Here is a 63,377-nt window from a genome sequence, read left to right as displayed (position 1 = left end):
ACAGCTTCAGAGTCATTATGATGGTTAAATGCATTGGTGTGGGGATAATGGGGTCTGTCTCCACTGCGCCAATGTCTGTTAGCGGAAAACCAACCTTGAAAGATCAGGGCCACTGACCCAGAGTCCTCAGAATCATGAGGTCGCGCAAAGTCTGGGGTCTTGCGAGAAACACAAATATTATTCACTTCATGGCCCAGCACACGCACACACCTGCTACTGGCTATAAGATCAAGGCAGTGATGACATTATTTTCAACGTTCGATATGGCAAAGACCTTCGAAAAAGAAGCAGAGAGAACCGTTGTTGGAGGAAGAGGAAACAACTGTCTGACCAAGCGAGAGGCCACACACATGTAAACATCAGAAGCATGAAAAATGGACTGGTCACATTAAACTACTAACACTAAAGATGAGTGAGTTCAAGGAGAGGCCAAAGGGCACCAGCTCTGGTTTCCAGTCGAGTGCTGAACAGTATCCTGACACCTGAACCCGCAGCTGGAAGAGGAAATAGGATACTATCACTTTACCAGTATAAGCGCCATACAGGTGTTTGTTTACACATCCTGTTCTTGTCACGAAGCGGCGGTTATGTAACCCTCTAACACACCTAGACACCTTTTTGTGTTTTTGACTTTTACTTTTTAGCATATCTTTTTAATTTTTTCATGCATATGGTTCAAAATTTGCCAGGTTGTGTATTTTTGAGTGTTTTTAAAAGTTATTATTATAAAAAAAAAATTGTCCATTTTTAACAATGTGAACTGAAATGCTAGCACTTTTACACCTACGCACCAAAATGTGCTCATTGAAACCTATTCAAATCACTATTTTTGATCCTGCTCAAATATAAAGTAAAAAACATGAATCTTATAATTTTTTTATATCATTTGAAGCAAAAGGCTTTAAATGTGTGCTCTGACTGATTTCTATCAAGATTATGTCATTTTTCTTTTTTTGGCACATGGAGGAAAAAACAGCTTTTTCTGATCAAGGGCACTCCCACTAAACCCCGCCCCCCCTCTCTCCACATAAGGTCTGAGGTAGAAATGTTGCGTGGGTGTGTGAGTACATGTGTGTGGGCATGTGTGCATGTGAGTGTGCGCGTGTCTTCAACGTGCACAGTGCTTTTACAGCAGGTCGCTTTCAGGTGGCACATCTTCCACGGCCACTTTTCATGTAAAAAAAAAATTTCAAACTTTCAAACCACCAAAACTTCAAAGTACAGTCTCCAAAGCACCCCGACATCTAAATTGTGGGTTCCCCACTGCTTTGAAATATCCAAAACACAGGCGATTTCCCAGCACATGAAATGTACAGCAAAAATTAGAGCCAAAACAAACCCCGATCTGTGCACCTGTGCACCGCGCTGCAATGATCACAGGTATACAGGTGATGAGGTGTATGTGCAGAGCTAAGGAGCATAGCTGGACTTTGGATGTCAAACCACACACAATGAAGCACCACAGCGGCACAGCGGAGGCACTAAACATGGTAACTGAAGACGAGCGCACGGAGCGCAATGCGTTCCATCAGCTTTAGACACCGACACAGCCGATGAAGAGTACTTCCCGGGGGCTTTCTCGTGTCCCACCAACTCCACTGACTCTTCTGACTTTGGGGAAGAGGTGACACTAGCGGACCTTTTGTGGAAATCCAAAAACGGAGAGATCTGGGCACCCACAAACACCCTGACGCTCCAGCGCACGCCTCCAGACTCAGGACTAACTCCAGAACCTCCCCGCTATGCTATGGCTATTGTTAGTGAGCTGATTGACACTTTTTATTTATTTTTCACCACGGAGATCACAAAATTTATCACGGAATAAACCAAACTGCATGGGAGAAGGACAGTGCCCGAGTGGAAGGACCTCGGTGCCACCACCTTGCGGGCTTTGTTTGGACTCTTTCTGTTTGCGTCTATTGGTCAGCTGGTGCGCTGCAGAAACGAAACCAAGGACAGAGAGGGTCGTGTTGGACATGACGGAGGGGCTGGGAGGGTGACTGTGACTATTGATCATTTATTTTCCTCATTTGGGCTGGCAGAGGAGCAGTTGGAAAGAACTGACAAGAGCTTCCCCCGCAGCTCCCGAGGCTCCTCCATCTTTGCAATCACCCCAACTCACACCCTGGTGTCCTACACACCAAACCGGGACAAAATGTGTTCCTGCTTCTAGTAATCTTTTACATATACCACGCTGCAATAATCAGAAAATTTAAAATCCAGTTTGCATGAAGTATATTGAAAATATTAAATTATTAAATAAGGTGCACTATGACTAAACCTAGCAATTTAAGGGTTAAAAATAAAAAATATATATTAATATTTTATATGTATAGAACGACCAGATGTTGGTCTAAAACCTAAAAAAAGAAAGAAGAGAAAATACAAATGTATACATTTTTATAGCTGTGTACTTTATGAGCACCATTTGGTGTGCTAGGTGTAAAAGTGCTAGGATTTCAGGCCATTTGACATTACACAAAAAATAATAATGCAAAAAAAAAATGCTTCTGGTAATCTTTTACATATACCAGGCTGTAATAATCAACAAAAATAAAAATACATTTTTCATGAAGTATATTGAAAATATTTCAGTTTTTGTGTTTTTTAGATCATAAAATCAACGGGCATCATGAATAAACCTGGCAATTTAAGGGTTAAAAATAAAAAATATATATTAATATGTTACATGCATGGAAAGAACAGATGTTGATCTGGAACTTAAAAAAATAAAAAATAAAATACAAATGTATACTATTTTTATAGCTGTGTACTTTCATGCGCACCATTTGGTGTGCTAGGTGTGTAACTTTTTTGAAGGCGCATCCAAGGGTTAAGTTGGTAGTTTGTAGTTAGGGTTTTTTTGTTTTTTGTTTCTTCACTTCCTGTATTATTTTGTGTCTGTGTTCTTCTCTGTCTTCACTGCGCCCCGTTGATTAGTAACCACTTGTCCCTGGTGATAATTACCACTGCACCTTTAAGAGCTTTACTCTCCCCTTGTCAGTGTGTCACAAATGAGTATTCAGAGAAGACCAAGTATTGATTCAAGCGTTTGTATCTCGTTGTTCCCTCATTCATGGTTGTAACGCAGCAAGGCTTTTGTTTTGATTTCAGTTTTTCCACGCAGCACGGCTGTCGTTTTGTTTTCCCTGTTTTTCCACGTCTGTAGTTTTATTTTCTGGTTTTCGCAGCTTGGCTGGAGATTAATTTTCTTTATTTTTGTGGAGGTTTTTGAGGCTGTTTGCTCCCTCCCTGATTTGTTTGTACCTCTGGTCGCCTTTTTGAATTGCTTATTCTAGCAAATAAAACTATTTTTGAAACCACCTTCAGTTCTCGTGCAATTGAGTCCAAGATCCTGACTCCGGTCCTGACAGTGACAATAATTGTGCTAGGTGTGTTAACATAACTTGTTTGAAGGCGCATCTAAGGGTTAAGCTGTTGTTGAGCGGGTCAACTGAAGAAGTCATATTTAAATCAAATAATGAGTTGTTAAATTAGCTCTATAACTATACATTTTACACTGGTGAGTATGAAAAATCCATTTGAATGCTCTAAATGACACTGTTGATACACTAACAATGGATGCTCACATGAATCATCATGTAAATTGTGTTTAAAGGTGTGACAGTAAAACTGATTTTATTATAATCTTTACAATTTGTGTGTCACTTTAGCAAAAAGTAACGAAGGAGGCAAAAGTGAAAAATACACAGACAGAACATGAAGTAAAGTAAAAAAAAAAATAAAAAATAAAACAGAAAACTAAAATAGAAAACCAGAAACAAAGAAATAAAACCCAAAGGCAATAAACCCAGAAGCAATAACACTAAGTACAAAAAGTACAAGCTGAATAGATGTGACTCAGGGTCATGACATATTGGTTGAATTTGTTAGTAAAAAGGATTATTCTTTCCATGAAATACTCTGATGAATGGGAATTAAACCCTCTGGGTTAATCCTGACTTCCTTCAACAAGGATGTAAATGTTGAGTCCAAATTAACCAGCTCAGCTGAAACACTGATTATGGTAGAGTGTGTGTGACTTCTGCCTTGACCTTTTGCCTCTCTCTATTTTCTATGTAAATTAATCAAAAAACCAGTTTGTGTAAGAAGCATTAATCCCTCGGACTATGCAACAGAAAAGGTTTTATTATCTTTTTCCGCCTTCTTGTAATGGGAGTGGGTGGGGAGGTTTTACAAATATATACTCGCCACTTTAACAAGATTACTGCGGAGAGCAGGGCAGGAGAAATATGAATTGGTGAGCGTATGGATAAAAAATATGGAAAAAGTTACATATCAAGGGTTTTCTCTTTGGGAATGAAAGAAATTATATATTTTTTTATTGCTAACAATCATCAACAATCCTACTTTCTACCGCTTTATCCTCCATGAGGATCGTGGGAACTGTGGATCTGGAGTTAACCCCAGCTACGCCCTGGATAGTTTAGCAGTCCATCACATGGCCGATATTTTTCATATCCAATACCATGACAGTGCAATAGTAGGGGTGAAAATTATTTTCAGTGGGTAAATCTTTCCATAGTTTGGGGGCAGCTACAGAAAAGACTGTGCCGGGTTTTAGGCTACAACCTATTATTAGACCCCTGAGCTCGCAATGGGGTGTGAGGCTGGAGGCTCTAAGAGAGGTAAGAAGGTGCCAGTCCATTAAGAGCTTTAAAAACCAAAAGTGAAATTTTAAAATCAATCTTAAAAATGAATAGGAAGCCAGTGGACGGAGCTCAGCACAGGTGTGATGTGGTCTCTCTTCTTATTTTCATTCAAAAGGCAAGTACCAGTGTTCTGAAGAGCTGGAGTTGGCTGATAGATGACAGGTCTAAGCCCACAGACAAAGACACAGCACTGTCAAAGTGGACATTATAGAGTAGGATTCAAACTGTTACGTTTCCCTTTAAGGGGAAACAAGATCTTAAAGAAGACTGCAGAAGACGTGGTGACCTACAGATGGAATTCCAGGTAAGTATGATAGCGAGGAAGTCAATGTTTCTAATAGCTAGTAAGAACGAACTATACCGGCTGAGCGAAAACATGGATCTGACACCAGAGGGACGTGAAGCTCCGCCTTATAAGCCCGCGTGATCACTGATCAGGAGCTGCACAGGTGGACGTCATCTCTGGTGTCATCAAGGAATTAGGTCAGCCACGCCCCCTGCAGTGTGAGAGAGAGAGAGAGAAACGGAGCAGCAGAGAATACAACAGGAAATGTGTGGAATGTGCAATGTGGATTGTGACACAAACATCGCCCAATATAGAAAGATATAGATATTTTGAGGCAATATCATTTCAGATGTGCAGAAAATAGCCATTGTTGATGTGGTCTTTTCCTTTTGTTTGTGTGTGTGACTACAGTTTGATTCTTTTTTTTTGTTTCAAACCATATTTAGCCAAAGTAAATTACACTTTGCAAGAATGCATTTTTTAAAAGTTCCTATAGTAGCAGTAGTAGCATTCGTATTGTATTGGTCGGATCAGTCTTTTATAATGCTGTTGTAATAGAGCATGTAACACAACTGGTTACACTGTGGAACTATCATAATTATGAAGTTTTTTTTGTTTTATTTTATTGTTTGATTGTTGGTTGCCTTTCTGCATGTTCTCCCCGTGTGTGTGGGTTTTGTCCAGGTTCTCCGGCTTCCTCCTGTTGCAGAGATTTGGTGAGTCGACCAAGGATGGAGTTTCCTGGAGTCAGAGATGAGTTAAGTTGAAAAGCTTTATTGGAAGCAGCTCAGATCGGAGGAGAACTGAGACAATGCCGAACATAAACAAGTATGTTAACAGTTGGGCATCCTCTGTCAGTCTGCCTGTGAGTCCCAGAGTTAGGATACTTAAAGGTGCTTCCTCTGCTGATACATGGAGCTGACCTTGGGGAGGACTGCGCAGCAGCGTCATCAGTCGTCTGCCCCCGTCCGGTCAGGCTCAGCGAAAACATGAAGAGACAAATTCTGTAGACAACAGACTGGAGCCAGTGCTGTGATGAGATAATTATGGCAGGCGCCATACACAGTTGTTTAGCCTTGTGTTTAGGACTAGGAGCTGATAAGGCAGAATAATATGTTTTTCCCTTACACCTCCCACAGTCCAAAAAACATGCAATATGGGGATTAGGTAAACTGGACTCTCTAAAATAGTGTGAGTGTGAGAGTGGATGGTTGAATGGTTGAATGGTTGTTTGTCTATGTGTTCCTGCGATCGATGGATGGATGGATGGATGATGGTTATTGTGGTAAATAATGGTAAGGGTGTTTTAAAAAGACTTTATTGGAACAAGTATACAACAGTGTATACACTTGACAATATGAACTGAGTCAACAGTGCTAAGATAACTAAGTAAATAAAGGTTGATACAAGAATCATAGATTATGATTATGATTATGATTACAAGGTTGTATGTTTTAACATCATTTTTATGTGGGGCACCTCTGCCATTGAAGACATGTATTTCTTGATGATATATATTTTAATACATATTTTACTTGGCTTTATTTAATTGTATTTTATTTTTGTGGTACGTCAGCCACAGGTCGAGAAGACAGGAGCGGACACCAGAGGTTGTGGCTGGAGTTTGGAGAAGCACGGAATTTAAAAACATGACGGTAATATCAAATGTCAGATGTGTACAGTGAATGTAAAGTGGATATGGAGGGAGAATCTGGTGGACGCTCAAGAGATGATCTTGATGATATGCCTTGGGAAGAAGTTAGCCGAGTGAGGAAACTATCACAGAGGGCTAGTAGTGAAGATGAGTCTTTAGCTTCTGTTCTTAAGCGAACCAGACATCATGGTGGAACTAACACATGTAATAGACCACAGGATTCACTAGAAGTATGGAAAATAATGATAGTGTTTGACTAAAAAGGAGGGCCAGATCTACACCCAATACATATCACCAAAGCAATCGAGAAGGAAATAGGGAAAATAAAGCATGCTAGATTCATGGGAAATGGTAGACTTTTGATTTTTGCCAGTCCAGCAGAGCAGAGACATAATATCCTTAAGAAAGCTCAATAAACTTAAGAAAACTTTCCGGATGCAAATGCTTTAAAAGCCAAACATTTGGTCACATAGCTGGACAATGCAAAGGTAAATTAAGATGTGCTAAATGTGGAGGAGAACATGAGTATGGCAAATGTGGGACAGATGTTGCAATTGTGGAGGTCAGCATATTGCTGCATATGGAGGCTGTGAGAAACAAAAGGAGGCTGAGGAAATTCAGAAAATTAAGTTTACATTATATCATGAATGTATTGTTGTAGACATATTTGAGAATCATATAACATAATTAACTACTACAACCCATGTAAAGCTTTGACAACTGATTTACTAAATGGAGCACAGTGTGGGTTAAGGCAGGTCACGGAGTCTCACTAGCTTCCCTGATTGGCCCAGCTGACTGTCAAACTAACAGCTCAGCTGATTGTCAGATTTGCTGTCATTGGTGGAGATCATTCAGATTACTTATTTAAACTGCCTTTGCCAAACTACTGCCAGCGGCTTTTTCTTTTTGGCAGAAACTTCGTATTTGAGCAAATGAGATTGTGTATAGGCCTTCTGGCTCTTACCCTGGTCATGTCTCTTCCTACCGAGGACAAGGACATAGGTGAGAGCGAAGCTTTCCAGGTGCAAGTCTGCGATCCAAACAACCCCGTTGATGTTGCTGTCTCAAATCGGCGAAGCCCTCGGCTCAAAAGCAAAAGTGCATCCAGCGGTCCAACTCCTGCCTTCAGTGAATGGCCAGTACCGCGACTTTTGGAAGCATTATTCACAAACAACATCGCAGCGCCCGTAGGGGCCTCACCCGAGGAGCTGTTCGATCTGCTTCCGGAAAGTGTTCGCGCGGAGACTCCTACAGGTCCAACCAACGTGTCTGCTCCAAAAAAGGCTACGGAGAAACGCAAGGACTGCTCCCGCAGCGCGGCCGTAGGGACCCCAGTCTCAGCATCGGCGAAGAAGGGTCGAAGCTCGTCCCAAGCAGCCAGCTCCATAGAGACCAGGGGAGACGACACAGGACTTCTTCCTCTTCTATCTTCAATTCAATCCACGTTCTCTAACCTAAACTCCAGTGCATCGAAAACGGAACATTGCCAGCCTTCGCAGGTCTGCCCTCTTCATCATCAGCTCCCTAACTGCAGCCCAACAGCTTCTACCAAGCAGGGAATTTCACAGCCCCGCGAAGAACGCTGGGCAGTGCAGTCTCAGTCTCTACCGGGACCCCCTTTTTTCCTCCTGCTGCTGCAATCTCCTCTCAGCTACGAAGCCAAATCCTCGCAGGTAAAGACGTAAATCTTGTTAAAATACTGCTCTACTCCGAAGTCCATGACCAACATGTGGTGGACTGTGGGGATATTGTGGTTACACTTAAAGACAGCGATCCCTGTCTGTCAAAAACACTAACTCTATATCTGCCAAGACTCCCCCCTGGGTTGCCATTGAAATGTGTGGGGTCAAAAACAGTTCTCTTCCAGCACTTCTCTTCTAAACACCCATATCTCCTGCAGCTGTTAAGTTGGATAATATGATAACTTCAAGAGCTCTTTCCGTATCAGCACAGACTGGATTATTTCTCTACACGCAGTTTTATCTTTACATCCAATAATAATCTTTATGACGAGGATCGAGTACAGTCGCGATGACGTGCAGGGGATCCGAGTAGATCTTAGTGTTAACAATTCTTAACAGCGCACTTTTCATTGTTTTCACTCCGTGGTCTCAATCTTTTTGTAGAAGACGCTTTAGTTTAGTAGCTGCAATTAAGGGAATAACAGATTAATCAGATGAGCTGATGTCTTTAGTTAACTCTGAGCAGCACCGATGTGTGGCGTTTGTTGCTAGGCAACCGTGACAGCAGCACGCGCACAGAGGACCGGAACTGGGGCGGCCGGGATCCTGGGTAGATCCCGGCACGACAAGTTTGCTGGCCTTATTATTCCCTGTGTTTTATTTTCGTCTTTATCTTTAGTGTTGATGTGTGTGTGACAGACATGTGGATTGGATATTTAAGGAAATACGGAACAAACCGCGTCCGTATTGGTTCAATACGGGACGCAAAATTAATTGCCAAATAAAGGACGATTCCGTATTTTACGGGACGGTTGGCAACCCTACCATGCGTGGTTAGTGCCTGTTTAAACACCTCTTTGTCTGCCGAGTCCATTCTTGGTCAGTCCGTAATGTTACGTTTCCTTTAAGGGGAAACGACTGAGCGAGAGAATGGAGGACTCGGATGCAAAGACTAGGTAAGTATATAAAATACGGTTTTATTAACCCTGAAGTACAGCGAGCTAGCATGAACGTAAGTATAGTCAGAGGTAAGTACGTAACAGCTAGTGGCTGGATGAAGTCAGCGACTCCACAGTGGCACAAAGTTCATCTGTGGTTCCAGAGGAACGAACTCACTCGGGCTGATGAAACGAGGAGTACAGAAGTTCCAGAGGAAGAAGCGACGTGAGGAGTAGTGGCAGGTCCGCTGGCGTGGAGGTGACGAGGCGAGAATGCAGAAGTAGGAAGTGATTCCGGGAGAGATGGAATCCACGGGAGCCTCCGTATCTTCTCGGATGCAGGAGACGTGGCGACCTGGAGAGAACGAGTGGTGAGTATAGTTCATGGAGTTAAAGCGGAGCTAGACCGGAAGTTCCTATTATCGCTGTTTTTTCTTGTGTGTATCTGCGTCATTACCTTGTTTATGAAGCCTGACGGTTCGAAACAAACAGTTCAGCCATTGCTGAGAACGTTGTGTTTTATTGTAATCTCGGGGCTCAACGAGATCACTGAAAATCCCGTTAACGTTACGTAAGCAGCGGTTCTCCTGAACAACCGATCGTCCTGCTCCGGGCACTAGTCCGGGCACATCCGATTGCGTACATTGAACCGCAGAAGAAGAATAACGTCCGTTGTGGAGGTGTTTCACGAGCAACAGTGTCTTCTGACTCTGGGTCTGACTCCGGTTTAAAGTCATAAAGGGACTGCGGCGGAGAGTCGTGACGAAGCTATTTTTATACATTGTTAAAACAATGTTTTGATAATGAGTAGCAATGCATCCACCGCTCCAGAGAGGGAGCTGCGCTTCTGAGAGCTGACGTGATAGATTACGTCACTTCCAGATACCTGGCCAATCACAACACAGGTGGGAAGGCTCTACGCTGGCTGGCCAATCACAACACACTCTGTCTTCTCGGGCGAGATTTATGGCTAAAAATAGCACGACTGACAAGCGCTTCGAAAAGGACAGATTTCAATCGGCTCGTTTACATCAACTAGGAGGATTTTGACCATAAAAACAACTTAATATATGTAAGTAGACCTCCATAACTCACATATATGTGCAACAGGACCACTCTATGTGACCTTTCAGTTTCTAACAGCAAGGTAAGTAACGCCTTTACCGGCTAAGCGAAACAACGGACTGACGCTGGTGACAGGCGCACCTCCGCCTAAAGAGTCCTCTTGATCGCTGATCAGAAGCAGCTGGGGTGGAGCCGCACAGGTGGAGACAATCACCAGTGTCATCTTGGAAGTAGGTCAACCACGCCTCCTGCAGAGAGAGAGCAGACACGGAGCAGCAGGGGACAAAAACAAGGAACTTGGAAAATGTGAGAATGTTTGATCGTGACATATATAGATACAAAATACTGCTGTTGCATATACTGTGCATAAGATTTATACATTTTGAACATTTGCAAAAAAAACACTGTACCATAAAATCCAATATACCTAAAAGAAGTGCACAATAACTAAATCTTACTTAAACACACACACACACACATTAATATTTTTCAGTTATCACAAAGTGAGAAAATAAAACAGTGCCATCGTATTCAGAAAAATGATGTACTGTTCACAAAGAACCTATAAAGAGTGCAGGTTGTGTATAGGACTGTCAACCATGCGCGTAGCCAGCAATGGGCCTGGGCGGCACTGGCCTGCCCAGTTTACTCACTGGCCCACCCAGCCAAGTATGATAAAAATGTATTTTGTTTGTAGAAAAAAAATAAAAACATGCATGTAAAGGAAATACATTTCAGAGTCATTAGCCCACAAGAAGGTCAGCCCGGCCCCAGACGTTTGTTACCCGGCACATTTGCTCTCTCCCAGTCTGCGTAACATCGTAACGCGCCGGGTTTACCTGCGGATTTATCCCTGCACAGCACTGATGCTGCCCCACACAGCGACAAAAAACGTCATAAAACCATATCTAATTTTAATAAACACAGACATGCTGCATACCCACAGAAAGGTCAGAAACTCAGCTAAAAGCTCATATAAACCATTCTTATGTTCACCAAACACAGTTAGAACACCGATGGTTCAAACCAGCAGGAGCGAAAAAAAACGTTCCAGCGCACACATTGAAAAGCGGCACCAGAACATCAGCATGATTATGTAAACAAAAGAAACACGTGTCGGCTGGACAGCGGAGAATCTACAGATTCCAACGGTACCATTTTTATCACTCCACGACAAAGATTCACGGATCCAGCCCCAAAATAAGAGCAAAACAACAACTGACTTTCAAGAAATACAATCAGAAATGTTGTCTTACCTTTGCTGTTTATCAAAACAAGTTATTTCCACCGGAACAAAACCACTTCTAATGAAGAACTACACTTCCCAAAATCAACAATCAATTGGAGAGCATCGGGAACAAATCCCGGTCTGATGGATCATTACAGAGCGACATTAGATCATTCTGCTCATATGCATTTATGTCCCTTTGACTCACTAATGAAGTGATTCACATGCATTTGGAGACCGGGGTCTGATTTGACCAGTTTAGAGGTTTAAAACGATCTCTCAATCACCCTAATTGACCAAGGTAAGCCAGAGCTATGGCGCTGCGTAACTGAAGACGCTGCAGTTACAGAGTTGTTATTACGCACCGCACAGGGAGCATCGATTTAAAGCGAGTTTTCGAACTTTTTCTTTTCTTTTCAAAACAAGTTCTTTTTAGACCTGTAGTGACATATAAATAACATTAAATGGGCTTTAATAATTTGGTACCTAAGAAATCTCAAATGGCACAGATGGTGCCAAACTCAATTCTGTATGATGTAGAGGCCTTTGATGTAGAAACCAAAGAGTTTTTGGGAAAAAAATGTTTATGTACGTTTTTAGAGAAACGTTGTAATTTTGCAACGTTGGGCTTTGGTGGTAGCATAATTTCTGTATTTGTACTCACTTTGTCTGAACAACAATTCACAACAACTAAGGGTTTATTTGCAAGTTTGATTGCTTACTTAGCTCCATAAATGTATATAACATTTAAAAATATTCACACATTAGTCATATTTTTATGAAAGCATTTATTAAAAATAAATACATAAATAAATAAACAGGATAAAACTCTAGCTTTTTCTAGTAACTTCTTCATTCCTTTTTTCTTTTCATGACAAACTTTCATTGTTAGTGAAAGTCCTAAAAACAGTTCTTGTCCTCTGAAAAGCGAACATTACACTTGCTGCATTGTGTGTTGGTGAATCCTTTATTGCAGCATCCTCTCCTTGTCTTCATGTCTTTGCCTACATCCAATGACAGGTGTGCACATCTCTTGGATGGTCTCTTCTGAGCATTCAGAGGCTTCATGATGTCACTGTCTGTGTTGCTGGACTCTCTTTGCCTGAACATGATATCCAGACCAGAAAAATCAGTGTTACGACTGATGAAATATTTTTTCAGCCAGCGACACCTGTCAGGGTGCATGATGTGTTTGTGTGTTTTTGGCTCTATCCACGTAATGATCAGCTGGACAGTCCATGGGTGGTTGGTTTTCTTTGTCCACTTGTTGACAAACATCTTCATCTTAGTCTTCATCACTCTCATCAGTGTCATTGAGTTCCATCTCAACTTCACTCTCTCCAGTTGGGATGATATCAATCACATCCTGCACACTGTATCACAGCTCTATCCTTGCTGGTGGCATTCTGGAAAAAAGCAATGAATTAACATGTATAAATATGCTTTTTATATTGTCGTACATAACCTGAAGGAATAGATAGGGTGGTGGACCAAGTCCTCTGGGTAGAAATGCTTTCAAGACAGACAATACTGACTGCTGATTGTAAGGAGGACATGCAGCCACTCGTGAGCCAAAGCATCCAGCCCCATCGGTGCGCCCTGGTCGGTCAGGGAATAAAACAACTGTGTCACTGTGTATTCTCCTCTGACTGACTGACTGTATCTTTCCCAAATTTGAGCCACAACCATGCTGTGGAGTTTCCACTCCTTGTAGAGGGGACTGCCTCTGGACATTAAATCCGCACCCCGGTTCAGGATGCCGGGCACGATAGTGGCTTTCAGCGATAACAGACGAGAGCTGCTCCATACGATCAGTCTGTGTGCCATCGTGTGCAGATGACATGAGCGTAACCCCATACATATACACCACCACTGTGGTGGCATCCGTTGTAATCACTTTCCTCGCCAGGACTGTTCCCATGGCAGCGCCATGACGCATGCCATAGAAACCAAAACCTGGTGGTGGCCTAAGTGCATCGGATTCAGTTTGAGTGACGCAACCCACCTCGGCGGAGCTCGAAACGGCTTCATCTGCAAGCGGCCGAATGGGACTACGACCAGAGCTGATGCCATCAGCCCGAGAACCCGGAGACACAGTCTGAACATTAGCAGTGTCCCTCTGCGAAAAAGTGCCAGACAAGCCTGAAAGGCTTTACCCTTTCCGCCGACAAACATGCCTTGAACGTGACTGAATTCAGAGAAAGACCTATAAAAAAGATATTCTGAGTTGGTGTCAAAACACTCTTTTCCCAGTTTATTCTGAAACCCAGGGACATCAGATGCGATGAGAGCAGTCTGGTGTGTGCCTGAAGTTGCTGGGGCGACTCTTCCGCTAGAAGCCAGTCGTCTATGTATGTTGCCAGCTGCATTCCTCTGTCCCTTAGAGTAGTAGTTGGATTTTTTGAAAAACATACAGCAGCATCGAGCGGGTAACTTTTCACGTGAGTAATAGACCGACAATTGTCGCTACATCCCATCGTATTGCTGGTAGTTGAGCCGGTTAAAATGTAAACAAATAACACAAACTTAATTTTTCTTTTTAATGATATAAAATGATAACTAGGGATGGGAATTACACAGCATTTTGAGAGTTGATTGTCGAGGTCCATGTGTCAAATTTTGAAACTTTTTCGGCCCAACCGCTCGTTGTCATTCTAACGTCTGATTGGACGCTACATACATTTTGATTTAAAAAAAAAATAAATTAAAAAATTAAATTTTTCCAAAATGATTTGGAAAATTTGGCTGCTTTAGAGGTGCTATTGCAGCCTCGGTGCATTTTACAAACACCTGCGGACTCAGAGAGAGCCCAAGCGGGAGCACCATATCCATCGATCGATCATCGATCGATGGATATGAACCAATCGCTCGGACAAACGCGTGCTGGGGTGCAGCATTTCTGCATGGCCACCGCTTGGCCAAATAAGCCTTTCGGGTCCAAAGGAACGTCGAGGAGGTGTGTTTTCTCCTTTGGGGAGAGGCTAGACAGGTTCAGCCACCTAGTTCTCTCCTGGGAGACCCCTTTTCAGTGAGCGACAACTGAAAACAATCAGCTTTAGAGGGGAGGGGGCTGGGCCCACTGGAGTCAAGATGGACTTCCGTGTGGGGTGGAGGTGAGACGCCAGCAGTGGCTCGACAGGTGGCAGGTGGGAGAAACCATATTTTTCCATGCCACAGTTGTCGATGTCATCTTGTCCCATAATGGCGGGAAACGTGATCATCGGAGTCGGAGAGTGGGTCGGCAGCATCGAGTTGGGCACCCCTGCTCCCGCGGGGATGGTGTTTCCCTGGGTGCTCTCCGTTAACTCCGGTGGCGGGGGAATGGATACCCCCTCCATAGGATCCGCGGTCGACACACTAGCTTGGAGCGCTAGCCGACGATGGCGGGTCTAACTTGAAAGACAGCCCGAGGCACGCAGAGCAAGTGGCAAGGGTGTCCGGTCCGGCTATCTTACACCCACATGCTCACGTCTTAGGCGGAATCGCGTATTGAAAACAGTTTCCCCATCTGCTCCAAGTTTGTGACTCTGGCCGCGCCTGTACAACATGGCACACACACTTCCTGTTTCACTCACTGACGTCGCACACACACACATACACAGCTCCACACACATACATAGCTCCGCACACACCAGGCTTAGCCTGTATCACGACATAACAGTGTATACAAAAAGAAAAATTCATGGCTGTTTAGGGCTCCCATACTTGTACTCCAGTAGTACTTCTTAAGTATGCAAGTACTTGGGTATTAAGAAAGGACCATTGATGTTTAGTGGTTGTAAATACATTTTAGTTTGAGTTTGAGTATCTAAACCAACGTAGAGGTGAATAGCGCCACCCAGTGTATAGGAAGGTGTCCATTAGCTCTGCATCAATCTGGAATGGATTTGCCTTGACTTGATGTGCAGGATAACCAATAAGGTGTTAGAAATCTTAAATAGTGAAATAATTATATATTTTAATATATATTATATTTTATATTATATAGTTTTTTACATAAAATGAATTTGTATTTTAATGAATTAATGACACATTTAATTATTTAATGATGCATTTATTTATTTAATTGTGGCACTTTCTGTCCAGGACCATGAAATAATTAATTAAATAGTGAAATAATTATATATGGTTTTTTTACATGAAATTAATTGGTATTTTCATTAATTCATGACACATTTAATGACACATTTTATGAATCAAATACACATTTATTTATTTATTTATTTTATTTTATTTAATTTTGGCACTTTCTGTACTCCATAGATGGCGGTATATGCAAACAAAAGCTGCAATCCGCCATTAATAATAAGGAAGAAAGAAGAAGACATCAGCCACAGCAGTGACCATAGATATACAAAAGGTAGATATCTCGTCTGCACTGCCGGCCACTGGAGTCGAACGTCCGCACTGGCGGCCATCTTGTTACAGTCAGCTCGCTCACCCATAACATGTGTTGTTAAATATAAATCATAATTTTGCAACACCCTACAGGTGAAAGGTGATCCCACGCGTTTTCGTTACAAGACAACGTCGATTAGAGCATCTGTAGGATGCACAAAAGTCTGGCCTCTTCCCTGGTCAAAGTCAGCAACTTCCTGTAGAAATCATATGTAAGATGTTTTTAACAAACCAAACTGATTGGAAATCATGTGCAACTTAAGTTTGTTATTGTGGTTAGTAAAACCTAATTATATAATGGAAAATATCAACCTTTATAACTTGTGCAAGTAGGCTAGATCAGCCTCGACGTGATACACAACTAAGCTGCACGATTAATATGTTTTCCGAAGAGAAAAGCTGCAATTTCAACATGTTAAGGCATTCAGAATTATAACAACGTTAATAACGTTTGTAAGAAACCAAACCGTTTGTAAATCCGTCAAGATTTCAGCGAGATATGAGTGTTTACGTTTGTGCAGATCACTCCAGAGAGATGGACTGGGGCAAGATGGCCGCCAGTGCGGACGTTCAACACTCCGCCGTAAGACTTCTACACTTTATTATATCTATGGCAGTGACGACATGGTTCCGGCTCTCCTGTCTACTTTTTTTAGGAGCGTCGAAGAAGCTGCACTTCCGCCTGCTCCCGCCCCGCTCCGCCATCATGAAGTCCTGAACAAAAACGGATGAGAGTCAAGCAAAATGGGGAGAACATGAACTGGATTTCACATGGATTCCACCGACAACACCACCGCAATGACATTACACAGTGGAGCGCGGAGCGGACCCGTGGAAAAGAAAGAACACATTTGTCGTTGAAAATTCAGCACACGGCCTCTGGCGACAGGTTATATTAGTTAGCGGTGTGGCTAACCGCAGCTCTAGAGCTAGCCTGTGGTTTTCTTCTGGAGACAGCTGTGCTGCTGCTGCTGGTTGTCAGGCGGCCGTCAGCAGCAAGCTGTCACTTCAACTGCCTGCCGCTGTGCTCCATGTCAAGTAGCGCAGACCGTTTGACTGATAACATCAGGATGGGGGGGGCGGCTGGAAAAGAGCGTTGGCAGACATAATGTGGCTGGTTCGTGTTGAATAGAAACCAGAGCCGAGGAAAAGGGGAGGGAGACCAATATTTTTCCAGCCAGGCCGGGTAGCTAGCTCTAAAGCTAGCTACAGTGGATCCCAAAAGCCACGGTAAGACTTGTCATAAATCATTCAGCATGCTAAAGTAGCCGGATGCGCCCGTCAACCTCTCTTTGCAGGGAAATGACCAGTTTGCAGCACGAACTACCTCCATTTGTGATCCCAGAGAGATTGACATTGACATGTAGGCTTGTTGTTGGCCTGCATCCTGAACACATAACTAGCCTGATTTTGTTATTGCCTATTATTGAAAGCATGTCAAGCTTTACTTTGATCAACAAGAGCAAATATAGCATAATTGACCAGCCAAGTGAGAAGGCTATTGAGCTTGCTCGGGCTGAGATGCACACAATACATCATATAAATGTCGAATACATATCCAGAGAACAACTTATTCCTCATCAACCATGGACAGTGTGAATTTTTTTCTTAATCTGATTATCCAAGGTTATAAAACTATGTGGGGTTTTGAGGAATGAAAGATGACAACACATCACATTAGTTGGCTTCCTGGTGTTTGTGGAGATTAAGAATTGCTTGAAACACAAATAACTTCTCATTTTTAAAGGGAAACGCAAGCTTCCTCTTTGACTGTAACAAACTGGCCATGGCATATCTTTTTTATTCATGAGGTGAAGTTTTGAAGTTTTTGAAAACATTCAAGTGTTGAGCTGAGATAGTGCGAGATTATCTTAATTCGCACATATTTTGGACCTCTATGTGTGCTTTAATAACACGACATTTATCAGTTAAAATACCTGGAACAAATTATCAAAGATTTCTTACAGCTTAAATATCAAATTAGTATGCTCAAAATCACACAGTTGATGAGTGAAAGAGGTTTATAATTCATTATAAACGCTAGTATTGACAGGGGCTGAAATTAAGTATGTCAAAGCAGCTTCGCCTGTAATTCACTGATTACTGCCGTAAAGTATGCATTAACGTAAGTGAGCTAGCGTTCGCTGAGCAAGCTTCTTCCATGATTTTCCGACTGATAGACGTATGACATAGACGTATTGTGTACTTGCATCATAGTCTGATGGTTATTTAATAAATGAGCATGTGATTTAAAAATATCTATGAGGTATCAACGTTATTTGTGAACTTCCTTATGTGGTATGTGATGTGATGATGCAGCGGCTCCGGGGTGTCGGCATTTAAGGTGTTCATGCATCCCGTAGTGCTAATTTACCCATGTCTCTCTCTAACCAGAAACATAAAGCCGAATAATTATGGATGAATCGATCCACTTTTTTTTTTTCACTTCCGATCCGATACCTGAATTTGGATATCTGCTGATACAGATACTGATACTATTCCGATATGGATGCTCTATGTAACAATACACAAACTCACGGTTCGATTTGTATCAAGATTTTTGACCCACAGTTCGATACATTCCACGATTTTTTTTTAATTTAAAAAAACATTTTATTTAAACATTTACTTATATAGCAACTTAATGTAACATTTAATAACAAATATTTTACAATGTGAACCGTTTTGAACATATATAAATAAATAACCAAAGATCTATCTCTTTTCTGTAACAAAATAATACCGTTGAAAAATACAAAGTAAATGATCAATCAGACTGGGATTTGTCCCCAAAGCATGCTGGGAAGTGTAGTTCTTCATGAGAAGCAGTTTTGTTCCGGTGGAAATAACTTGTTTTGATAAACAGCAAAGGTAAGACAACATTTCCGCTTGTATTTCTTGAAAGTCAGTTTTGCTCTTAATTTGGGGCTGGATCAGTGAATCTTGGTCGTAGAGTGATGGAAATGGTACCGTTAGAATCTGTGAATTCTCCACTGTTATGTATGTAGTGTTTTTTCACCTCCTCTGGGTTTGATCCATCGATGTTTTAACTACAAAAGAATGTTTTATTTGAGCTTTTAGCTGAGTTTCTGACCTTTCTGTGGATATGCAGCATTTCTGTGGATATGCAGCATTTCTGTGGATATGCAGCATTTCTGTGGATATGCAGCATTTCTGTGGATATGCAGCATTTCTGTGGATATGCAGCATGTCTGTGGATATGCAGCATGTCTGTGGATATGCAGCATGTCTGCATGTTAAAGTTAGATATGGTTTTATGATGATGTTGTCGCTGCGTCCGACGCTGCCCCTGGTACTGAGGACATCAGTAAAGAAGAGATTAATGAGATTAAAAAACATAACAAGTTAATGATGACTGTAATTAATTAATCACAATTAACACGATGATTTGACACCCCTTATAAAAAAAAAATTGACATTTGAAAAGTTTGGTAGCACTAACAGCTCATATCATGTGGCTGACTGGAAAAATAACTGGGAGTTAGAAAGGGCTTTCGCGATTCTGTTTTCTCACGCCAAGAGAGAGGCTCTGAGTATCGCGATTTCGATTTCGATACGCATATCGTTACAGCCCTAGCTACCATGGAATGAGAGTTGCGCTTCACAGAGATTGCATTTAACGTGTTTTGCTGGTTTATTTTCAGTAAAATGTTCCCAAACTTTGGGTCGGAGTTTCCGAGCCTCTTCGTCTGTTTCAGTTACAAATGAGAATGAAGCGTTGACACTTACATTTTAGCGTCAACTAATTTTTTGTAGTCGACTTAATCGATTACGAATCGTTGCAGCCCTAATGTTAATGAACATATTTTTTCAGTTTGCTGTAATTTATCCAAATAAACATGTATTCATATTATTTGTAGGGATTCGGCCGAGCCGATCCAGTATCGGTATCCGATACAACTTACTGTAGAGATTAGGGCTGAACGATATATCGTTATCGTATCGATATCGAGATATGAACATTCAAGATATTAATATCGAAAAAGCAACGATATAAACGATATAGATTTTCCCCCGCGCTCGCCCTGCATGTGCATCTCAGGCAGTAACAATAAACATCTTTTTTACGATTGCCCTTGAATTGCCCACTACGGCCAGCCAACCACAAACCTTATTTCATGCTTGCTGTGGATCGACAGCTGAAGCAAACCAATGACAAACATAGGAGGGCGGGAGGGAGACGGAGACTGAGACGCACACTCACACACACGACATACAGTGGGAAAATCAAAAAAAAAAGAAAGAAAAGTGACATGAGTGCGTAAGATAATGAGGCCGGTGGCGATTTTGTGCCAAAACATAAATCATCGATCATTTCGCCGCAACCACGGTCAAGCCGGACAACCGAACCTTACATCAGTTTAACGATCCATTTTATTACAACAAACTCCGAACTCCCGCTGCAGCATACAGGTGATAATATAGCGCAGGAGATGAGAGCTGCGTTAGCTGCTAACGGTTAGCAGACTGGGACTTGAAGGAGGACCAACAGGTTTGCGCGATGACTGATAACGCATCAAACATTAAAGCGGAGCTGCAGTAAAAAATGTGATGATGATGAAAAATGATTTTTTATTTATTCTTTGGTGACCTTAGGATAATGTTGCTGACTGGCAGGGAGTTCTCATCAATAAAACTGCACTTTCCATGTTGAAAGTTTCCACAGTCTTTTGTATAATGTTTATTTTTCTGAAAAAAAAATGCTTGGTTTTCACCGAACCTGTAGTCGTATCGTATCGTATCGATATCGAGATATCTGGCATGAATATCGAGATATGAAATTTTGTCCATATCGTTCAGCCCTAGTAGAGCTGTCCGATCCGATACGTCTGTATCGGCTGATGGCTGGCTGCAAAATGTGGAATGGATTTCCTGAACTGAGGCGTGCCACAATGAGACGCGGAGTAATGATGCATGACGTTCAGGATCTCCATTCCACAGATTACAGCCAGCTAGCAGGCAGAAGTTAACCAGGAAAATCGGCTCCGCTGCAGGTCCTCTGCAGCCGCGGTAATCTCAGCCGTCACAGTTTTAAAACACCTACCCGCTGAGGAGAACAGTACTGACAGCGGCATAAAAACAATGAAAACCGCACTCCTCTAGGGCTGGGCGATATATCTATAAAAAAAATATATCGATATATTTTTTAAATGGGATGTGGAATTGGACCATATCGCATATATCGATATAGTTCCTTACAGAGCTTTGATTTAAAAAAAGGTACTCCTGTTTGTACAGTTAACATTATCATTTGAACAGTTGAGGATTTATTGATGAACCAGGTCAAGAAACCTGTGTTTATTATTTATTCACTTGATTTTCCAACTGTTCACTGAAATAGCCGGTTTCAATAAAACTACTTGTGACATGTCATATTTGACTTTGACTTTTGATTTCTTTTCACAGCTCTCACTGCGGAAAAAATATTGGAACATATATCGTATATCGATATTCCACCTAAATATATCGGGATATGACTTTTGGTCTATCGCCCAGCCCTACACTCCTCTAAACCAGGGTTTATGTTAGTCGGTATATGCCGGCTTTTGGCTGTTGTCACGTGTCTGGGAAATGCCTGGTTGAAAAAATTACACATAATTAAATCAGTGATTGAGGAGATGGTGTTTTAGTACCTGAGACGTTATTTTTTTCTCGTGTTGTGTTTGGAGATTGAACATTCACAGCTTGTCTGACTCCGTTTATGTGTGTGTCTGTGACTTTGTGTGTGCGCTGCTCTGCGCTCACAGTGTGTGCATCTGTGTGTGCATCTGTGTGTGACTCTCCGCCCGCAGTAAATAAAGTTAGCTGGATCTCACTCGTGCGGCAGAATTGTTTTAAAAATTAAAAAGAATTGCAAGGGGTCTATAGAGTCGCTGTAAACATAAAAAAAGCATAATGTAAAAGTTGTACATATCATATTTGCCTGTATACAGGAGTTTATTAAAGCCTTATATAAAATCAACAATGATGATAAAAATTAGGGCTTTAAAGATATGCGCATCGAAATCGCGCTACTCAGAGCCACGAACCTGTCTTGTGGCGTGAGAAAACGGAATCGCGAAACGCCCTTTCTAACTCCCAGTTATTTTTCCAGTCAGCCACATGATATGAGCTGTTAGTGCTACCAAACTTAAAGTTATAAGGGTGTCAAATTATCGCGTTAATTGTGATTAATTAATTACAGTCATCATTAACTTGTTATGTTTTTTTAATCTCGTTAATCTCTTCTTTACTGATGTCCCCGCTACCGTTTGGCAGAGTCAGACGCAGCGACAAAAGCGTCATAAAACCATGTCTAACTTTAACAAACACAGACATGCTGCATACCCACAGAAAGGTCAGAAACTCAGCTAAAAGCTCATAAAAAACATTCTTATGTTCACCAAACACATTTAGCACAGGAGCAGAAAAAACCTGTTACAGCGCACACATTGAAAAGCGGCACCGGAGCATCAGCATGATTATGTAAACAGCGGAGAATTCACAGATTCTAACGGTACCATTTTTATCACTCTACGAACAAGATTCACGGATCCAGCCCCAAATTAAGAGCAAAACAACAACTGACTTTCAAGAAATACAAGCGGAAATGTTGTCTTACCTTTGCTGTTTATCAAAACAAGTTATTTCCACTGGAACAGAACTGCTTCCAATGAAGAACTACACTTCCCAGCATGCTTTGGGGACAAATCCCAGTCTGATTGATCATTTACTTTGTATTTTTCTACAGTATTATTTTGTTACAGAAAAGAGAGAAATCTTATTATTTACGTTCAAATCTGTTCAGTGTTCCAAAATATTGTTATTAAATGTTACATTAAGTTGCTATATAAGTAAATGTTGTTTAAATAAAATGTTTTTTAAATTTAAAAAAAATTGTGGAATGTATCGAACTGTGGGTCAAAAATCGTGATACAAATCGAATCGTGAGTTTGTGTATTGTTACAGCCGTAATAATAATATTAAAGCAAACATAGAGCATCCATATCGGAATAGTATCAGTAGGGCCCTATGAAATCCGTTTTATTTTTTTCCAAATTCCGTTTTATTTTTTTCCAAATTCCGTTTTTTCCGTTTTAATTTTTTAGAATTCCGTTTTTTCTGTTTTATTTTTTTTATTCTGTTTTTTTTTTACCTTTTATACTTACTTTACCACCATAGAATGTGTGCTTTTTGTGTCAGTGAAAAAAATGTCCACTGAAATGCAACTTTCTTCTTGTATCCACTGACTTCTCAATTGTTCAATTGTTTTGACTTAAGTTAAATCCTAATTAAGTAAATGCCAGTGAATCTTAAAACAAGCCATGCAATGCTGGTCACATTAAAAAGTAAAATAATTAACATAAATAAAAATGTGGTAGTGCCCCCTGGTGCAGACGGATTTCTGCGCACCGCCCCTGCGCTGTACTGTTCTCCCTCTCCTGCGCCGTGCGCTTCTCCGTATCCGTCTGGATCATTTCTCTACACGCATTATTACCCCTACAACTCTGCAATTAAGGGAATAACAGATGCATCAGATGAGCCGATGTCTTTAGTTAACTGTTCAAAGAGAGAGAATGTTCTCTGCTGTGAAGTGAAAGTCGTGGGGAGTTCATAAGTTTCACTTTTGCGCAGAGACTTTCCAGCATTTAACAGGCGATGTTCCACAGTTTACTCGCCGTGTTTCGGCCGCCGAATTATCGGCGCATTCCTAAATATAACATCTTTATTGACAATAAAAATATAACCGTAATAATCGCGTATTTGATGGTGTAACTTGAGTTTCAATCGGCACCTGGACAAGGGGACGCTCGCCGGTTACATGCGAGCGCATCGCGCTTGTTCCGCGGTTTAGAAAAAAAAAGTGTATATAAAGTAAATAAACAAGCAACACGCACTGGGGGAAACCCTGGCCAGGTGAGTGTTTGTGAGGAGATGCACGGGTGGTGCCACGAATGAGCGTTCCCCGGAACATTTCTCCAGACAAACGTTCCTTCTCCTCACGATGACAGCATTTCAGTCAAATTATGTCAATTTCCGCGATATTCCGCGTTTAACATTAGATTCCGTTTTTATTGGCCAAAATCATAGGGCCCTATATCAGTATCGGTATCATCAGATATCCAAATTCAGGTATCGGATCGGAAGTGAAAAAAAAAAAGTTGATCGATGCATCCATAATTATTTGGCTTTATGTTTCTGGTTAGAGAGACACATGGGTAAATTAATGGGTGGATCGGTAGATGGTCAGCTGAAGCTGATGGCCACTTTGATATTTTCCATCAGAATGAGCCAACATACATAAAAATAATTAATTTTACCAATGAACACAACAGACTCAATCATATGGAGTTCAAAAGCAAAGGCTGTATTGAGCTGCAAAGAAGTGTGTTCATTTTTTAGTGTGATTAGCAGAAACGGCTGCCCTTTGATATTATGGAGCATGAAAAAATTTATATTTTTCAATAAATTGATATTAGAACGAAGTGTATTCTGCAGTATTCTTTTGTGACATTGGGAGTTGGCACACATGCACTACACCTTGGGATGGGATAGTATGTAAAATTATCATATGTTGTAATAAAAAGCACTCAAATTGATTGCTTTGAATTTTCATAATTGGCATAATCATGAACAGCTAAAATCTTAATTATTTAATGTGCATGACTTGGAAATTTTTGTCAATAACAGAGTTCTAGTGATTTATTTTGAATTTCCCAAAAGGTGTGTGCATAAATGGCAATGAATTCACATAGTAAAGTAATAGTAATAGTAAAAATAATCATAACTGGTGAGTTTCATATTGTACATATATGAAATCACTGTCTCACATATCTATACAGTAGAATGCAAATTTTCATGATTTTTCCTTTAAAATCATTGGTTGTTTGGATAAGAAATTCCAGTTATAAATATCATATTGGAGACAAACAGTGATATTTGAGAAGTGAAATAAAGTTTATATGATTTACAGAAAGTGTGCAAGAATTATTTAAACACAATTAGGCATGTGCATAAGTTTAGGCACCACAAAAGAAAAACATTTTGCATCCTCCTTTTGCAGAAATAACAGCCACACCAACACTTCCTATAGCTTAGAATTATAGTCTAGATTCTGGCCGAAGGTATTTTGGACCATTCTTCTTTAAAAGGCATCTCCAGTTCAGTCAGGTTTGATGGTTTCTGAGCATGGACAGCCCACTTTAAACCACACCACAACAACTTCAGCTTTGTCACTGATTCCTGGACATTGTTCTCCAGAATCTGCTGATATTGAGTGGAATCCATGCGACCCCAACTTTAACAAGATTCCCAGTCCCTGCTCTGGCCACACAGCCCCACAGCATGATGGAACATCACCAAATTTTACTGCTTACACAAAATGAAGCTGGCTTGTTCAAATGTGCTTTAGCATACCTCAAGCGACTCTGTTTGTGGCGGGTGCAGAGAAAAGGCCTTTTCTGCATTACTCTTCCATACAGCATCTCTTTGTGTAAAGTGCGCTGAATAGTTGAACGATGCACAGTGACACAGGGCCTTAACTAGAACTGTGCCTGTGGTCTTCCAACTCCTCACAATGTTCCTCACAGTTGAAACTGAGAGCTTAAATCTCTGAGATAGCTTTCTGTATCCTTCCCCTAAACCATGATGTTGAACAATCATTGTTCTCAGGTCATTTGAGAGTTGTTTTGAGGCTCCCATGTTGCCACTCTTCAGAGAAGATTCAAAGAGGAGAAACAATTGGCCTTCTTATAATACCCTTTCCCATGATTGGATTCACCTGTGTATGGAGGTCAAGGGTCACTGAGGTTACCAAACCAATTTTGAGTTCCAATACTTCGTGCTAAATGTATTGAAATCAATAAAATGACAAGGGGGCAATTTATGCACATGCCTAATTTTGTTTAAATTATTCTTGCACACTTTCAGTAAATCATTTGTCTCCTATATGATATATATGATGTGAAATTTCTCATCCAAACAACCAATGATTTATAAAGGAAAATCATGAAAGCTTACAGTAAATTTTCATAATCTTTATGATGAGGATCGAGTACATTCACGATGAAGTGCAGGGGATACGAGATCTTAGTAAAATGTGGTGACAGACTCTTAAGAGCAGAGCACACTTTTCATTAGTTTCACTCCGTGGTCTCAATCTTTGTGTTGTAGACGCTTTAGAGATGTAATTAAGGGAATATCAGATGAGCTGATCTCTTTAGTTAACTGCTCAAAGGGGACGAGAATAGAGTTCTGTATGCAGCCAAGTTTCGGTTTTGGGCAAAGAGATTTTCCCTGCAATTAATAGGAGCTGTTCCACTGTGTACTCACATCTTGTTGGAATCATTTTATTGGCGTTCCAAACTGATGTTGGACAGACTCTAAGCGGTATAGACAGGCGCGTGTTGTCTGCAGTTTTTGCATGCATCATCACAACATCGTTTCAGTAGTTACCGGGGGAAAAAGTTGAGGAAAAAATAGGGCGTCTTTTGGGCGTCCTGCCTAAAAGTAGGGGGTCTTATTCCTTATTATTTTCAGTCCGGGCATCAAGGATTTGGAGAATCGCGGCACCTCAAGTATCAAGTATGTTATTTGTTGATGCTTTCATCACCCTCTTGTCCAACCAGTGTGAGGCTTCTTATCATAGATGCCTCCCCCTTTAATGCTGAACCTGTTGCGTCATCATCTCCGCTACTTTTTCAAAGCAAGGCATTGGGCAGTGTTAGCCTCAGAAGTTTCCTTAATCTTGATGACATATGGTCATTTTATGACTTACTACAATACATTTCTTACGTACAGCTCCTTTAAGGCAGTTAGATGTGGATAAAATCCTTCAGAGATTCAAATGTGTCAAATATGTGTTTCTTGGTGTTTCATGTTGCCACATGCTAACCAAGTTTGTCTCTCCCACACTTACAAGGCGCTGGCCATGCCATCGAGTGTGCGGGCCGGGAGCCTGAAGGACCCGGAGGTGGCTGAACTGTTCTCCAGGGACGATCCCGAGAAGCTCTTCACAGACCTGAGGGAGATAGGACATGGAAGCTTTGGAGCAGTTTACTTTGTAAGTTACTTTAGTTGTTGTGCCAATAACACATAAACTTAAAGCTCCAATAGACAGGAAGTGCCAATTAACACTGTTTTTGGTGTGTATCTGCACCATTACCTCGATTATGAAGTAAACGTTTCCTAAAGTTTTGAAACAAACAGTTCAGACACTGCTGAGAACACTGGGTTATATTGTATTATCTGGCTCTACAAGTGGTCTGAAAAAGCCTGCAATCGTGACGTAAGGATCCCGTCTCCTGAACAGCAGATTCTCCTGCTCTGGGCACTAGTCCGGGCAAATCCGGTTGTGTACATTGAACCGCAGAAGAAGGAAGTTCGTTGTGGAGGTGTTTCACTTGCAACAGTGTCTTCTGACTCTGGGTCCAACTCCTGGGTCAATGACTGGGTCAATGAGGGACTACGGCGGGGAGGCGTCACAAAGCCATTTAACAATGTTTTGATAATTGTGCGGTGCATCCATAGTTCCAGATGGGCAGCTGCGCTTCTGAGAGCCGATGTGCTAATTACGTCACTTCCAGGTAACTGGCCAATCACAAGACAGTGGGAAAGCTCTCGTTGGCTGTCCAATCACAACACAGTCTGCCTTCTGGGGGTGGGATTTCGGTCTGAAACAGCGTGGCTGACTAGAGCTTCAGTGAGGAGAGATTTTGATCGGCTCGTTTGCAGCAACTAGGAGGTTTTTGACCATAAAAACAAGTTAATGTATGTAAGTAGACCTGCATAACTCGCATATATGGGTGATAGGACCACTCTGTGGGAGCTTTAACGTTTTACAGCATTAAATGTACTAAGACTGAGCAATTACCGATTTGAAACAGCGCAGGAAAAATGGCTAAGGCTGCAATTGCTCTGTTTTTTGATTGTTCTATGCCACTTTAAAAAAAAGGTCCCGACTCTTGTCCCAAATATGACAGGCTTCATTCAGTGATTGAAACAAATATATAAACATTAATGAAACGTTTACATGCAGAGCGCGCGCTCACTCGCAAAGCAGACGGCAACGGCGCGGATGTTGTGTGATCAAATACACCGGAATGGCGGTATATTAAAAATTCGGAATATTTCTGTCTGATCGGCCGATCGCCGATTGCGGCCGATCACATGAAAATCGTCCGGTTCTGGTCACTGGCCGATTAATCGGTGCATCCCTACGAATGAGCATCACTTAAAATGTGCACGAGTGAGCAGCAAAAGCTGCAAATTAAGACACAAAAGATTTAACCATTAGGTTAAAAGCCATTTAACCTAAAACTAATTCGACTTGAAGGAATGTGGGCCAGACCATTGTTGTGCCCTCCACCAGCACAACAGCACCACTGCTGAAAACAGTATTTGTAGAAACACTCCTGTATGTGTATGGGCTCTCCATCCATCCATTATCTACCGCTTTATCCTCCACCAGAGGGTTGCGGGGGGTGCTTAATTGGGCGATAGGGGGGTACACCCTGGACAGTTCGCAGTCCATCGCAGGGCCACATTTAGAGACAAACAAGCATTCACTCACACTCTCACACCTACGGTCAATTTAGAGTGACCAATTCACCTAATTCCCATATCGCATGTTTTTGGACTGTGGGAGGAAGCGGGAGAACCCGGAGAAAACCCACACACACGGAGAGAACATGCAAACTCCTTGCAGAAAGGCCCTTGTTCCAAGTTGTTCCGAACGGGGCTCGAACCCAGGAACCCGGGTCTTCTTGCTGCTAATGCAAGAGTGTTAACCACTACAACAACCGTGGGCCCAGTATGGGCTCTCATTCGATTTTAATTATGATGCATGTTTTACCTAATAGTAGATGATGAACCATGATATATTTTTTTTCTTAGTATTGAGGCATTGAAACATTCAATTAGGCATTCCTTTAGGCCCTGAACATGGCCTTGCATAATGGGGTTATTGTTATTATTGTTGTTGTTATTATTATTATAGTGGCTTAAATGGACATATGTGTTTCCAATAGCTCGACTCATGGCGTCATAACCAGGGAAAATGTGTGACATCAGACTGTTGTGCACTGATTGGTCAGAGTGCTGTCACAGGAAGAGGCACAAGAATCAGTCCGGCCCAAGACGAACAAAAAATCCTCTTGACACTATGACCTCAACTCAACAGGAAGTCAGTCATTTTGGATTTGAAGTATATCTTGGCGTTTTGCAAGTTTCGTAACTGAGCTTGCTAGTCTGAGGGTGTTTATCCTAGGAAGATGAAAAACGTATCAAATTGTATTATAGGGCTGCAACTTTTTGGTGTTGACTAATCTATTGATTATTTTTTCGATAAGTTTACAAATCATGATTATCTTCGTTAGAACCTATATATACCTATATGGACTTGTGTTTAACCTACAAACAGTGGACTGACACGTGTGCTTTAATAACATTTATCACAGTTAATTACCTGAAACAAGTTATCACAGATTTGTTACATCTTAAAGAGGACCTAGACCGGAAGTTCCAATTAACGCTGTTTTTTTAGTGTGTATCTGCATCATTACCTTGTTTAAGAAGCTCTGAAGGTTCAAAACAAACCGTTCAGCCACTGCTGAGAACGCTGTGTTTTCGAATAATAACTTCAAACCAACTTCACTGCGCTGCATAACAGATGCTTGCACACCGTGGTTTGTTTGTTGACATCCATTTTCTCATTCTCATCGTAGTCTACGCCACCTTGCGATAATAGATGCACTACAAAGTAGGAGTAGAAAGATTTCATAAATGCAATCATTGATTCAATCATTTGTTTTGCTATTTGTCTCTTTATAATCAAGCGAATAATAAATACTCATGCAGTAATACTCAAGTAGTAATAAAAATATTTACTGGCTCCAGCTCTTAGTGAGTGTCACCCGTAGCGTTTCTGGCTGTTTCAGGTTAAACTGATGTGGAAAATAAAAGTGCTGCTCTTTTACAGCATTTTATGTGCGACCACCATGATAAACCATAAAAGGTGAGCAGCACAGAAAAGGCCTGACAGACAAAGGAAGAATGATGGTGTCGGTCAGACAGCAGAGAGGATATTGATGGTTGTGCCAATAAGAACACAGCATGGATAAAACCTGTAAAAATAAAAACAGGGCCAAGGATGTCTTTAAGTGGTGGATGTAAAGCCCTGTTTAATGAAGGGTGAAAAGGGATCTTCTTCTTTCTTGGATGAAAGGATGAGAGCAGGCACAAGTGAAGAGAGGAGGCTCAGCAGAAATCCTTGTGTTATGCAACTGTGATTTCTTTGTTGAGTATAATGTTAAATGGCTCGTTAATCCCAGAGTTGTCATGTGTTTTATGAGAACACATTATGAGCTCAGCTGCATCAAATGATCAATGAACTAAAACACTGTTAGAAATGCAAATCAGGAATAACTCTACCAGGGCACGATGAAGTGGGGATCTTATTAAAATATACTTTATTTAATATAATTTGATATGGATTCAAAGGCTGGACAATATGGCTTATAAATAATATCTGGATATTTTAGTCTATATCCTGATATACAAGATATATGTGGGTATAAAGTTGCACCTAAGTTGTTTCTCTGGACTCGATGTTTGTGCTTCTCAAAGGAGAATGACAGTACACTGTATACACTCTAAAATAATTTAATCTACTGTTTGTGATCTGTGTTACATGATCATAAAATACTCTTATTTTAACCTTTCATTTATGATAATGCTTGCTTTATTTGTTTGTCTTTTAAATTCTCAACTCAACTTTATTTATAAAGTGCTTCAAAAACAGCCACAGCTGGAACAAAGTGCTGTACATAAATAAGAATAGAATGTAATACTTATAAACATTAAAATAATGATACTAAAACAAGAGCAGAGACTCATGCTGGGTTGAAAGCCAAGGAATAAACGTGGGTTTCAAGACGAGCTTTAAAAATGGATAGTGAAGGGGCTTGTCTGATGTGAAATGGGAGGTCATTCCATAGTTTGGGACTGGCAACAGAAAATCCTCTATCCCCCCTGAGCTTCCACTTAGACCTCGGTGCCTCCAGGGGCAGCTGATCAGCTAAGGAACTGGGCAGGAGCAGTGTTGAGTGACTTTAAAAAATATATATAATAATAATGTTATGATGTCATTATAATATATCATATTTAATGTATAATATTTCACATTCAATATAATAACTATGATGATTATCAATGCAACAGCCTTTAAAAATATAGATATAATATCCATATATTGCCCAGAGCTAATCTGGAATTATATGATTTCTCACTATTTTTTCCACTTCAGGCCCACGACATCCGCACAAATGAGGTGGTGGCCATCAAGAAGATGTCCTTTAGTGGCAAACAGTCCAACGAGGTAAGTATTGTTATTATTATTATTATTATTATTATTATGATTATTATAACAATAATAATCATAATAATAATTAGTGTGCTTACTGAAAGGCAGCACACTATTGTCCTTCTTAAGTTTTCTTATTCCTGTCAGCCAGATATTTGGTTAGTTCCTGCTCCTAGACCTTTTGAGATATCTCCACCGGTCCAACTCTGGAATGTTCGGCCGGAACCGGTGTAGTGTGGAAATTGAAGATAGGGTTACTTACCCTTGCCGTTCTTCCGCCATATTGGATTGAATAGAAAGCGAAACTAAACTTTCACAGGTCACAAATCCGATCTTGATGAACCTTGACGTACATGATCCTTGGACCAAGCCTCACAAAAGTTACCAGAAGGATTTCTGATTTTAGGAAGCATTTGCCCTTCACAGCCAGACGAAATCGGCGGCATAGCCGCCAAACAGGGTGTTGGCTCATATATCAGGAACGTTTTCACATATCGAAACCAAACTTTCTACATGAACTCGGGACTCAAGATCTGAAAAATGAAGTATTGATGAAATTCTCAGTTGAAGCATCAACACACCCTATTCCACTAACTGCTCGCATTAGTGAAATGCACCCGAGCAAGCACACTCTCCAGTTTCCCATAAATGCCTTCTTCTTCTTATCTTCTTATTATTATTATTATCATTATTATTATTATTATTGATTACATTTATATAGCACTTTTCTGGAAACCGAAAGCGCGCACTGAAACCAGTATTCATTCTCACTGGTGTCGGTAAGCTACAGCTGTTCTGGAGCAGAATGAAGCGACTTTTGGCTAAAGTCTTATCCTACATCTACTCTCGAAGATGAATAAGTTGAGATCACTGAGGTTTTTTCATGAATGATTGATTTTATTTTCCAGAAATGGCAAGATATCATCAAGGAAGTAAAGTTCCTCCAGAAACTGCGCCACCCCAACACCGTTGAGTACCGCGGCTGCTATCTGAGAGAGCACACAGCATGGGTATGTGCTTTTGTGTATGCATCACTCTTACCATAAATTGATTGTGCAATACATATTAGGGCTGCATGATTGTGGAACAAAATAATTATTTGGATCAAAATTACAATTATTTCAAATGATTACTCATTGACTTGAACTTGAAACAAATGGAATTTCCAACATTGAAAGTGTCACAACAATATTACAACATTGAAAGTGTCATTTTCAGAATATACCCCCAATTTGTAAAAATTGTTTGGTTGATTATTTTGTTTTTCTAATTGATTGGGACCATAATCATAATTGAAAAACTATTTGCGATTCATTGCACAGCCCTAATACATATTTACTGCAGGAAATCGGAGAATCTGGGGAAAAAAACCCACACAACCATGTGGACAGGCCCTCGTTTGATGGAAAGTATTCCCAAAAAATCCCCCCACAGATAATCTAAAATTACCTACTGTGTAACATACTGTATGATGCCAAGACAGCTCTAAATTTTGCACAAGATTGGTTTTCCCTGTTCTTTTTAAATTGAATTTAATGTGTACACTGCCAAATTACAACTTGCATCATCCTCAGGCACTTTATTTTAATAATTTAGGGTCCCAAACTTATTTTGTTTCGAAACCCAACATTTTCCACAATGACCAAACATTAGTGACAGCACTGTCATAACGTCAAGTCAAGTTGAGAAAAGACAGAAGCTTAAAAAATATACCACTGGCACTGATGTGTGTGAGTGTGTGTCTGATTGTACAGATGTGTCCATGTGTTGGTCTGTTTGTGCATGTCTGTGAGTGACAGAGGGGGGAGACGATGAAGATGAGAGGAGCTTGAGTAAATCAAAATTGTCCTTGCACTGAATGTGTTTTCTGTGATTGAAGGCGGATTGGGGCCATTCAGACATAAAACTAGAATGATCTGGCTGTGATTACATCACTGATAATACCAGGTCTGAATGAGGTCATAGTTGTTGCTGACTGGCACATACCCTGCACTGAGAACCTGCTTGAGACCCAGGGTTCTAGCCAAGATTCTATTTTAGCCCTAATGGTAATGGCGAGGGAGCGGGGGTTGGTGCGACCAAGTGGGGGGTTGGGGCTTGAGGCAAAAAAATTAAATTAAAATAACTTAACGTTACAAGGTAGTAAGTGCAAATTTATGGGTTGTACAGACATATTTAAAGTTATTCAAACAAATAAAAGAATAGGTGAGGTATAATCTGCCAAATATTAGCCTCATGTTTGAAATCAAATGATTTTAGGCCAGACAAAAATGTTGAGGTTACAAGGTAGGAGCTGTCATCACTTTATGGCAAGTGCAAATGAGCATTTCATGGGTTGTAGGAGGAGCGATTGACACATTTAAGAAATTGATAGACTTCAGCAAGCAGTATTTCAGGCGGCCCGGCCTTCCAAATAGGGTTAATGTATGCTAACCTCAAGATTAGTTCAGGTCAAGTCAAACTAACGCAAAGCTGCTGGGGATGGTTTCCATGGGCTTGACAGTTGTTATTTAGTGATTGACCAGATCGCCTTTGTTCTGTTCACTCATGAGGGAAACTTAGGGTGGGAGATGTTACGAGCTGCTAATGTGAGTTTTGTAGCAAAATGTAGATGGTATTCCTGCCGATGTGTGCATGATCTAAGTGCGAAGTATTACAGTCAAAATATCACTACGCTAATTGAAAGTTAGGGCAAGGGTCTGCATTTTTTTTTGCGTCGGCCCCAAATCATAGTAATCATAATCAAACAATCAATCTTTGTCCGTAAAACACACGAGAGTGCTAGCAAGGGCAACAGGACTGTTTGGCAGAGTGATTGAACTTTTGTGGTGCTTCATCCTTATAGTATTTTGATGTTCATTAGGACACCAGGGAACTAGGTTAACTTGGAGAAATGGGGTATAATATGACTCCTTTAATACATGCACTGTACTCTCAGGGAAAAGTGGCTCCAGCCCAAAAATGTGTGTAAACCTTTTCAAAGTGTGCACCCTAAAATAGCATGCATAATAACACTCTGTCTGTCTCTGTCTCTCCCAGCTGGTGATGGAGTACTGCTTGGGTTCAGCCTCTGACCTCTTGGAAGGTAAGTAAATGAGTAATTATGAAAGGCAAGGGAGTTAGTTTTATTTTTCAGTTGTTGGCATAAGCCCTCATATTCCTCATTATTTCTTAACCCAGTCCACAAGAAACCCCTCCAGGAGGTGGAAATAGCTGCCATAATCCATGGTGCATTGCAGGGATTGGTTTACCTTCACTCTCACAACATGATTCACAGGTACTGCCCGTTTCCTTTCACACTTTCTGTATCTGTATCCTGCTGTCCTCCCCCACACTTCTAACAAATACAGTGGAGAAAATCACAAACTGTACTGCCTTAGAGTCTGTTCACACATATTGAAATACATTAGACTGTACAGTCCCTCCCCTGTGAGTGTGTGGGGGGGTATTTGTTTGTTTTGACTATCTCACAGTTTTATCTTGGTCTCTCTCTGTCTGTATCTTAGGGATGTGAAAGCAGGAAACATCTTGCTAACAGAGCCAGGTCAAGTCAAACTGGGTGACTTTGGCTCTGCCTCCATTGTTGCTCCAGCCAACTCCTTCGTGGGAACACCTTACTGGTAAACACTGGTTTATTCTCATGTGTAAGAAATGACGTTATCAAAGCCTGCACTTTTTTTGGACTACATGCAGTTCTAAAAGTTTATAGAAACAATCGCATTGTGGTGAAGAGAGCAGGGCTGGGTATTAAAATTAATAAACAAAAGCAAAAACAAAAGATACCACTATAGCTGGTAGCTGTACCAAGTCCACCAAATAAATGCTTGATTAAATTAAAGGAAATTAATTATTGCACACATCATAAGACAGATTAAATGTTTCTGAATCCTTTATGCAGGATGGCCCCTGAGGTGATCCTGGCCATGGATGAGGGTCAGTACGACGGGAAGGTCGATGTGTGGTCACTTGGCATTACCTGCATAGAGCTGGGTAAGAAATGGCCTAAAATGGGTCCTTTCGTGTGCTTTTAATGTGTTCACCAAGCATCCAACCATTTTCTTTGCTCTCTTGCTCTTTACCTGACACTGTCACTGTTACACTTTGTTATTCTCTAGCGGAAAGGAAGCCTCCTCTGTTCAACATGAATGCTATGAGTGCCTTATACCACATCGCCCAGAATGAGAGCCCTGTGTTGCAGTCTAATCACTGGTGAGAGATGGTGAAACTTCCTTGTCAGATCTATGCAGAGAGGAGCAGTGCTCACACTAGACTGGAAGTCTGGGAGATAAAAAGTGCAAAGAAGCATTTTATTATGTTGTTTGTCATGTAGTGCTTTCATAAAATAGCTGCTCATATTATTGAGCAACGTAAAAGGATTAGTTGATTTTATTTTGCATGCCATTGCCTGAATTAAACAGGATGTATAATTTTAATACAACTATACATATGTAATACATTTGCTCCAAGTAGGAGGAATTTAAATTTAAATGTATGTTGCAGTTGATGAAATTTGAATCAGGGTTCTTGCTCGACCCCTGGCGACTTCTTTTCTTTTTTCAAAATAAGCGACTAGCGATAAATCTGCTGACTTTCTGTCATAAACCTAAATACTTTCTGAGAAGGAAAAGCAAAATTCTGCCGCACGAGTGAGATCCATCTAACTGTATTTACTGCAGGCGGAGAGCAGGGGACACACGGAAGCACTGTGTGAGTGCACAGCACACATACTGTACAGCTGTGTGTGGAACAATCACTGATCTGTTTTGTTAAAATAGGTTTTGTTTTCTCTTTTATTTATTTTATGATTCAACACTTTCACGCCAGACAGGACGTGTTCTAGTGATATCTGGTGTCTTTTCAGACTGACTTTAGTTACTTTGACAGTAGTTGGTAAAACCTGTCAAACATTCTCCAAACACAAGACAATGAATGACATCGGAAGAGAGAGCCTGGAATGTGACGTCATAAATTTCCTAAAGTAGTGTATTTTCCCACTCTTTCAAAAATAGCATTTGAGGTCCTCTAAAACGCCGTCTGTGTGAATGGAAAGCCTCTTCAGCAAAAAAAGCATATTCACCTAAACCCGTTTCAGTGTTGACGGCACCTAAATTTCACCCATAGAACAAAGGCGCTCAATCACTGCATAGCAACTGCCGAGCCCATGGTAACCATCACAACAACCTCCTCCTCATGATCTCTGTAGAGGGACCCCTTGTTAAGACGTTTAATAGTAATGCTGCTTGTGACAATTGGGCTAACATTTCTAAAAGAAGACTTAACCTCTTCTTCACGGTTGCCCCCGGGATCAGGGGCAGCGTCAGACACAGCGACAAAAGTGTCATAAAACCATATCTAACTTTAACAAACGCAGACATGCTGCATACCCACAGAAAGGTCAGAAACTCAGCTAAAATCTCACATCTGTCACAGCGCACCCATTGAAAAGCGGCACCTGAGCGTCGGCGTGATTATGTAAACAAAAAAAACACTGTCGACTGGAAAGCGGAGAATCTACAGATTCCAACGGTACCATTTTTATCACTTTACGACCAAGATTCACGGATCCAGCCCCAAAATAAGAGCAAAACAACAACTGACTTTCAAGAAATACAAGCAGAAATGTTGCCTTACCTTTGCTGTTTATCAAAACAAGTTATTTCCACCAGAACAAAACCACTTCTAATGAAGGACTACACTTTCCAGCATGCTTTGGGAACAAATCCCGGTCTGATTGATCATTACAGAGCGATATTAGATCGTTCTGAATGTCGTACAAATGCGTCATATGTATTTATGTCCTTTTGACTCACTAATGAAGTGATTCATACGCATTTGGATTTTACCGGTTTATAGGTTTAAAACGAGCTGTCAATCACCCTAAGGTAAGCCAGAGCTATGGCGCTGCGTAATTGAAGACACTTCAGAGCCACAGAGTAGTTATTACGCACTGCACAGGAAGCATCGATTTACAGTGAGTTATAATCCCTTTTTTTTGTTTTTTTTCAAAACAAGTTCTTTTCAGATCTGTAGTGACATATAAATAAAATGAAATGCCCAGACATCTCTTTAATAAAACCTCTGTAATTTCACTCGGCTTCATTTCAGCAGCATCAGACTTTGCACAGCTCATGTCCACATGTTGTAATATGACCTCCATGTGTTTTTAAGCTCCCACATTTTTTAAAGGTGATATTTGCTTTAAAATGCAATATTTTTTTAGGCGAGAGAAAAAAATCCTTCAGTTATGCTGTTTTCCATGTACATTTACTCACAGTGGCATCTACAGTGAAACGTACACCTCTGGTGGAAGCTCACAAGTGTTATCTTTATTTTGATACCAAGATAATCCACATAGAGCTTGTAACTGCAGAGGTTTGTATATGCTTAATAAGATAAGATGTGAGCTGTGTACCAAATCTAGGTAGTACTAGTTGGCTTTGTGGTGTTTTGAATGTTTTAAATAAACAATGAATTTTTTATCTCTGTTTTTCGGTTGTCTCTGAGTTTAAATATCTTGTGTAAAGGTCCTTTGTGAAGGTTACACACTGCCAAGATACAAAGGTATAAAAATTACCCATCAAGAATATATGGTGTAAAAAGAAGAATGTTTCCCTTTGGGTACCATTAGAGTGGCCAATTTTCAAATTCCACTGCACTCCTTCCTTACGCTAAAATACAATCCTGGCTAGAACCCTGTGAATGCTGAATGACATGATGAAATAAAGAATGTTTTAGTCTATCATTCATGTCTTTTCACTTTTTGTCAGCTCAAAATAAATGAGACTGGTTAACAAGAAAATTAAATGCATTTTAAAAAAAAAATTAAGTTAGAACGTTTTTTCAAAAACAGAATCTACAATACATTAGTCTGTGTTGCTGTTGAACAACACTTAAAACCTGAAGTCTTTCATGACTATGTGATTATTGTCTTTATATTGACATTTATTTTATTTTTTTATCAATTGCAGGTCTGATTATCTCCGCAATTTTGTGGACTCCTGTTTGCAGAAGATTGCCCAGGACAGACCGACCTCTGATGTGCTGCTCAAGGTAAAAGGCCTCAGAAATATGTTTGAATGCTGCTTATGCAAGGTCCAACATTTAAAATGTATGTTGGTTTATTGGCAGAAATGTAATATACTACCCATATGTATAATTTATAAGTGTAATAACTGTATATTTCGGGCTCGTAATTACAGTTAATGTGTTGGACTTGGACACAACGTGCGCGGGCTCTGGTCGGCCTTGATTTTTTGGGCCCAATCTAAGCTCTATTCTGAATAGCACACTAGATAAACTTAAATACACAACACGATCCCCTCTGTCCCTCAGATTCATGTGACTATTTAAATTGTTAACCTGTTTTTGTCCATGTCCCAGCACCACTTCCTGTGCAGGGAGCGTCCCATTACAGTGGTGATGGACCTGATCGCACGCACCAAGGACGCTGTTCGTGAGCTGGACAATCTTCAATACCGGAAGATGAAGAAAATCCTCTTCCATGAGGCACACAACGGTCCTGCTCCAGAGGGAGGGGAGGAGGAGGAGGTAAGAAATTTAACTATCTATAATATTATAAAGGTTTCTGCCTTACTATGTACAGTACCTTGAGATAATGTATGTGATTGAATTGAGGCAAACAGAGCTGAAGGAGTTTTGTAACCCTTTCATGATCATGAAAATCAGGTCGTCTGGATTTATATTGAAATTAAATGAGTGACCGGTTCTGCCCCTTTCTGCTCCTTTTTCCAAGATAACTTTTACTTTCCATATCTGACAGTTATTCAACCATTTAGGAATTACATTACGGCGAAGCTGACCTCACAAACGCGTGACGCGCTGGTGAATCTTTTCTGTGATTGGACGGTCGTTCTGTGGAAGTACGCTGTTCTCTTCTCCCTCTCCTGCGCCATGTGCTTCTCCGTCTCTAAGCGGGCTTTCCGTATCCAATGCAGCCTGGATCACTTCTCTACACGCAGTTTTATCCACATCCAAATAATTATATTTATGACGAGGATCGAGTACAGTCACGATGAAGTGCAGAGGATCTGAGTAAAGCGTGGCGACAGACTCTTAAGATGCATTTTAATGAACAATCCATGAAACAATACTTACAGCCATCCACTTTGTTTTTATTATTATTATTCATTATATTCTAGAGCGCTTTTTTAAGACACCCAAAGAGCTTTACAAATTACCCATTATTAATTAACACATTCTCACTGGTGGTGGTAAGCTACGTGTAGCCACAGCTGCTCTGGAACAGACTGATGGAAGCGTGGCTGCCAATGTGCTCCAACCGGCCCCTCCCACCACAATCATTCATACATACATTCATTGCATGTTTTTTCAAACTGGGAGGAAGCTGGAGGAAGAGAAAACCCACGCCCACACGGGGAGAACATGCAAACCCGCGGCTCGAACTTGTTCCAACCAGGGTTGGAACCCAGGAACTCGGGTACTCGCACATCACATTTTCAATACGAATTTCAATTAAATACGGCCAACAATTAAAAACACAAAATGCAACACAAACAACCTCATGTGCGCTCACAAAATGTAACAAATCCTCTAAGAGATCAAAATATATATCATAAAAATTAGTAAGGAAAAACATAAATAGGTGCTGTTCCATAGTGTACTCTCTGTACACTCCCTTAATATAACATCTTTATTGACAAGAACAATATAACCGTAATAATAATGACGTATTTGTTGTGTGACTTGGGTTTCAAACGGCACCTGGACATGTATTCGCCCTTGTTCCCCAGTTTAGAAAAATGTGTTACTTTATTACTCCAGTATTTCACATTCAATGCACATGCAATGCGCTGTCTTTCTTTCTGTTTGTTCGGCTGTATATGACTTAATGATTATCTGACCTCATACTTTTTGCTTGATAAAAATGATTTATTTTATGATGAACATCTTAAAATTTGACTTGAATACATGTTATAATTATAAAGAAAAAAACACACAAAATGAATTGATTACCAATATTGTTCCCCTGCTGTAGTTAAACAAAAGAACAGGAGCTGGTTTAAACTCTCTCTGCATTTGCACTGTACTTCTCAATCTGTACTGAGACATCAGAACCCCTTCCTCTCAATACAAAGCCCATTGTTTCCATCAGCATTTAATTTCTCTTGACTGTTCCCAATCCCCCTTAAGGAAATGAAGGAATTTAAAGAATGTAAGGCTGTACTTTCAGAAAGTGTAGACCTTTAATTCACTCTGTGTTGTCATGCACGGTTTACAAAAGGTTTTCATGTGATAGGCATGCTAAAGCAACTGGATTTCAATTATGTCCAGATTATTTTAAGGCAGGGCGAAAGTCACCTCTGTCAAAGCCTGAACAGTTCCGCATCACATGTATTGGCACTATGTAGCCTCTGGTTTTGGGTCTGTGCCCAAAAAATAAGTACAATATTCTGCTTTATGCCATATGTCACACATCATTGTGTCACGTTAATTTAGGCAGTTGACTGGCCTCGACATTAAGGCTGTCACTCAATAAAGAAAGAAACGAGAGTCAGTTCTCATAAAATGATTTTCCACTCCTCTTCCTGTTTCTCTTCCCCACCAGGATGTGGAGCAATATATGCTGCGCACCGGCACAGTCAACAGTATGGAGAGCTCCCACTCTCTGCCATCCATGTCAATCAGTGCCAGCTCCCAGAGCAGCTCTGTCAACAGCCTTGCAGACGGCTCTGATGACAGCGGGGAGATGGCTATGATGCAGGAGGGAGAGCACACCGTCACCTCAAATAGCTCCGTCCTGCACAAGCCCCTGGTCAGTGTTCCTGGAGTAATTCACCATAGCTCTGAATTACAGAAAGACTGTGGTGACACTGTTTGTTTCAGTGACACAGTGAAGGATTTCAACCTTCAAATAACCTCTCAAACATTATTTTGATTCGATATCATTAGAACTGGGTGAATGTCTGCATCGCTTGCATTGGCACTATGTTTTGTAAATCTCTGGTCTGTTTCACAAAAATAACTACACCATTTTGCTTTATGGCATATGGCCTGCAGTTGAAAACCTGTGGAGAGACCCGGAGAGCAAATCCTGCATTGAATTTTCACTATGGCTGTTTCTCAATATCCATACTTGCCTGTACTTGTGATAACGTCATCGGCCTCAGCCCAAGTTCTGTTCCAATTCTCAAGAACGCGAGCAGAGAGTACCTGACAGTTTGAAAGTTTATATAATATTACTGTTTTATTTATTCTAACTTCTAATTTTAGATTAATATTACAGTCGCACTGTGATTGTATATGTATTTAAATATATTGGACACTATAATATAGTGTCCATTATATTTAATATTTATATTTATTACATATATGTACACATACATTAGATGTATGTGTGTGTGTATATATATATATAGATATATATATATCTATATATATATATGCATACATAAGTCTAATATATGTATTACTCTACACTGCTTATATCTATTTTCCACATGGTACTGTATATTTTAATAAAAATTAATTAATACATTCAGTTAAATATTTAAAATGTGAAAATAATAACAATATATATGCATTTATTAAAAGTATTTTATGTGTTCATTTATCAACACTGTAGGTGGCAGTAATGAGCTTAAGTGCTTGGCACCATTCAAACAGTAGAACAAGGAAGTACACTGCTGTTCCAATTGAAGATATCGTACTTGTGTACTCCCGTAATTGGCGAGTATGTACTCCAGTCGTACTTCTAAAGTATACTTCCCACTGGCATACTTGGGTATTGAGAAAGGGCCTCTGTCTGTGTATATCATTGCACAAATTGATTACATGCGTCATTTTCAACTTCAGACCTACAACTAAAATAAAAGCCAACACCTTTACTTCCAGTCAGTTGTTGTTGAGGGGAAACTTGGACATTTAAGGTAACATTTCGATAGAGGAAAGTGTTAACAATGTCTTTGTATAGTTGTTTTAGTTGTTAGCCCACAGGGTTTCAACATGATCTGAAATGAAAAAGGGGTTTAAATTTAAGTGTTGTGAGGAGACAAACGGCAGAGCATTGCTCCATCCCTCTGTGCACAGCCTCTGCTAAATTATATTATTCGTCCTTAAATAGTCTTGCTAAATACTGCATCTCTGCCTGACCGCTTACTGGAAATATTTGGGCTGGCTTATTCTTTATATTCTTTATATATCTCTGCATAATGCAGACTTGCCCCATCTACAGAAAAATAAAAGCAATAGCAGGACCAGGGAAGACATGCACATTTATGTGTGTGTATATATATACACATTCATATATATATACATTCATATGTATGTGTATATTATATTTTAACACCTAAAATCCTGCTCTTTCTGCGCACATCTTTTCTCCTCTACTGTGGTCTCCACTGTGTAGAGCCATGACAACATCTATGATGATCCCTATCAGCCAGAGGTCGACTTACAACGAGAAGCTTCTGCCGGTGGTGGTGGCAATGGCGGAGGAGGAGGAGGAGGTGGTGGAGGAGGTAGGCGCCGTCGAGGCAGAGACCATTTTGCCACCATCAGAACAGCCTCACTCGTCACTCGCCAGATCCAAGAACACGAACAGGGTTCAGCGCTGAGAGAGCAGATGTCTGGGTAAGATTATGATTGTTATGCATTCATGTTGTCAGATAAAAATGAGCCACATTTAAATATTATTTATATATCTTAACCATAGCTACAGTGAGAAAACTGTTATCCACATGAAAAACTGAAAGGATAAGTACACCGCCAGTTTCAACTGAAACTATGCTGAGTTATTAATGTATTCTTCTCACACACACATGGCCACAGTTCCATATACCTAAGATGATGGTGTTCTGATCCACACACACTGTCATGGACATGAGTGGACCTCAACAGATTAGTCGATGCAGAAATTGTGAATTTGCTTTAATTTCTACCCTCCTGCTGCCCTCAATACCCTGCTCCACCTCACAGGTACAAGCGGATGCGGCGGCAACACCAGAAGCAGCTGATGGGTCTGGAGAACAAGCTGAAGTCAGAGATGGACGAGCACCAGCTGAGACTGGACAAAGAGTTGGAGAACCAGAGGAACAGCTTCTCAATGGAGGGGGATAAACTATCCAAAAAGCACCTGGCAATCCTGGACAAAGAGGTGAGCTGGAGGTGTTTAAAAGAGGGGTAGAAGTTAGCCCTCTCGACGGTGCCCTCTGTGGTTTTCTCCTTTCCATTGAATTTGGTGATGATCTTCATTCCGGATCACACCTCCCTCATGTCTGCTGGAGTTTGCACTTTAGCTTCCTCCTGTAGGTGTCTTTGCTCTGCCTCAGCATCTCCTTCAGGTCATGTTGTACCTTCCTCATTTCCTCCCGGTCGCCATGTCTGAAGGCCTCTTTTTTTTGTTGAGGAGGGTCTTCAGATCCCTGGTGATCCAAGGGTTGTTGTTTGGATAGCAATGGACAGTCCGGGCAGGGAGAACCTGATATATTCTGTGATGCAGTCTGTCATGGAGTTGATGTACTCCCCATGTGGCATGCATTGTGCATCCCAATCTGTAGACTCAAAGCAGTCCTGCAGAGCCATGTCAGCCTGCTGTGTACTCCTTCTCACTGAGCGGGTGGCAACAGGAAGCCTCTTCATTACAGGAACATACCTGGGAGTCAGCTGGACCAGGTTGTGATCAGACATGCCAAGAGGGCAAAGGTTAGTGGCCGTGTATGCATCCCTAGCATTAGCATACAAAAGGTCTATTTACTGTCGTGGGTGGGGCAGTCGATATATTCGTGGAAGGTTGATAAAACAGAGTCCAGGTTGGTGTGGGTTAAAATCCCCAGTAATGGTGAAAGATGCTGTGTCTGTAATCTGGACACAGCAGAGTGGACACTGTCTACTGCTGCCACTATATCAGCTGAGGGAGGGATGTAAACAGCCACAACAATCACGGAGATGTTTTCCCTGGGGAGGTAGTATGGGCACATTCCCACAGCCAAATGTTCTATATCTGGGCTAAAGAGACGCTTCTTCTCACAAACATGTCTGGGGTGACACCACTTCTCATTCATGTACACAGCAACACCCCCCCTTTCTTCTTAAGCCCAATTTATGCTCCTGTGTAAGTTAAAGTACTCCAATTTATGCTCCTGTGTAAGTTACGCAGAGCCCTCTGCGTCGACGGAGAGCCTGTCAGGGAGCCTCTGCGTCGTCTCCGACACTCCGTCAAGGGACAACGGAGACAGCGATTGGTCCTCAGGACAGGCCGAGCTAAGCTGCTCTGTGCCGGCTCACAGTGCGCACAGAGCGTCCACAGAGGCGGAGCTGATCACCGCCGACAACGTCACTACCAAACTATAAATACGTCATATCTTAATACACACAGCACATGTTTAGACTCTAAATGGCCAATTTCTCGCCTCAAATTATCTTAGAACTGCGTTCCGGGACACAGAAAAGTGAGAAACGGCCACTGTTTCAATGTTATTCCTCTGCAATCACAACAACAGTCTTTCTCTCTCGGACGCCATTGCTCACTATAGCCAAAAGCACAACAACCTTGCGTAGCGACCCCTACTGATCGGGCGGGAAATTGCAGTGCGTATTTGTCACCACGACGGAGAAGTATGAAGGCTCGAGGGGTCTCCGTGGTTACGCAGTCGGAGAAGTGTAATGTGGCCTTTACTGCTCAGCATCTCTGTCCACCTGTACAGTCTTATAGCCCGTTACTGCCACACTGTGATCTGTGAAGCATGATTGCGGCCATGTCTTGTTGAAACACATGAGGCTGCTCTCCATGAACACCCAGCTGTTCCTCACAAGTGCGCAGAGATCGATCATTTTATTTCCCAGAGATCTCACATTCTCCGTGATTATCGCAGGTACCGCTGGTTTGTACATCCTTGTTTTGGCTCTCCCTTTGCCTACCCGACGCTTCCGCTGGAGTTCTTTCGGAAGGTCGGGCAGCGTTGTGATCAGGAGTGCCGGCTCCCTCAGCGAGATCAGCTGGTCGCAGGTGAAAACAATGCCCCCGCTCGGCTGTGCATCTGCTTCGCCAAAAACAGAAAAGCCACAGAAAGAGTACATGGCACAACTGTTCCAGAAAGTGTCACTCCTAATGCGAAAATATTAGATTAAGCAAAAGGTGCTTAAATTATAAGAAAACAACACACACAGGGTGCTGCTGTATCGTGCTGCCGCTGGATACTTACACCAGTATCTGTGTCATGTAACATGAAGTAAATATTCTTGTGTTCTGCTTATTTCACTTCCTGCTTCCATGTTCATGTAAATGAGGTGGTGGTGTTTTCCAGACTAAGGCCGTCATGACTGAGGAGAAGAAGTTCCAGCAGCACATCCTGGCCCAGCAGAAGAAGGAGCTGACCAGTTTGCTGGAGTCGCAGAAACGACAGTATCGACAACGAAAGGAGCAGCTCAAAGAGGCAAGTCAACTGATGATAACCAAAGTATTTGTATGTGAATGATGTATAGAAATACAGCTAATACAGTTTTACATAAACTGCCAGAGATCAGCCATAGCCGACAAAGTTACAAACATCCAGAGGTACACTCCCTCGCGCCACAACACTTTTTGGAGCTCACGCGCCAGGCGCGACACAGGATATGACATAATTTTTGTCGTGCGCCTGGCACACTACAGCGATTATAAACCTAGTTGAAGTCATAACTGGAGCTCACACGTCATAAGTTGTGCTCTCATTAACATGAACCTCATGATCCTCCCATTTCAGAGGATAGGATATAGGAATGGCAATAATGTAAGAAGGAGAAGTTTGTGTGTCGTAAAATATTTTTCCTCTGTCTCTGAAAAATTAGTTTTGCACTATCACTTACAGTTGTGTTGTGACTTTCACTTTTATTTGTTTAAGAATTTGTATTTGCACATTACAGACAGTGAAAATTGAATCTGTGTACTGCTGCGTACCCCTGCCACCCCTTAAAGGTGTCAGCGATTTCTTTGAACTAACTTTTGTCTCTCTGTCCTTCGTCACCTCATGAGGGAGCAGGGCATTTAATGACACTGACAAACAGCTTAACCTCACAAGCCAAGAGATTTTTAAGTTTTGGTTAAATTGTTTTGGCATGATGGAACCTCCTCAGTCAACTGTCAGAGTTTTGAGACTAAGTGGTATCTCTGATAATAGAACAATTGAGAGAACATACTGCTGTCTTTCACTGACCGAAGCTTTTAAAGCAAATGGCATCATATTAAAATAATACACAGCCTTGGTCTGTCAATCTGATATCAACCTAGTTTAAATAATACTTTACTTTTCTTTTCAATGTAGGAACTAAACGAGAACCAGTCGACGCCAAAGCGAGAGAAACAGGAGTGGCTGGTGCATCAGAAGGAGTGTCTGCAGCAGCTGCAGGCGGAGGAGGAGGCCAATCTTCTGCGGCGTCAGAGGCAGTACTACGAGCTACAGTGTCGTCAGTACAAGAGGAAGATGTTGCTGTCACGACACAACTTAGAGCAAGATTTGCTGCGAGAGGTAGTTTTTTGTTTGTTTGTTTGACATTTCAATAACAGGTTAAAAGAGATTCTGTCAAGTAAGTAGTAAGTAAGTATGGCACAACACCACTTTTTGGTGCCCATAACTGATATCGGTGCAATACAGTAATTTTAGACCTATTAAACTGCCAAGCTGTTATCAAGCTATTTCAAAGACATAATTATCCATCTGTGTGTACAAATATTCTTCTCCGATATATCAGAAATAAACAGCTCACAACATGACATTTTGACCAACATTTTGAGAAACGTTACCGAGTATCTTATGGGCTCATCCCTACTCTGAAGCATATTTTTGAGTCATTTTATGTTGAGAGATTGACAATGTTTTTGCTTTGCATCAATAAGTGAACATTGAAAGTGCCATTATATTAGGCTTGTTTGAGCTCGAGCACCAAATGGTGCAAAGTTTCTTTTTTCGTCTTCTTTTTTATATTCCTCTTTGCGTCATCTTTCTTACTTCTCAAGCTTACATTTTCTTTCTTCTCCTTCAAGAAGTGCATTTTTTTTTCACCTTGGACATGTATAAAAACCCAACTTTGCCCAAAATTCACAAACAAATTTCATACATGATAATACTATTTATATTTTATGATATATTAAACCTTTCCCTCCATTGCAAAGGGAAGTAAACCGATGTTGCGCAGATCAAATGTTTATGAGGACTTTCCATCTATGTTGCCAATACAGTTTCCTTAGTTTGTGGCAGTACATACACATAGCTGCATTGGCCACTTTAGCTGCATTCATTTTGTAGTAGCAACTCAGAATTCCTCAGAACATCTCCTCTTCAGAAATGCCCCCTTACCCCTTGCCCCCAGATGGCTGCCACCATACAAGCACTGCTACTTTTACCTTTAATAGCACTTCTGTCCTATTTGTTATACAGGATTTGGAGTTTAATTAGGAATAGTTCATCACTGGTTTGTTGTAAAATACCAAGTATAAATTACATTAGTTAAAACATTTTCTTCTCTTATTCATTAAGTGTTTGATAAAACCTCATTAGATGTGTAGAAACATGTTTGATAAGTTTGTTCTCCTGCCTTTTTCTGTAGGACCTGAACAAGAAGCAGACGCTGAAGGACTTGGAGTGCGCCATGCTGCTGCGTCACCACGAGTCCACCCAGGAGCTGGAGTTCCGCCAGCTGGGTCTAGTGCAACGCACCCGCGCTGATCTCATCCGCACGCAGCACCAGACCGAGCTCACCAACCAGATGGAGTACAACAAGAGGCGTGAGCAAGAGCTGCGGCAGAAACACGCCGTGGAGGTCCGCCAGCAGCCCAAGAGCCTTAAAGTGAGTGAGAGCACTCAGAGCCAGGAAGGAGAGGGACAGTGCAGCAGCTGGGACAGTGAGGTGGTGGGCGTGGTTGGTGAAGAGATAGAGATCGAGATTGAGAAGCAGAGAGATGATGAGGTATATGCTGTTGAGGATGAGTTTGACGGAGCTGCGGTTGAATACAGAGAAGATTTTAATGGAGATGAGGATGAGGGAAACTGTGTCCCTGAAAGTAAAGATGAGGTGAATGATGACAGTGAAGGTCCGAAGGTGAATGATGACGGTGAAGGTCAGAAGGTGGAGTGGATAAGTGATGAAGTTACAGAGGTGAGGGAAGTGGAGGGAGGGCAGTGGGAAGATGAGAGTAACACTGAACAGGCTCATGCTGATGAGGAGGAAGAAGAAGAGGGCAGGGGCGTGGCTGATGGCTGTCCGTCAGAGCTTATTGCTTTCCCCTCCCCAGAAAAGAGGCGTGTCCATGAGCTGGACGATCTCTTAGAATTTTACTTTCCAGACGGCCCTGAGGAGCTGGAGTCTGCCCCCGTCTCCGCCCCTCCTCCCCTGCCCCCCACTCAGACATGTCTCCCCTCACTCTTCTCTCACGCCATCTGCCTCCTCCTGTCCCTCTCTGCTGCTGCTCAGCCCTCTAACCTCACTCTGCTGCTGCTCTCCATCTTCCTCCTCTCTCTGCGCCGTTCCCCTCCCCTGCCCTCGCTGGCCTCCCTCGTCCTCTCTGCAGAGCTGGCCTTCTTGGCGCTCTTCTTCTCCTACCTCCTCTTGCGCTCCTGCTGCTCCCTGTCCCTCTCCACATACCTGTCACTCAGCCTTTGGGCAAGCGGCTTCTTCAGTTTAGGCCTCTCCTTCAGTCTGGGCATTTATTACATTCCCATGATCTTGATCTCCGCCTCTTTCCTCAGCTCTCCCTCCATATTCCTCTCCCTTTACTTGATGGTGGTGCTGATAGTCAGGCCGGCCCGCGACTACCTCCATCACGCGCCCAGAAAAATAAACCGCCTCTGTATGCGGGTCCTTTTCCGTCTACCCAGACCACTCTTTGCCATGTGTCAGTCAGTCTTAGGTGGTTTTGCCGAGCGTAACCTCTATGAGATGTTTCCTAAAGCAGGGCGCAACTGGGGCGTGCGTCAGTCCAGAATCCCAGTCCCTCTGAAGAGCTTGCCGATAGAACTTCAAGCTTGCTGCACTAACACCTCTGCCTGGGGCAAAGGCCTGTTCTGGATCAGGCGTTTCATTCGACGCCCCCTCGGGGTTCTGGCAGACCTGGCTAACTCTGTAGTGTTAAAAGTAGCCAGACTGGCCCTCGAAAAGCTGCCGTGCAGTGTTCGCATCAAATTTGAATCTCTGGGTCTCCTGAGGAGGTGCCTCCCGAGCAGGCTGCCCCGACTGCTGCCCAGAGAGGTGAGAGAGAGACGGCAGAGGGAGAGGAGGGGGAGAGAGAGAGAGAGACAGAGGAGGGAGGAGAGGGTGAGGATGTTTCGTGAGGAAGGCAGGTGGGAGTGTGGGCTAAGGCGAACGGCTTCAGGAAGAATCTTCAGGGGGAAAATGCGGCCGTGGAGATAAATAGAGACAAAGTGAAGGAAAGAGGTGGAATGTGTGTTCCCGCATGTGCGTGTATGAATATGCTATGATATGTTCATTGTTTGGAGCGTACCTCTGGATGTTTGTAACTTTGTCGGGCTATGGTTGATCTCTGGCAGTTTATGTTCATTGATTGTTGGACCATTGTTTGTTGTATCTTTTTTATTTTGGACCCACATTTCTTTCTTATTTCATAATTTCCAGACTGGTTTTTGGGCACATTTGTGAAAGATGATTTCACCATGCCCACTCACACACATCCAAACGCACGTGTGTGTGCACTGGCTGGAAGCTCAATCTATACAATCATACATGCACACGTGGTAACTACAGTATACCAAACCCTAGTGAAGTTAAACTTTTCATTATTGTGCTTTTTGTAAAAGTTCCATAATCTTTACTTTTTTTATTTTGCGATTAATTTGTAAGACAAATGTTTTAATGGTTATTTTTGACGACCGTTTTTGTGGTTGCTTTTTCTTTATAGTGGTCTCTGTTTCTGATGGTCTCACTCACTCTGATGCACACTGTTAATCTTAGTGCTCAGACCAATCACAGTGTCGCATGTTAGCTTCAAGGCCATATACAGTATGTTCACTTCTGAAGCTGAAGCTGAATCTGCCATCACTGAGCTCAACAACACTAGCTCTCAGTATGGAAGTGCAATAAGAAGGTGAGAAACATTTGGGACCACTTTTAGTCATGTGATATTTGAAAAATGGTTTACATGTTCAAAAGGCAAAGAGGGGGAAGTTTGCAAGAAATGACTTCATAGATTTCCTCCAACTTCACAGCGAGGAGAATCAATATCTTCCACATTCTAGTTAGATAGAAATATTATTATTGTGCTTTGTGCATAATCATATAATGATTTACTGTGTAAACATTTAGATTTTTTTTTTTTTTCAATCAATCGTCTAAAATCTGCAGCAGTCGAGTATGTAGTTAAAACAAATGTTGTGAAGTGATCTGAACACAGCCAGGAGAAAGCAGCTTTAAAATGTGTAGTACAATAAAGTTACACTCAACAAAAATATAAACGCACAAAGAAAAACCTGTAGTTATTGTTGTGACAAAACAGAGTAACTATCGAAAAATAACAGTACAACTTTATCAATAAAGTGGCTTTAATTTGCGAGCATTAGAATACATTTCAAAATGAAAGTCCTGGAGTAATGGCAGGAAGAACACAATGGAGGTCGATGATCCAAGTTCACAAACTTCAATAACGTGTGTGTGTCCACCATTAGCCTCACGCAGAGCGCTACACCGGCGACGCATGGACGTCACCAGGTTGTTGATCGTGGCCTGGAATGATTGTGGAATGATGCACATTCAGTTGTGCTGCCACAGCTGTAACGCTCAACCCAGCACTCAGCATGCCAATGGCACGCTCCCTCATGATTTGTGACATCTGTGGCATATTGACAAGTGACAAAAGTCCACATTTTGGTGTGCCCTTATATTGACCAGACCATGGGGAGTGTCTGTGTACTGGTCACGCATATTGACCACCATTCTGCCATGCTCCATGACCCTCGTGAGTTGAAATATTCCATAAATAATTCCATAAACAAATGCATCAAGAATCTGAGCAAATGTCATGACATTCTATTTTTGTTCACCATTTCAAGTTTGTGCGTTTATATTGTTGTTGAGTATATTATATGTTTGAGCTAAGCTTAGGTTATATGAAGCCATAGACAATCCTTTGAGACATGCAATCATAAAAAAAGTCCAAAGATTGATGAAACTACTGAATGTGAAAGAAGGTATCTGAAGGTATGTATTTTTGATTTAGCACTGTCTCAAAGATCAGTTCAATATGATTCCAAATATGGAGAACAGATCACTGAGATCACAGGATGGAATAAAACGTAGAAGCTGTATTTTCAATGAGTTTTTTAAGTAAAAAAATTGAGGACAAATTTAAAAGGACAGAACACTTTATTCATATGTGGTCGTATGAGGCGTTTTTACCACTGAGTGAGAACCTGCTCGAGACTTTCAGTGAAATCCTGGCTGCAGCAGGGACACAAGCACAAACTCAACTTAAAAAGCCTTTTCTAATTGGAAAACTCTCACTCTTCCACAACAATTTCTGTGATGACATTTCCTGTTGCATTAATAATTGTCATATTTATTATATTGAATACATTTGTGAAATACTTATTCATAAATAGTAAATAGTACAATTACTATTTCTCATTCAAAAATAGTAATTCATAAATACAAAAAAAGTCACTTTACTACTAATACTACTTTAACAAAGTGGGTATTATCTAAATTGAAATGTAATGAGTTTATTTTAAGATATATTTTATTTTAGAGTGTATTTACAGTATATTGTCACTCTCCTGGGTACAGCTTTATATCCACATATATCTCACATATCGGGGCTAAAGACTAAACCTATCCAGATATTATTTTTAAGACATGTCACCCAGCCTTACAGAAAAGTTGATTTATATTGTGAAAACTAATTATATGAAAAAGTATATCATAAGATTTGTTCTGATATTGCCCAGCTCTATTAATGAGTCAGATTGTCCTTGTGTTTCTGCTGGCTGCTGGTTTATCACTGAGCACGGGCCTCTTCAGGCTGCTTCTCAGAACAGTCACTGATTATCTGTCAGTACCTCGTACAAACTCACTTTGTTAAAGTGTGCAGTTGTCATTTATAGCAGTGCAGTGTTTCTAAATGCTGGAGAACACAACACAAATGTACAACACTTGTTTTTGAGTGACTTACATTTTTGGCATTTGACAAAGGTCATTATTTGAATGTAAGTTTTTATTTTTCCAAACCATTGATTCACATTTCTGTTCCAGTATTGGTTATTCCTGGTTCTTGTGTATGTTTACATGTTTGTATTCCGTTTTTGTTGTGAAACTGTCTGTGTTTGAGTTATCACAGAGTTATATCACATTTTTTCTATATATATATATTTAATTTGTGCAGTATTTACATGACAAGTACTGCATGTTGTCCTCTTTATTCATTTGACTTGTATGTGTGCTTGCAAAAAGCAGACATTTTTACTTTTGTCATACTGCCAGAATCTTTCTTTACATAAAAAAATAAATTCTTTTGTGTGTAAAATCATTGTCTTGTTTGTTTTTATGATTTTTGTTTCCATTGTTTATTTCTTTACTTTTCCCCTGATCAGACAACAAACCTGATTTTATAGAAATGTTACTTACACCATTTTGTTCCTCATCATTCCTCCCGTATCATTCATTCATTTATTTATTCATTCAGTCATCATTTATGTTGTCATCTGCTGTGAACCTCCTTGTGTTTCAGTCCCACAAACAAACACATGAGGTTTAAATACATTCTTGGACACTAATGATTACTCTATAATTATATTTGAGCCTTTTATTTGAGTCTGTTAAAGTAAGAAAAATACATTTTGGTAACACTTTACAATAGGGGCTACATTAAGTAACAATCGTAAATGTTGTAATAAGCATTTACTATTGTTAATTTATGTCTTAATTTTATTATCATACATTATTTAAGGATTATAAAGCTACTTGTAATCCAAACTTTCTGTGAGTACTGAATAAGTGTTAAATATTATTTGTTTAAGCATTTATTTATCATTTTTACCCTTTATTAATGTTCCTTGTTGTCAAGTGGGAAAAAATGTTCCACACAGGGTATCCGTGGGGTCTTAAAAAGTCTTAAATCTAATAATCTGAATTTAAGGCCTTAAAATGTCTTAAATTCTCCTAAAATCTCATTAAAGGTCTTAAATAACATTTTGAAAGGTCTTAAAAATCTTTTAACGTTACTTTAATGTAAAACACGCATAAACTTCAGTCTCGCTTTGAAATGTTTTTATTTTTGAGGATGTGATAACGTAACTTTATCGAGTGTGCTGTGCGCGCGCCGTGGTGTGTCACAGCTTAGCATAGCAGCAGAGAAAACTTAATGAAAGCCCACAGCTAAGCCCAATTGCAAGTTCAAAGATTTGTGGCTCCAATTTTCCTTCATGTCTTTTGTACTTTTTTGCCAGTATGGATTTGAAATGGGTCTTAAATTGTATTCATTACGGTCTTCTAAAAAAATTCTTAAAAAGTCTTGACTTGACTTAAGCCTGCCACAGGTTTTTAGTATCTGTGGTTGTTTAAAGGAGCATTAATGAAGTGTAATAATTGTTATTCAGATTATTCAAGGATTATAAAGCTAAGAAATTATTAGTTATGGTTAAGATGCTTATTCTGTACTCCAATACATTTATAAAGTCATAGTTAAGGGATTCATGTTTTACAAGGGGCATTAATACAGGTAAAATATGCTTAAATAATGGTTGCGTAATGAAGCGTAAGGGAAACAAAAGATCAACTTTTACAGACATGGAAACCTTTTATAAATGTTCAATACAGAAAGACATATAAGCGTAATTTTTAAGTGTCACTTATTACTGACATTAACAGCAGCTCTAGACCCCTGAATAATGTCGATTGATAACTTCATTAACCTGAATAACATGGACAAGAGGTTGGTTAAAACATCAATCAACTGTTAGTAAATGCTTATATAACAGCATTAGGTAACAACTCATTATTTGTCTGGGCCCTTATTGTAATAATAATGTAATTGTAGGGATTGTGAAAATATGTCATAAAACTGTAATGCAAGAATTAAGAGGAAACAAAAGGGACATAACAGGGAGGCAGCGTGCGGCTCAGAAATCTACTATTCTATCTACTATATCTAAGATACTATTACCACAAACATCACGATACATCAATTCTGTAAGAATCAATATATTACAACACAATCATTTATCCATACATCGTAATATCTGATGATAACTGAAGAAAACAAAACATCCATGAAAAAATAAAAGTGCAGGATTTCTCTATTTCTTCACAACATAGAGAACAAAGGTCATAAACTCTGGTTTGAACGTGGATGGAGGCACTCTCAACAAAGCTTTCCCTGCCATTATCTTCAGCTGACTGTTTACTTTAGAGTGCCATCCATCCATCATCTGCTTTATCCTCCACAGCAGGGTCCTGGGGGCTGCTGTGCCTATCTCAGCTGACATAGGGCGATAGGAGGGGTACACCCTGGACAGGTCGCCAGTATATACATATATATATACATATATATATATATATATATATATATATATATAAATATCATATAATCGAACATTTAATATACCTATACTCTACACGTATATTTGTATTTAAACTGTAACACACTGGTGCTTTGTGTATCGTCCTCATCAAGTTCATCCCCAAACTGAAATACACATTTTTCAAACACAGTTATTTTAAATTCCCTCCTTCCCTTTCTGTCCAGGATCACCTTTTGCAGGTTATTAAGAAGTTATTATTCAGATGCAGCATAAAAACAATGTCAAAGGAAGAGTCACACACTGCAGCTTTAAGCCTTAAAATGTGCACATGACGTTACAGCGTTATTTTGATTTTCTGCTAAAATGTCATTAATCTAAAACATTTAATAAACTAAAGGCAACATTAAAATAATACGAATTTCTGGATCTGTACAGAACTGCTTATAGCTATTACCGTCGTTCATCCTTATCTGTGAAGATGTCCCTGAGACATCTGAACTTGTTCAATGGGACCAAACCATGTTACAAATTAAACTTAGTTTTGCCCATTGTAAGAGATGGCGATTTATCAAAAGTTTATTTTTCAGTGGGAACAAACTTGGGTGATCACAAAAAAAAATCAGACTCATTCATCAAAAAGTGTAGACAGGAAGAGGCTAAGAGAAAACAAACTTTCAGATAAAACTACGCTGATAACCTAAATGTTTCTATCATGTCTTTTTTCATGTTTTCACCATCAGAGACGTCATAAAGTGACTTTTTTCTCCTCTCTGACTTTCTGAATTTAGCACGTCCACCTCCATGTTCTGGAGCTCTTCAGAATCAGATCAGAATCAGAATCCTTTTCAGAATTTTTATTCACACAAACATGTATACAAAGAGGTGATGTGCGGGGTGGGTACTGCCTCTTGTGATTGCCTCAGCTCTGCTGATGAGTAAATGTCTCTGAGGGAAGGAAGGGGTCATCCTATGATCCTCTGTGCTGTCCTGACCACTTGCTTTAGCCTCTTCCTATCTGCCTCAGTGCAGTGGGAGAACCACACAATGATGCAGTAAGTTAAGATGCTCTCGATGGTAGAGCGGTAGAAGGTCACCAGCAGCTTCTGACAGATATTACTCTCCCTGAGCACTCTCAGGAAGTGCAGACGCTGCTGTGCCTTCTTGATGACAGACGAGGTGTTAGCAGACTATGAGAGGTGAAAAGCTGAGCTGCGGTCAATGAAGAGAATCCTGACGTAGCTCTCCCAGTGTTCCAGGATGGCTCATTGCAGTGTGGAGTGTGATGGCTATTGCATCCTCTGTCGACCCGACTGCTCAGTAGGCGAACTGGTCAGGGAGGGAGGCAGGTTCTGATGTGGGTTAGGACCAGTCGCTCCAGGCACTTGGTGATGATGGGTGTGAGTGCAACTGGGTGGTCATCTTTGTGACTGACGAAGGTTGTTTTTTTAGAAACTGGGATGATGGTTGCCGATTTCAGGCAAGCTGGGACAGAGGACTGTGTCAGGGAGAGGTTGAAGATTGTGGTGAAGACCTGGCAGAGTTGTGCGGCGCAGGCCTTGGGCACCTTCCCTGTAACATCGTCAGGTCCAGAAGCTTTCCTGGGGTTCACCATGCTTAGCATCCCTTCCACTTCATGTGCCTGCACGGTCAGTGGTTGGAGGGAGCTGGATGGGGCTGGGGTGGTGTGTCTGCAGACTGTTGGGCAGGGGTCTCAAAGTGTGTGAAGAAGGAGTTTAGCTTCTCCACTAGTGCGATGCTCGAGTCCGCTCCTGTGTTGGTCTGTCCACTGAAGTTGGTGATGATCTGCTGGATTTCCTGCCACACCTGACGAGGGTTTTTATTTGAGAGGTGGTTTTCAATCCTCTGCCTGTGCTCTGTGCTTTCCTGATTCCTCTATTCAAGTCAGCTCTTGCAGTGTTGTACAGTTCTCTGCTTCCAGACCTGAAGGCAGTGTTGCGGTCTTTGAGGAGTGTCTTGACCTGGCTGTTCATCCAGGGCTTCTGATTGGGGAACAGTTGGATACGTTTATCCACTGTCACATTCCCCATACAGAACTTGATGTAGGACAGTACAGCCTCTGTGTGTACGGTCAGGTCCTGATGTTCAAAAACACTCTAGTCAGTGTGCTGGAAACAGTGCTGTAGTTGAGGAAACGCATCCTCCGGCCAAGTCGTGATGGTCTTGGTTACTGGAGTTTTGCGTCTTCTTAGAGGAGTTTATGTAGGGGTGAGGAGCAGAGAGAGGTGGTCTGACTGGCCTAAGTGTGGGAGTTGTATGGCGTTGTATGCATGTTTAATGTTTGTGTGTTTCGGGGGCCAATGGCGGCCCGCAGAAACATTTCTGGCGGCCCGCAATGAATTACAGTTGATAGTTTTAATCCAGGAGCTACTAAGCTTGTTAAATGTTTATTGGACATTACTGGATACAGACCAATAAGTGTTAACTATAGCACTACAATCTGGTCATTAAAATTATTACAAATGGGATTTCTTTCTGGTTTTTTTTCCGTTTTTTTTCTTTTGGCGGCCCTCAGTCCAACGTTGGGTTCCTAAATTGGCCCTCAGGTATCAAAACTTTGAGAACCCCTGATCTAAAGTGTTAGAGCTCTTAAGTCCAGATGCTTCCATATCTCCTTCTCTCTCTCCTCCAGTCCAAAGAGCTTCAGATCAAGCGGCAGTTCCAGGACACGTGTAAGATCCAGACCCGTCAGTACAAGGCCCTGCGCAACCACCTGCTGGAGAACACGCCCAAGTCGGACCACAAGGCCGTGCTGAAGCGGCTGAAGGATGAGCAGACGCGTAAGCTGGCCATCCTGGCCGAGCAGTATGACCACTCCATCAATGACATGCTGTCCACACAGGCTGTGAGTAAGGCAAGGACACGTCATTCACTTCACACTTGCACCACACCACCACCACTGCTGTGGCCGGCCTGGTGGCCCTTTCTGCCCGTCCACCCGCTGACCCTCCTGCCTGTCTGCTCGCCTACCAGCCTCCTCCTGGTCTGTAATTAATCACTTACTCCCTGCACCAAAGTCCACAGAGAAAATCGGTCATTTTGCATCACAGCACACATCCACTGCTGCCTCCATCAGTAAGTTCAAATGTGTATTTCATGACTTTGAAATATTTTATTCAAAGTCACCTCAGTGACACAAACTGACCAAATGAGGCAGCTCCTGTGTCCCTGTGAGCTGGAGAAGAGGCCTGACCGTGTCATATCAGTTGTTATGGGGGAATGTAGAGCAAATAAACGCAACAGGAAGATGTTACGAAACAAAATGTCTGGTTCTCGTCTGGGACAGAACATTCTATGTGAGTGTAATTGCCTCACATGGCAGCACGTCACAAATCCAAATCTCTCATGCCCTTGTTTATGTGTACGACTGCTGCACTCAAATCTCTGTGGGACAGTTTCCAACACACTGATTAAACTCAGTCCTCAGGACACAATATACACATATATGCATTTTAAATAAAGAAATGATAAATCATGGAGACAGGTCATGTTAATCCAACAATTCATCAACATTTTGAAATATTAGACTGTTAGCCTTTTATGTTATTTACCAATAATTTGTATATGACCATTTAATTAATACATAAACTGTTACATTTATTGGTAAAATATGCATTGAAGCTTGCAATTACAGTGGGTATAAAAAGTCTGACATCAGGTGCCAGGTGTTTGTGATGTAAAACATGAGACAAAGATAAATCATTTCAGAACTTTTTCCTCCTTTAATGTGACCTATGACCTTTAAAAACAAACTGGGGGAAAAATAATGCAGTTGCATTAGTGTGCACACCCGGATAGTTATGTAATAAAATCAAAAGGTTTCCTTGTTGAAGGTATTACCGTCTTTTTTGGTAGGAGTCTATCAGCATGGCACATCTTCACTTCTCTGCCAAAATGCTCCAAATCTGTGGGATTGCCAGGGCATCTCCTGTGCACAGCCCTCTTCACATCATCCCACAGAGTTTCAATCTCTGGCTGGGCCATCCCAAAACATTAGTATTCTTCTGGTTTTGGATGTATGCTTATTGTTGTGCAGTCTTTGTAGCAGAAGCCTGAAGGTTTTGTGCCAACATTGGCTGACATTTGGAACTGTTCATCATTCCACCCACCTTGACGAAAGTCCCAGTTCCAGTCGAAGAAAATGATGCTGCCACTAGCATGCTTCACTATGGATGTGGTGTTCTTTTGGTGATTTGCAGTGTTCTTCAGACCATAACACATTTTGCATATCGCAATTCCTGTCAAAATAATCGCACAATTAGATATTGATTCAAAATCATTTAGCCTTAGTACTGACACACAGTGAGCTCTGACTACACTGTCCACATCCCCTTCATTGAAAACATGGGTGCCAGTGTGGACACAAGGAAAAATTAACTTTAGCCACTTAACAAAAAAAATCGAAGCCTACCATTTATGAGAAGTCCATGATATCTTGAAGTTACAGTGTGTAAAATTGAGCAACAAACAACAATAGAAATAAAAGTGCTAAGTAGAACCATATAAAGTTCTTTGGCTTGTTCTCATAGAACCATTTTTGGCTCCAGGTAGAACCTTTTTTATAAAGAAGCAAATGGTTCCAGGTAGAACTTCAGCCCTTCCTTTGAATTTCCTCTTCAGTAACATGCGCATGTTAAAAAACCGATGACTCAGTGATTCGACAATGCATTGAAATTGCATTGCATTGTTACAGTAAAGTAATAAATAAATAACAAACATTAATTTCCACATTTACAATTGTGCAATGAAGAATATATTGATTGTTAAGATTTTAAAAATAGAATAGGCTATTCAGTTTATACATGAAGTAGTCAGAATACAGAATGGGCTGAATATTTACAGTGACTTGCACTCACACTGATCAAACATGAGTTCCACTGACACTTCACACTCCTGATCCCCTCCTCTTCTCTCCTGTGCATCTTCCTCTCGTATTTCTTTATCTCTGTCTTTACCAACACCGATTCAGTCATGCAAAAAAAAAATTCTCATCACACTGCTTGCTGTTTCTGGTCTTTTAGCTGCGACTGGATGAAACTCAGGAAGCGGAGTACAAGGTGCTGCGGATGCAGCTGCAGCAGGAGCTGGAGCTGCTGAACGCCTACCAGAGCAAGATCAAGATCCACACTGACACACAGCATGAGAGGGAGGTCAAGGACCTGGAGCAGAGGGTCTCCATCCGCCGCGCCTTGTTAGAACAGAGGGTCAGAATCAAGACAATCTCCTTAAAATGTTGTGCAAGGATTTGGTGAGTTTTAGAATTTGATTTAGGCTGAGAAGACTGCAAACTGGATTTCAAAGTAAGGTAACGCACAGCTGCTGGTGTTAAAACTGTTAGCTTTTAATATTAACATGTAGATTCCTGCTCATACATTCAGACCTCAACAAAAGACCACAGAGCCTTCAATGATGTTTGGCAGCAGAGCTTCACTTTAAGGACCTTTCATGTTTGTTACCTTCAAAAATAGTTGTCCTCTTTCAATCAAGTCACACAGCCTTATCAGAGGAAAAAGGGGGTAACTTATAGGAATATTTAAGGTTAATTTAAGTGAATTTGTATAAGTTACTGACATAAAATCAGTCCTCACTGCATTGTCTGAGACAAAACATGGCCAACATGCCAGCAGGGACACAAGGAACAACTGATTTTAGCCACGCAAAACGGCTCAGCTACCAAAATCTACAACAGATAATATCTTGAGAATGTGTTCATTGCTTTGTCTCTGACTGGAACATTGACATTTGTGTTGCTTTGTAAACTGTCGACTTCCCCCAACAAAGTCCATCGAGAAAATCAGTGATTTTAGATACAGTATGTTCTTTTGTAACTTTGGTGTTTGAAGACCTTTGTTTAGATTTACCTAAGGTACACAAACATACCAAACAAGTAGACCAGTAGCTGCTGTGCCCAGCAAGCTAAAAGCACCACTTTTGTTAATGGACTTTGGTGTGGGAGAATGAGCGGTTTATAAGTTCCCACTTGGAAAAGGCTCTAACAGCAAGATCATTTTCATATTTTAAAGTGAGCTTTGACTTGTGGTTAATATCAGTCATTACTTGTGTCCCTGATGGCAGCCACACTAGGAGGCTGGTTCAATACACCAGCAGCACACAGTTCAGTGAGTGGTGACTGGGTCAGTATGTCATACAACCATAGTTCTGCCAGTGATTTGGTTTCACTCTGCAGAAAATCTGGCAAGTGTGCCATTTTGTCCAACTGCAGCTTAACATGATGACAGCAGAGAAGCAGGTTATACCTATCCAACATGGCGGCCACTGAGCAGCTGTCTTTGGTTTTGGCTGTTGCTTAGTCTGGGTGAGGTGCAGTCTGACGTTAGCCAGGCTAGTCAAAAGTCATTAGACGTCATTACTGGAAAGCCATTGGTTCTAGAAAACTACAACATGCATGATTCTTGACTTGTTTTCAGCATACGTCATCCTGATCATTGGTCTGATTGGTTGTAGGTCTATCCAATTGCAAAGGCATTTTCGTCTACGTTTGTTCACTACACATTTTCCTTAAACTTATATTCAATCTCAAATGAGACTGAAATGTGGTCTGGCGTTAGCAAGGCTAGAGTTGTTCTCAAGGTCAAGATTGAACCTTTAGTACTAACCATGAACCGTTTATGTTTACTTTCTGTGATGTTATACAGAAAAGTGAGACATGATCTGCTGCTCTGCTTCCAGATCGAGGAGGAGATGCTGTCGCTGCAGAACGAACGCTCTGAGCGTATCCGCACGCTTCTGGAGAGACAGGCCAGTGAGATCGAGGCCTTTGACTCGGAGAGCATGCGTCTGGGCTTCAGCAACTTGGCACTGACTGGCATCCCGAGTGAGGCCTATCCCAAGCAGGGCTATTCCAACGCCCCTGCCCCCAGCTCCCGTTCTGCCGGCCACTGGAGCCACGGCATGCACCCACAGAACATGCCGGCACTGCAGCAGCACTCCCGCCGCAGCCACAACAGCAGCAGCAGCAGCAGCAGCGGCATTGGCAGCAGCAGCAGTGGAGGCGACCGCAGGAGTGAAGTATCTTCTTCCTCCCATGGCCTGGGAATGGCCCTCGGGTTGGTCCGGGATGGGAGGGAGGTGCATCACTCATCCCGCTCTTCTGCCTCCTCTTCCTCCTCCTCGTCCTCGTCTTCCTCCCACCACCAGCGGCACCACCTGCCCCAGCACTACCACCACCAGAGCACACCACAGCTGTACCGTGAGCGGGAGCGGGATCGAGATCGAGATAGGGAGCGGGAGAAGGAGAGGGAGCGGGAGTGGGCCGGAGTGCGAGGCTCCGGCGGTGACCTGGCCCACCCACACCCCCTGCCCTTCTCCCATCACCTGCCCTCACGCTCCTCCTCTCAGTCCCTTGCCATGCTACCTCCCCCACCACCTGCCCCTCCCTCAATCTCTGGCCCCTCCTCCTCTTCCTCATCCTCCTCCTCCTCGCAGGGTGGGATATATGGTGGCGGCGGGCTGGGTGTGCGTGGTGCCCCTAGTCTGATGGCGCTGAGGAATAGTCCCCAGCCTCTGAGGAGGACGGCGTCTGGAGGGGGACCTGGAGTCGCCGGGGGCAGTGATGGTGTTCTGAGCCGCAGCACCTCAGTCACTTCACACATCTCTAACGGCTCACACCTCTCTTACTCTTAGACGGCAGATGGAAGGGAGGGAGGGGTTTAGGATGGTAGCTATCACAGGTTGCATCTCAATATTCTCAGTTTGCCTCAAGTGTTCTTTCTTGGAAGGATGTCAGCTCTCAGAACAGCTAATATGCAGAGGATTCTGGGATATTACTGTTTCCTCTTCCATAAAACCAGAAGGCAAACTGGGGCTACATCCATACTACTACTGTGTTTTCATTTGAAAACAATATTTCTATTTTAAATGCATCCATCTGAATCCGTACTAACACACTGAAAACAATTATAATATGACCATTCAGGTATACTTGGCATGTTGCTGCCGCTTTAAACAGTTTGCTGATTCTCTCCTCTGCAGTTGTTTTCTTAGTTTTGAAACATTTTTCCAATGTTGATGTCAGGGCAAGGATTTCTGTTACTGGACAGATAACTGAAGTGTTAACAGTTTTTCATTTACAGCTGATAGTTTTGGCTGATATAAATTAAACAGGAAGCGAATGGGAGTAACTGTGTCATCCTTTCCCAAGGTTTATGCCCGTTCAGACCAAACCCACATGTCAGTAGGTACTTTTTGAAAACGTACATTTACTCTCCGAAGGCGCACATTTCCGAAAATTCCTGCCAGGTTGAAGAATTTCACATAGTGTATATGCATAAACAGGGAAAACAGGGATTTTTTTGGCCCTATCCCCATGGAAACAGAACGAAATATAAACAGTCCTCTTCTTTATTGTTCCATAAACATGGCATCCTTTCAGGAAATGTCATGATCTGCACGAAACCTCCCAAAACCACTCTAAACGCTGTAGTACATATGCCAAGCCTATAAGTGGTGCTGTAGAGCTGCTAAAACTGATGAAGACGATGTTGAGCATGTGCTGTGTACAAACTTATTACTTAACATAAAACGTTTTATTTGATTAGTATACATTAGGGTCGTTCTACGAAAAGGTACCATTT

The 63,377-nt window shown here is 41.4% G+C and overlaps 1 protein-coding gene across 1 annotated transcript; it reads left to right on the top strand.

The window, feature by feature from the left end:
* Positions 1–16,655: 16,655 nt before the first annotated feature.
* On the top strand, positions 16,656–62,427 carry taok2b (TAO kinase 2b; the record flags this gene model as incomplete). The annotated part of the gene is made up of 20 exons (XM_083904191.1): positions 16,656–17,157; positions 26,849–26,989; positions 31,232–31,303; positions 32,197–32,298; positions 34,328–34,373; positions 34,469–34,565; positions 34,795–34,908; positions 35,187–35,278; positions 35,404–35,497; positions 38,257–38,338; positions 38,669–38,836; positions 40,875–41,081; positions 42,675–42,898; positions 43,244–43,421; positions 45,571–45,699; positions 46,567–46,770; positions 47,849–48,088; positions 57,416–57,628; positions 59,805–59,987; positions 61,474–62,427. Exons 2-20 carry the CDS (start codon positions 26,858–26,860, stop codon positions 62,425–62,427), a joined length of 3,531 nt encoding a protein of 1,176 aa, XP_083760317.1. The 5' UTR covers positions 16,656–17,157; positions 26,849–26,857.
* Positions 62,428–63,377: the final 950 nt, after the last annotated feature.

Source organism: Microchirus variegatus, assembly GCF_963457635.1.
Source record: "Microchirus variegatus genome assembly, chromosome: 17".
Lineage (NCBI taxonomy): Eukaryota > Metazoa > Chordata > Actinopteri > Pleuronectiformes > Soleidae > Microchirus > Microchirus variegatus.
Note: the sequence above shows the minus strand (reverse complement) of the source record. Positions and strands in the feature narration are given on the sequence as shown.